Below are 53,529 nucleotides of genomic sequence, written 5' to 3'. Positions count from 1 at the left end.
CCGGCAGAAGGCTGCCCGCCCCCGCGCCCCTCCCCACTCCCGAGCAGGCACTGACCTCCACTAAAGACGGATGAGAATCCAGTTAATCGCAAACACAAACACAGGCTTTCTAGATATCTCTTCCCCCCCCCCCCCCCCCCCAGATGACTCAGAACAAGCCGATTGACGAGCCGAAAAATCAGCAGCTTCCCCGCGGGCGCCCATGAGGTTATTCAGCACCTGATGCGAGCATCAGCCGGGGCACAGCCACACCGAGAGCCGCCTCCTGCTCCGACGGCGGCTGAACGCCCCTAAGACCTCCTCAGCCTGCGGCGGGATAAACAGGCTAAAAGGGGTTTTCCTTGACCACATTCCAGGTCGCTTCTCTTCAGGCTGCGGCTGGCCAGCGCCTTCGGGACCAGCTGGTTTCCAGCTGCAGATGCTGGAAATCACAGTAAGTCACACCAGTCGCTCCTCTTGACTTTTTTTCCCCCCCTGGAAAAAAATGTGCTTTAAAAATAAATAAATAAATAAATAAATAGATAGATAGATAGATAGATAAATAAATAAATAAATAAGGTGTTGCTACCCTAACAGCTCCGTGGAAAACCTGAATTCCCATAGCTCCAATAAAACCACCCTTCCGGCTGCTGAGGGTCGGGAACAGCAGCGGTAGCTCCGGGGTGCAGGATTCACCCTTTCCAGCCCAACTCCCAAAAGCCAGGGCCGCCTGCCCTCCCCGGCAGACCCCCACCCTCGAACACTGCCCAGAGACTCCCTGAACTCATCGAATGGTTTTGGTTGGAAGAGACCTTTAAGATCATCGAGTCCAACCGTTAACCCAACACTGCCACGTTACCGCTAAGCCGTATCCCTCAGCACCGCGTCTACACCTCTTTTAAATACCTCCCGGGATGGCGACTCACTATCTCACAAAACCAGCAAACAACAGATAGTTACAGCAAACCGTAACGGGAAAAAACAGAGGAAACTAAATCTATTTTCGTTTAAAATCTCTTTATTGTAAATAAATGCTCATGGGATATTTATTCTCAAGTGCACAGAGTGCACAACATACAGCACAAGTTTACGTACACTGCGGGGTTTCTTTCAACCTAAAAAAAACCCCCCACATTAGAAAGCACAGCAGAATTACAAGCAGACGTGTAACATCCATCTCAGTAACCACTAACGAGAGCGCTGCAGTGGGCAGACAGTGTTCAGGGACGGCGGAGCAGCGGGAGAGGCGGAGGTGGCCCCGGCAGCGCTGGGAGGAGCGGGGGTGAGGGTTTGGGGCGTACCGGGGCAGGCGGTTCCCGGGGGCGCTGGCAGCGATGCCGCTGCCCCCCGGGCTGCTCCTCGGCCCCCCGGCCAGGCTGGGCCCCCCCGGCACCCGCTGCCGGGAAGGGGACGCCCTGCAGAGAGGTGGCAGCTCGAACGTCACAGCCGGTGTGCGCAAACTCCAGCTACCCGGCCTGGTTTTAAGCCTTTTGCCCCTTCGCTTTCCAGTTTTCCCCACCGCTGGCAGCAGAGATGGAACAGGTTTTGCCCGAGCGATCACTTTTCTCTAAACCGACCCATAACGCTGATGGGGCAGGCAGCCCCTGGGCCGGCGACGCAGGTCCCACGGGTGGCCCTGCCAGCGCTCGCTGAAGGGGACAGCCGCCACCACCACCTCTGCTGATGGAAACGGATGGAGAGAAAGGGAATACAGAGAAAAAAAAAAAAAAAAAAAAAAAAAGCCCGCTCAGGGGGGCAGCAAGCCCACTCCCACGCCTCCAAATGCACCCCCTCCGCCTGCCCAGCCCCAGACGCCGGCTGGGGGGCGACTGACAGCACCAGCCCCTGCTAAGCCTCAGTGCAGGTACGTTGTGCAACCCGTGTTTATTCTGGGGTATTTGCACGCCACCGTGCCAAGGAAATCAGGTGATTTCAAGGAAATACCTGGCACAGGAACCCGCCGGCCCGGCCAGGGCAACGCGTGGGCTCGCTGGCATCGCCCCAGCCCCGCCACCCCCGTGACCCCTCACCGCAGGTATCATTCACCCCTGGGGTGATCACCACAAATCTGCTGCTGCTCTGCTCCAGACACGTGCATTTACACCTTCTGCGAGCCGAAGCGCAGGAGGAGCAGGCTATAGCGAGGCTTTAATTAAAGCATCGAGGCACAATGCTGCCGGCTGCAGAGACGGCCGAGAGGCTCCACGCCACCACCCAGCAGACCACGGCCAAAACAAGGACCCGCTCGACAGGAGGAGGGGACCCACAGTCAGCGATCCAAAACCGCAGACCTGATTTTTTAGCAGTGATTAAAAAAAAAGTTACGACCGCCAACACGTTAGCAGCTACATTCATGAATCCTGGCAGGTAAAAATACATATTTTTATCTCCTTACAGCCATTTACTACTCAACGATACAAACATCATTAACTCCTTAGCAAGTTATTACAGCATATTGTGTGTAAACATCCTACAGTACTTTTCTACTCCTTTTTGTTCCCGCAGGGCAGGAGGATTCTCGGTCGGAGCAGCCACCCCGCCGCGCTGCGGGTTTGTGCGTTTACAGCGTTACTGGAGAGCGACAGCGAGTCTCACCCCGCAACAGCCTAGAAATCTCTTCCTTCAACGTATTTCTTTTTTTTTCTGGCTTATTTCTAAGCACTGCGACATTTAAAACCGAAGAACAGGGGATGCTGCTCCTGCAGAAGGCTGCAGCCAAGCTGCTCCCCGGCGGGAACAGCCCGCGGAACAAAACTCATAAAACTCAGTTTCTCACCCACCGAATTTCCTCCCTCCGTGGTGCGATGGCTTTAGATCAACACAGGCTTCTGCTCCTCAGAAATCCTAAGGGGTCAGTGATTAGCGCCCGGGCCTTCGCTGTGGCCCCCTCTATCTCCGCTTTATCAAATTAAAGCTCTGGGAGTGTTTAAAACGACGGGGTTTGAGCCCAAAATCCCCAGGGAAACCTCAGGCTTCCATGCTGCTGAGCTCCCGCGCAGCCAGGGCCGGAGCGCGGGCGTTTCTCGAGCACAGACCCCTACCGTGGCTCTGGCCAAGGTGCACTCACACATTTAAGACACGCAACCCGGGCCCCAGAAGTTGCTTGTCTGAATCCCGGCGTCACCGGAAACATCGGCTCCGGGACAGCCTCCTGCTTCGCACCCAAACGCTCCTTTCTCCCCCCAACCTGAGGATTCTGCCCTTAGTGCGAGAAGGGGAGGAGTGCGGTAAAATGGAGTTTGGCAAAACATAAATCAAGACTTGGGGGAGAAAACTGTAAATTGGGCGTTTCGGTGGGGATTTCGGTAAGACGCGGCCATGGCGCGAGCTGCGCGGCGGGGGAGCTTCACCACCTACGCGCCAAAGGCTACAGCGGCTTCAACTCTCTCACGGGCAGCACTGTACCTCAGTAACATTCACAGCTTACGTACAGGCGAGTTTAAAAACTTCTTGTGGGCCTAAAATTTGGTACGTTAAAAAGACAACCGGTAACAATCACCCGCTTCTCGCGAACCCGCACACGCGGCCCCGCTGGTCCCTGACACCCGGCAAAGCGATGCTCCGATTTTCTGTTGCAATAGAGAAAAGCGTCCACAAAACCCAGGAGAAACGAGAGGTGGCGGCTCAGGTCCGGGTGGGAAGCCGAAGCAGGACTTGAGTTTGGATTCAACAGCCCCGGCAGCTACGCTCTTCCCAGCCCGGGAGCTTTAATCGCCTTCGGACCTGCGGACCTGCCCAGTGCTTTGTGTCACTCCTTGTGCTGACCCCCCCCCTCTCCCTCCCCCCCACGCCACGGGACGGGCTCAGGTCGGGGGATTCAAATCAGCCGTCACCTGAGCAAAGTCAAACGAGACCCGGAGCGCTTCCGACGGTTAAACACCGCAATGACTGTGTTTGAATTCGGAAAGGGTAACAGTGAACTAAAAACCGGGGGATTTGGTCTCGCAACAAGTCTTCCCAAGAGAAGCTGCTTCAGCGAGTATCGATATGACTGTTTTGTCCTCACAGACTCTGCGGTTAATTCTGCCATCTAACTGGGAGGGAAGACGTGGGACGCTACTGTAACAGCCCAGAAAGCCCCGGGGGGAAATTAGCTGACACGTAGTAAAAGCAGGTTGAAAAATGTCCGCAATAAGTTTTCTCCAGTCTCATCGACAGAGAGTTCAGCATTCAGAAAGCAAAGGCACAGACAGACTCTAAGAACACATTTTGGAGGCGAGTACTGGCCGAGGCGGCGTGCGGCTCACTGTGCTGTGGGGATGCTCCACTCCCGTCCGCAGGGCTCTTCCCGGCCACGGAAATCCCAGCCGAATCCCAGACGAGAGCGCAAACCTCTACACCGTTAAACCGGCCATCCTCTACGAACAAGAGAGAAACGGTACAGGTTACGCCAAGGGTAAGCGAGGAGGTGGCAGAGCAGGGGACAGCAGAGCTCAGCCCAGCGTGGGGGACAGACGGACAGACAGACGCTCTGCGGCAGCAGCATCCAAGCAGCTCCGCAGAGCTGGTCTTTGTGACAGTAACCATCCGAGGATTTGCTGATTTACTCCTCCCCGGGCAAATAAGCTGCTTCACGTTTTGCGTCGTCCTTTAACCCCCCGCACAGCTCCGCACAAAGCGTTTCCCAGTCCCGCCCGAGCCCAGGCAAGCTCAGCGTTACTGGAGCGTCTCGCGGGACGGCAGGCAATAACGAAGCAGGCTGGTTACTTAGGGTGACTCGCTTTTATTTACCTTCTCCATAGGAAAGTACACTTCCAGGACAAACAAAAAAAAGCATTACAGTAAGCATCTTGCGCATGAACCACAATAAATACTTATACTTTGGATCAAACTCCTTGCATTGCCTCACCGGGGGTCCGACGGGCGACAGGAACGCGCTCAGGTCAGTACAAGCGAACTCCGTATTTACAGACGCGCAGCGACCCAAGGTATAACCCGAGAGCCCGGGTTTCCTACAGAGACACGGGCTCAGACCCCAGAGCCGGGCGCCCTCCAGCCGCGGCTCGGGCAGCGGCTCGGGGCACAGCCCGGGCTGTGGGAAGAGCTCCCGTCGCGCGGCGGTCGGTGCGCTTTGAGGCCGCCAACCCACACGTAAACCGAGACGGGCAATTTGCCCTGTTACCCAACCGGCACTGTTTTGCAATTAAAAAGAAATAAATGGCACGGATATCGAGCCAATTTGCTGACAATTAACAGTAGGCATCAACACTTAAAAGTCCGACAGTCAGGAAATCCAGACCCTACATATTTTCTATTTGCAATTAAAATAATAAAAAAAAAAAAATCTATAGAGCTTTCCCGACAATGACACTTAAATATAACCATCACCAGACAGAAGTGATCCGTTAACAGCTGCTCACACGCTGCTTTCTCAAGCAAAGCACCAATACTAAGAAGGTTTGTACTGGAATCGAGGGAGTTGGGGCGAGTTCCCTTCATTTACCTGCAAACCCTCCTCGGAAGTCTGTTTTTGTTTAAACATAGGGGAAAAAGAAACACTTGAAGTGCAGCGTTTGGAAAGTACTTTTGCAAAGCTGGCACGTACATTCATTTTCTGAACACACAGCTCCTTTCGGCTCAGAGTAAAGGCAAATGCAAAGGGGTGAGGCTTTGAGTTTTAGCCCATGGATAATTTTCCTCTGATTTGATTCTAAATTGGTATCACTCGGTATCAGAACAACGATTTATCAGATTGATCGCAAGCTCCCCCAGCTCAGGTTCTTTCTCCTTTTCCCCCCTCATCTTCGACATTAAGGCCTCTGAAGCCCAGGGAGAGGGGCAACTTCAGGAGAAAGGCGCCCTTTTGGCATTCCCAAGTCGGCCACCCCGGCACGGGAGATGCTCTACAGCGGTATCTGAGCCCGACGCTTTGTGCGCTTCCGCGGCTTTGGCAGGACCGTCGGCGAGAACACTCGGCAGCGTTATGAAAAACGCCGTCACAAACCAGAGAACGGGAGACAGAGGCACGCGACCGCAGGGTCGGCCCCACACCTTTGCGTCCCACGGCACGTGCGTAAATACGGGTGATGCAGACAGAGCGGTCGCCTTGAGAAAATGGTCGGAAAAGCCTCACTTCAAGGTCAAAGTGCAATTAAAAGTCAAAAAAAACCTGCCCATCCGAATGGCCGAGTGCACTCCAGCAGGGGTTTCTCAGGCCTGGAGGAGCGCTGCCGGGGCAGAGGGAGGAGCTGCGCCGCATCCCGCGTCGCGGTGGGACCGCCCTGCCGCAGCCGAAGGGGGCAGCTCCCCCCCCCCAACCTGAACCCTCTCTTAACACCCGACATCTGGAAACCGAACCAGCTACTGCTTCACAGCACCCCAGAGTGGTGGGGGCTGGAAGGGCCCTCTGGAGCCCCCCCAGTGCCACCCCCCGCCAGAGCAGGGGCACCTCCAGCAGTGGCACAGGACACCTCCAGGCGGGTTTGGGATGGCTCCAGAGGGGGAGACTCCCCCCTCTCTGGGCAGCTGTGCCAGTGCTCTGCCGCCCGCACAGGAGAGAAGTCCCTCCTCAGGGTGAGATGGAACTGCCCATGGTCACGTTTGTGCCCGTCACCCCTTGTCCTGTCACTGGGCACCACTGGAAAAGGACTGTTCCCACCCCCCGGCACCCGCCCTTGGAGGATTTATCAGCGTTGATAAGATCCCCCCTCAGTCTTCTCCTCTCCAGACTGAACAGCCCCACGGCCCTCAGCCTCTCCTGGTAAGAGAGACGCTCCGGTCCCCTCCTCATCTCCGCAGCCCTTTGCCGGACCCTCTCCAGCAGTTCCCTGTCCTTCCTGACCCAGGGAGCCCCGAACTGGCCACAGCGCTCCAGATGTGGCCTCCCCGGGGCACCACTGACAAAAGCCTGTTCCCATCCCCCCGGCACCCTCCCTTCACCTTCTGAGGGCCGAACCCGGCCCTCCCTTGGACGCCAGAGCGCCCGGAGCGCGGGGGTCTGCCCCAAGCCCCGGGGCGGAGGCGAGGAGGGAGCAGAGCTTTGCCGAGAGCAAGAGCAGGTCAGCAACGCCGCCGGCGGCGACCCGAAGCCTCCGAGGACACGGCTCTGAGCCCCCCCTTCGGCACCGCCGCCCCCGGCTGCTCCCCGCACCGCCCGCGCTGCCGCAGGGGGACACCACCCGGCGGTGGGTGGCAGCAGCCGGGGGCTGGGGGTCACCGCGGCGCACGGGGACGAGCACGGCACCGCACCGAGGATGCGGCACGGGACCGTCCCCCAGCCCCACGCGGGGACCCGCCGCGCAATACGGCTGGGCCCCCAGAATGGCAAAAAAAAAACTTTTACGAGACAAAAAAAAAAAAAAAGAACAAACAACCCATCAGCGTTGCGTGTACTGCATGAGGCGAAACACCCGATAAGCCAAGCGAGGGGTTGCAGCGGGGTCCGACGCGGCCGCCGGCAGAGCAGGGGTGCGGGGCCGGGCTGTGGGGCCGGCGGGAGCGGGGCGAAGCGAGGGCACCTCTGGCCTTTCTGCGCGGGGGGGCGGCAGCACGGTCCCATCCCAGCCCCTCACTCGGCGGCCGAGAGGGAAGCCGCCGTCTCGCGGGTGACGCTGGCTGACGGCTCCCTGGAGAGGGGGGACAGACAAGGACACGTTCTCCCCTCAGGGAGGGAGAAAGACAGTCCTGCTCCCTTCGCCCCCATTCAAAGATGCTGCCAAGGGGACGTGACGGTGAGGACTTGGTGACAACCGCCACCAACGCAGGTTTGTCCACCCCGCTGCTTCCCAAGCACGCGCTAAAGCCACCCAGTCCCTCGAGTCGCGGGGAACTGGGGCTGAGCGGCTCCGCTCCCATCCGGGCTGCGATCCACTGCCTCCTGCAAAGCCCCTGCGATACGGGTCGTCACCGTGCCCCGTCCCAGGCGGGGAGCAGACACAAGCGGGACCCGCTCAGTACAAGCGACGTGGCTCAGCCCGGCAGCGCCAGCACGGAGCACTCCTACGTCCTCATCCAGGGACGGAGTAAGCTCGGGGCGTCACACGCTTTTACGGGCAGCCAGCACAAGCACGATGCACCGGTAAGTCCAGCTGGAGCTGCGGCACCAGTGGGCTCAGCCCCGGTAACATATTCCTCCCCCACTGAGGTCCCCCTTAACGACAGGTTATTGTGCAGCAAGAGACTTCCTTCTGCACCGTGCGCTTGTCTTGCCCCAAAGTAGTTTCCATGCAACGATTAATCAAGAGAAGTCCTACTTACTAAGCCACAAGGGAGTACATGCAAGCGGCTTTCAGTGGTACTCACAGGCAAGCATTTCCCCCTTGAGGCTGCAAAGGAAAAAGAAACAGCACAGGAGAGCTCGTAGCGCATCTTAAAGGAGATGGAAAAGTAATAGTCAAAGCAGCAAAGCAACCGAGGAAAGAAGTGAAGCACCCCCCAGGATTTCGTGTCGGGGAGCTCAGGGCGGGCTTCCATCACAGCGGGAGCTGCTACACGGCACGGACACGGCGTGCTGCGGCGCACGGCCGCCTCCTCCGCTGCCGCTCGTCTCAAGGGCTCCGGTCAGGTGAGGGGACTCGGGGACAGCAGGACTCCCCCGCCCATGGAGCCCCAGCACCCAGGGCTTCCAAATGCGCCTCCGCCCCACAGCCGTCAGCACTTCGGCATTACCATTACGGAGGGTCCAACCGCAAACAGGCAGCGGTCGGGGTGGGGATCCCCGTCCCGGGGCTGCCCCGCTGGGGACACCCCCAAACCGAGACCTCGGGCAGTCTCAGGGTCCTCTCCAGCTCCAGAACCACTGTGGGCCAAACCCACCCCGACGCAAAGCCCCCACTGGTTCAGTTCCCACCAGAGCCGCGGGATTTGGGGATGTCTCAGCCTCACACCCTTCACCCAGCAACGTCCACCTGCGCCGCGTCGCCCCTTCTCTTTCTCTCTGGCCGCTTACTCTGCTAACAGGGAGGGGGGGAACAAGCACTTGGGCGCACTGAAGAGCCCGGGGAACATTCACCTCTAAAGTACCCAAGATTATTTTAATTTCAAACAGCTTTGGCTGTCTCTGCACCAGGAGCCCAGCCAAGACCTCCTCGAAGCCCCCCCGGCACCTCCTCGCCTGACGGGCAGCAGCGCGCAGCCCGCTCCGCCCAGAAGAACCCCTAATTTAGCAGAGAACCAATTTTAAATGAGCAAAGAAACAAACGGGGCTTTGCATCCAACACTGATGAGGACCTGCGTGTTTCTAAGCTAAAAGAAAAGCCAGGCACCAGAACCCACGGCACTCTGATTTGGGCACCCAAAGAGCCCAAACTTTGCTCAATGAGCCGCTGACGTCGGGATCTGCAGGGAAACGGGCACCCAAAAAAGTCACGGACGCAAAGACTTCCTACCCAGTCTCTCGGGGGGTAGAGCAACACTTGGCTGCAGTACGGAATTAGGACACAGAGGGTGTTTGTAACTCTTCCCCATCGGGTTTTTTTGCTGCAAACCAAGATGTTGCCCAGAATTATCCACCCTCCCAAAACCCTTCTGCACTGATGGAAACTCGCCCGCACGCAGCCTGATGCTTAAAGTCTCCGGCACCACAGTTCTAGTTAAACGGGGTGACTTTTGGGGGTGGGCGGTATTATTTTTTTTTTTTTTTTTTATGGGAGTCTAATCCAGAAAAATTTTCATGCGGGAACAGAGACGGTGACCAAGACCCAGGGAAGGCTCTGTGTCTCAGAGAGGACCACCGACGGCCGCGGGCGATGGCGGGGAGGGGGAGCGCAGGGAAGGTACCACCCGGACACCCACTTGCAGCTGCGGCCGGTCGGCCCCATCTCGGGCTTCCAGGGAGGGGAGAGGCCCCAGCGGGTCGAGAGGTTTGCTCCCAACGCTGTAATGTCGTGGGCGCTTTACCGTGTCCGCGCTGGCCCGCGGCGTAAAGCTGTTTCTTCTCATCCTGACAGGGGTTTGGCTGGCGGGAAGGTTGTTCTGATCCCAGACGGAGGGTATCGCAAGGAATGAAAAGGGGGAACCACAGTTTAAAACCACGTCGCACACCAGCGCGCACCTGCGGCATCCCCACCCGCGGGCACCCCAAGCTCCCGGGGTGAACTCCGTGGCAAAAAAACATTTGGCCCCGATAGTAAAAAAAATTAAATACAATTTTTTGGAAACTTCTGGCAGATACCCAGAGGGTACCCAACCCCGTCTGGGTCCTGCCTCCCCCCAAATCAGGGTCCCGGCACAGCCCCCCAAGACACGGTGGCATCAAAATGCCTTGAAAAGAGCAGCAGAGGGACGTGGCCCCATCCCAGAGCATCACCTGGGGGGTCACCCCGAGCTGGGGGTCACCCCCTCGTTCTCAGCCCTGGCTCGGGGCTGGGACCCTCCCTCCGGGCGGGGGGCGGAGGGGGTCTCACCACCGGCAGGCCGATTTCCAGCTCTTCTCTCTGAATTTGAAGCGCGGGGGTTTCCCCACCGCACCCGCCAAAATTCACAATACAAAACAGTTTTTAACGACCTGAAAATGGAGCCATTTGCTGATATTTCAATTTATAGACAATGACTGGATTGGGCTACACGGCCGGGGGGGAATTTCTCAGCAGGGGAATTTCCAACCGTCCCACATTTTGTTCCTGCTCCTGTTTAACTCCACCTGGCCACACTTCCAAACTAAATTACCATTTTCCAAGATGTCTTTGGGGTGTGCAGTGGAGCTGCTGGAGCCCCTCTGCTGGGAGGACAGGAGGGGAGAGGTGGGGGGGTCAGCCTGGAGAAGAGAAGGCTCCGGGGAGACCTCCGAGCCCCTTCCAGTGCCTAAAGGGGCTCCAGGAGAGCTGGGGAGGGACTCTGTACAAGGGCATGGAGTGATAGGAGGAGGGGAATGGCTTCAGACTGGAAGAGGAGAGATTTAGATCAGAGATTAGGAAGAAATTTTTCACTTTGAGGGTAGTAAGTCACTGGCGCAGGGTGCCCCGAGGAGCTGTGGCTGCCCCATCCCTGGAGGTGCTCAAGGCCGGGTTGGACGGGGCTGGGGGCAACCTGGGCTGGGGGGAGGTGGCCCTGTCCGGAGCAGGGGGGGTGGATCCAGTGGCCTTTAACGGTCCCCCTTCAACCCAAACCCTTCTGTGATTCAACAAACCCCACATCAGTCTGTGCAGCACGAGCACCAGTGGTGGGAAATGACCCACTCTGTCGGTTAATCTGGCTCAGAGTCCGCTGAAAAAGTCTGCTTTTTTAGCAGTTTTACTTCCCTTTTGGATTTTTTTTTTGCTTAGGTGGCTTTGTTTGTTTGTATTTGTTTTTTTTCTTTTTTTTTTTTCCTCCCTGCAATCATTTTAGAGGGAATAATAACAGTAACCAAATAGAAAACTTTCCCTTCTTTGTGTTTCTTCTCCCCCAAAGCAGCTGTCACCCAAATAAAGCAAAGAACAGCAGAAACAGCCTTCGACTTCTGAGTGGGCAGCGACGATTTCAACACGGGCAGCGCACAGAAGTCGCAAAGCGATAAATGCTCGACTGGAAACCACCAGAATGGGACCAGCCCCAAAAAGCTTCCCGAACATCCTCAGTTTAGCATTTTGCAGTCAGCTGGATTTAGCTCGGCAAACCCTCCGGCCACAGACGCAGGTTCCCAGTTTCTCCCTGACTTGTGTCTGGTCCCTCAGCACAGGGACTCCCAAATAACCGCATCCCAGCCAATCAGCCCAGAGCCTTTTATAAAATACGAGAACAGGCAGCTAAAAGCCAAAACGTACCAAAAGAACTTAAAATGCCACGTGCTTAGATTTGCCAGCAGCTAGGAAAGCTGAGAGTTGGTTCCTGCTCTTTAATTGGGGGAGTTAATTGCAGGCAATTGCTACGAAGGCATTCCCTGACTGATTAGTCCCTCTGCAAAAGAGCACCTGCGAAAGTTAACACCTGAAATAGCAGCAGCTCCCACAGATTTAGCACATAGTTACGTGCTGTGCTCAGCAAGGTGGATGGCCGCGGATGGAGGGATTTATTTGTTTCACAAACGAAGCCTGCGGCGTCTCCACTGCTGCTGCCAGCAGATGCCCAGCGCAAGGCAGCCAAATTGGACCCATCTCCTTCAGCTCTGATATCTACGAAGTTTTGGAACACCCCACTCTTGCCCTGCACTGAATACTTGCAAAAGGCACCTGAAATCTGCAGAGACAAGGGAAAAACCTCCCCCCACCCCCCTCCCAGCCACCAGCACCCAGAGCCCAGCCTGACCCCGTCTGCAGCTTCGGAAAGAGAAAGCTCATCCAGACAATGAGAAAAATTCCCTTTAAACATTTTGGCAAGTCTTTTCGAAATTATTGCAATTAATGCAAACGAGCATCAACAACAAATACTCCACTGAAAACTGAGAACGAGACCCGGGATTTAAAACGTACATCCTAAATTTGCCCGTTCTGCTTCCTGGAATAGCTCTGAAAGGTATCTCCCCCTGGCCTGGGAAGCACATGAATTCAGCCCACAGTTAATTCTGCTTTTGGGGATTACTTCTGAAGCAAGTCTTTCTCGTCACTGAAAGCAATTGGCCGTTTCGAGCAGGTATTTAAGAGTGTTTCAGTTTAGGTACTTCTTTCTGCAAAGGGAAGAAGCCGGAGCCGCGCAGCGAGACTTACTGAGTTCAGAGAGGGTTTGTCGCGGTGGGTGTTCACTGCCTCCACGTTCAGGGTAATCGTCTCCACTTTACAACCTTTGCCAAAATGAAAGAGAAGTTTATAGGAGGAAGGGTAGTTTATTAAATAACCAATTATTTCTTTTTAAAATATTGAAAACAGCATGAAAAGTGTGCAGGAATAAAGTTGTTATTTTTTTTATAAGAAACCAGCTCAAATAAATAGTTCACCCCGTTAACAGAATTTGACACTTTAACTACTTTTTGGCTTTGCCCTTCACTGCAGAAGTGCCGCCCTGTGTTATGGGGGCTACGGGGCTGTACAGAAAAGCCATTTTTAACTCCAAATCCAAGCTTGGAGGCACAAATGGGCTTCTTCATCAACCGGTGAAACCCACAATCGTCCTTCGGTTAAGAGAGGCCACGGGAGAGCAGCCCTGCACCCACACATCTCTCCCGCTGCCCCCCAACCCCTTCCCACTCTCCAGCACTGTATTTTAATGAACATTAAAAATATTTACAGCGAGTCCGGCGGCTGCCGCCCATGGACACGAACTTGCGCCAGCCTCGCGCACACTCACACAAACCAGGGGGAGAAGAAAAGACAACATTTACCGTAGGCAACGGGGGTGAGCTTGAGGATGGTGTGGAGGGGGCAGCGCAGGTAGGGCAGCTCGTCTAGGACAGAGACAGGCGTCACGGGGGCTTACGGCTGCGCCTCCCCTCTCTCCCCAGGCGTCGGGTGGGACACAGCAAATATTGGGACACCAACCCCACAAGCGCCCGGTGCCCAGGCTGGCGGTGCCGTAGCCCCCGCGGTGGGACAGGACCATCCCCACCATCCCCAGCGCACGGGGGCAGCCAGAGGGAACCCCGCCAGCAGCACGCGGCCGGGAAAGCACCGCAGTAACAGCCGCCGCGGACCCAAGCGAGCTGCATTTCTAACTTTCCCAAGAGTCCCACTAACTTTCCCAAGAGTCCCACTAACTTTCCCAAGAGTCCCACTAACTTTCCCAAGAGTCCCACTAACTTTCCCAAGAGTCCCACTAACTTTCCCAAGAGTCCCACTAACTTTCCCAAGAGTCCCACTAACTTTCCCAAGAGTCCCACTAAACTCCAGTACCGCTCACTGGAGTTTAATCAAGGAGCTTGCAGCAGACTGGAACGAGCTTCCAGGCCAGCACACCATGCAAGGGATCAGCATCTCAGCACTACTGCCAGCCCTCCACAGGCTACTGATGCACCAGAAAGCTTATTCTTTACATTAAAATATAGTCCCCTAGAGATGATGTAAATGCTACTGGTGGAAACAGCTCCACAAACAAGGGCTGAGCAGCAAACCAGCAGCGCACACAGCTACATTTCTCTTGCAAAGAGAGCTTCTTGCTAAGCTCCGTGCAGCGCTGAAATGCAACGGTTACAGTGCTTCAGGAACGTTTGCTTTTTTTTTTTTTTTTTTTCCTTTTTTAAGCAGCTCTTCCGTTGTGAAAAATCAAAACAGTAATTACAAGCCACCCTCCCACAAGGTCTGCAAAGGCAGCAGCGAGAGAAGCCAGCCCCTAACATCGTGCATTTATTTTTGTACCTGCACTCTTGTCAAGAAAATAAGCCAACAGGCACCTCATAACTGCCTGGTGGGAGATAACGAGGACGTTGCCTTGCCGTTCTAGCTCCATAATTACCGGCTCCAGGCGCTGGACCAAGTCCTGGTAGGACTGAAAAAACAAAACAGGAATTTTTCAAGGGGTTTTGTAAACAGAGGCTTAAAGCAGAAGTAGTAATTAACACAGCTTCATGTTCAGGAAAGCATCCGTTAAAATATCGAAATGCAGAAGTTAGGGATGATAGGGTAAATAAAGGAAAAAAAAGCAAACAGCAGAAGGTGAAATTTAATGTCAGCAACCCTCAGATTACAGGAGGAATCAGATTACTGGTAACTCTTAACGAGTGCAGTAAGAAAAACAAATAAAATAGTAAATTATACGTTTTTATCAAGGTTGGGAAGTAAAACCAGAAATGACTTCATACTACCCCCACGGTCGTTTTCTTTCCAAGATGGTTTTTCACAGTGACGAGTCAGGCCTCGGCCACACGAGCGGGATGCAGAAGCCCCTCTGTGTCAGAGGGGAGCACCGCCGCACCCGGCGAGTGACCCAGTTAACATGGTTGAAAGGCATCATTCGCGCACCCCCCGCAACGAAGGAAATCAGTAGACCTTTCCTCTAAGAGGAGGAATTGGGGATCCACGCGTTCTCCGTTTCTCATACAAACATCGGCAGAAAAAGTTAAAGTTCTTCAATGGTACACATGCACTAGTTTTACATATACTGTATCTTATTGTTATTTCTTAAGGGTCTTCACCTCTCCTCCAGGATAGCGATAAAGATATTTCTCCTGATCCCTCAAGGCAAACTCATCCGGGTACTTGGCTTCAATTTCTGCATAGGTCATTTCTTCGCACACCCCCTGAGGGAAGAAGAACGCGTTACACCACACTCCGTTTCAGCAGAGGTACAACGCTGCAAAACCAGCACGGGGCTGGGACCAGAAACCCCTTTATGTGACGAAAATTTTAGGTATCATAACTGAGACAGCATTCAGGCCCCGCACGCCCAGGGAGGTTTGCAAAGGATGGGTTTTATTTCAAACCCCGTGTTTGCCAGGGATGAAAAGGGGCGTTTATTTCCACAGCAACGGCCCTGCAATTCCTTTTGCCCGGAAGAATTAGAGTGGGAGCAGTAACCTTTGTCCACCCAGGGCGGTGTGACAAATGCCCGAGACGTTCAATGTCATTTTCTTTCTCCGCACCAGCGGGGTACGTCCGCAGCAAGGTCTACCGCCTCCAGGACTGTCAGCCCGTACCAAACCATCCTAAACCCCACGAGGATGGCTGGAGCACGCTACATACGGACGTGGCTCTCAACAAACGGGGAACAGCCAAGTTTATCGTGACGAGTTTGTTTTTAAACGTTATTTTCCACCGGGAAAAGCTAAAGGCTTCCATCAGCGTTTCACTCACAGCATCGATCTCGTTGAGAATCTTCCACTGCTCGTACGTGACCCCCAGGGACTCGGCCGTCTGGATCGTCCTTTTCAGCTGGCTCGTCCACACCTTCAGGTCAACGATTTCCTGCTCTTCGATGAACTTCTTCAGCGCCTGAGCAAACTGGAAGGAAAGCCGGGGGAGGTCAGGAGGGAGCAGGAGCCGCTGCCGCCGTTAAAAGCGCCGTTTCAAGGGCTGTGGCTGTCGCGGCAAGATCCAGCTGCGGGGCTGCCCCTCGCCGAGCCCGGCTCTGGCCCTGGTCACACAACACTCCACAAACACAGCAACCCGGCTGCTGCCAAACACGTACCTGCTTCCCGCGCGGTGACAGACCAGAATCCCCACCAATCTTGCCAACAAGATTATATTCACTCTCACCATGTCGGCAAAGGTAGATGGTACGCGGCTGGACATGAATGTTCATTAGGTAATAGACGATTTTACTCTGGATGTAATCTTGGACTCTGTTTACTAGGAACCGCTGTCCCACATTGATCACTTTAATGAAGGAAAGATCTCTGGAGTCAACATAAAATAAGAACACCCACACGACCGGTTTTAAAAATGAGGCATGAGCACCTGCGGGTGCAACCTAGCTATCTACCCTCTAGGAAAGGCATCAGCACTACCACTGGGTCGCTCCAGCAGAAGAAGAGCCCCTGAACCGCCGTGCTTAAACACTGAGCCGCATTACGCTGCCGTGCACTAGAGAAAAATCCTTGCAAAATCACTTGGGACCCGAGAACATCACCTTCACACGAGCAATTGCGCTTTTGGGGGAGCAGAGGCTGCCGCAGAGGCGTTGCAGCATCCCGAGCCAGAGAACGGCAGCGACAAAGCAACGCGGCTCGTGCGGGCAAGGACAAAACGCACCCCAGGGCTTTGCTTACTTGTCGTAGGCGTCGGGATCAAGAGGCTGGTAAGTGACCTTGTAGCACTCGATCCTCTTCAGGAAATCATCCATCACGTTCTCCCTGTTTCTCTCCGGGTAGTCGGGGCTGGAAACTTTCACCTCCTGATCAACAGACAGCGACGCTTTGTGAGCGTTAAGCAAACTCGACAGGGAGCAAAAGCAACACTGAATAACATTATTCTTCCCCTTTTTGAAACAAACAAGCATTGTTTAACACTGCCCTGTGGAAAAACCTGCTCCTGGAGAGGAAACAAAGGGCGGCTCTGAAGGCGCAGTAGTGCTTGGCCCCGCAACAGCCACAGCTGGCTCGCTGCTCGCTCTCCCCGCGAGCCGCCCGCCCTCCCTCCCTCCACAAGGAAACACGCTTCAAGGTCAAACATTTCTCAGCTTCATTTCATTTCCACCTTCTCACATAACTAACTGCATCTTCAGCTTTTATAAACCGGCAAACACCGGCTGCTTATATCCGAGATGAAATATAATAGCAGAGGCACCCGCAGTCATTGCCGTAAGCTACCGTAGCCGGTGACCTTGCACCGAGCACCCCCGCTCCCACGGTAAGCACTGCCAGCTGAGCCTGGAAAACGCGGCACGCACCAGGATATTGGCAGCGATGACTTCTGGATCGTCGCAGACAGACTCCACAAAAAACACCTACGAAGAAGGCAAGGAAGCACCTTTCAGAGTCAAGAACTCTACCCTGACCGACAAGTCAGAGCGCCTGCCCCAGGGAGCCGTAACGCCCGTGGTGCAGCAATCCCTACTGCACGTTAAATGCAGAAGCACTACCTTGAAAGCATTTTCTTTAGCAAAATTTAAAATCAGGTCCCGTCTTTCTCGAGTTGTGTTGGTCGCATCAAACACCTACCAGAAAATGAATAAGTAGCGATGAGCAAGTTTATCTCAGGCTTTTAAAACAGCCCCAAATCATTTGGGATTACAATCAGGTCCCCAAACGCCCTGGGCAGCACTGAACTACCCAGATGTAAAACCATGCTTAGTCCAGAAAAGTCTTACAGCTATTTGCCCGCACTCCTCCAAGAGATAAGCCTTCACGTCTTCTAGAGCCACTAAGGCACATCGTCTGCAGGAGAGAAATGGGTGTTATCAGAGGCAATGGGAAGCGTTCAGACGGCAAAGCTTCCGAGCCGCTGGGGAGAGATTTAAGTATCTGCCCATGGGGCACCCACCCCTGCACCTTTCCAGGAACCCCGGAGGCTTTGCAGAGATCAGAAGACATCTGTATCTACAACCTACTTCGTGTTTCCTTCATCGCCGGCGTTCTCACCACTGCTCTCTGTGCCAGCCCGAAGTCAATGACTAAACTCCCGCACACAGCCCCCCCGGCAGGGTCCCCACAGGGGCTGCGCGACCTCCTCCCCTGCTTTCACGGGCGTTAAATGCTATTTTGTGCTCCTCTGACGCGGAGCCTGCCAAGCCCTGAGACTAACCAGAGCCCCACGGGTGGGTTCAGCCCCCTGATGCCGACTTACTTGCGGATTTCCATGGCTTCCTTGTTATCGTGCCTGAAGAAGTCATAGGACTTGTAAGACTTCACCGCTTCCCGGCGATACACTCCTAAATTAAACACTTCACACACACAAAAGACGGGCGCGTGAGACCGACGGGCATCTCGCCGGCAGATCTCAGAGCGCTTTCGGCCAAGGGCAGAGCCCTCCCCGCGGTGGTTGCCCCCCCTCTCCCCCCACCTCACACCCACCTTTGGTGGGCACCCCAATCCAGTTGAGGTAGCGGGTGAGCTTTTTGGAGACGTAGGTCTTGCCGCGGGCGGGCAGGCCGATCATCACGATCAGCGTCGGGGAGTTGGTCATGTAGGACGCCCATGCTGCAAAGAAACCCCCGGCGGGAGCATCAGCGGCACCGGAGAGCGGCGGGGACAGGCGCCAGCCCCAGCCCAACGCCAAGGGCATCCATCACGGGCTCGTTGGCGTGTCCTCCCGGCTAATTACCCGCTGCCAGCGGCGGCTGGACCGCTCTGCCGTCTCCCGGGTGTTAGCTAATGAGGCGGATTAGCAGCAGCACGCCTGCTGCACCTAATGGGACTAATATATGTCTTTTAGCCTTAAAAATATTTACCGATCGGGCAGGAGCTGCCAAGGACATCAGGAAGATGTTTTTAACAAAACGGTCACGTCCTCTCGGCAACCAGCGGAGGCAAAGTCAGCCAGTGCCCGGGGAAAGGCCGGTTTTGGGGGAAAAGCAGCCCCGGGAGGGGGGTGATGACGGCATTCAGGAGGTACAAACACGAGGGGCTGGGGGTGCGCAGCACCGGGACGGGTACGGAGAGCGCGTCCCCGCGCGGGATGGAGACACGTTTTAAGGAAGACGCGCGCTTTTTTAAGCGGCACGAGCAGCGCTATCCGCCTAATTACTTTTTTTTTTTTTTTTTCTCTCTTAAATACATTAACCGCGCATCCCCCCACCTCCCCCTTCCCCCCGGGCCGGGGTTACTCACAGCACTTCTTCTCGCCGCCGCGCAGGGCCCCGCTCCTGCCCCGCCGGGGGCCGCCGTGCCGGGGCGCCGCCGACATGGCTGCGCGCCGCCGCGCCGCATATGCAAATCGCATGCAAATCGCGCCGCCGGTGAACGGCGCGACGTCACAGGCGCGGGCGCGCTCTGCTATGCAAATGAATCGGCCTCCGCCGCCGGTCCGGACGGCTCTCCGATTGGCCGCCGCCCGGCCAATGATGGGGCGCGGCGGGAGGTCTCGCGAGAGTGGGCGGGGACCGCGGACCGGAAGCGGAAGCGGCGGCCGGTCGATCGGTGGGGCGGCGGCGGCGCGGGGCGGCCCCGCCGAGGATGCTGCGGCTGCGCTGCAAGGCCCGGAGCGGTACCCACCCGCTGCCCGGCCTCACGGCCCACTCCCGCCTCCGCGACATGCAGGCCGCCCTGGCCGCCCTCACCGGCGTCCCCGCCCCGGCCCAGCGCCTCCTTCTCGGTTTCCCGCCGCGGAGCCTGGACCTCAGCGACGGCGAGCGGCGGCTCGGCGACCTCGGCATCCACTCGGGTGAGGGCCGGGCGGGGGTCTGGGCGGGCGCCGTAGGGGGCGGGCACCGGCGCCGGCGCTTTATGGCCTCTGCTGCCCGGCCGGCTGCAATTACCGTAATTAAAAGAGGCTGCGGCCCAGCCCGCCCCTCAGCAGCCGGCTGTCGGGCCGGTTCCTCCTCCCGGGGGTAGCTGTCAACAGCCGCTCGGGAGTGACTCCTCGGTGGTGGTTTCGCCCGCGTCCCGGGGGTGCGGAGGCAAAAGCGCGGGGCTGTGGGGACGGGGAGCCGGGACAGCCCAGGTGAGTCCGCCGGAGCCCGCCGCTGACGCTCGGCCGGTGAGTTGCGGTGCTACCGGCTGTTTTGGCTGAGGCCGTTTTCCATCAGGATACCGTGCTGCCGGGGAAAACGGGGTGATCCTTACTGATAACAACAGTGCAGCCATGTTGTTCTGTTTTAGGAGCATCATCTTTAACTCCCCCCTGCCTATTTCTCTCAATTCTTCCTCTTTCTGTGTTTGACAGGCGATACTCTGATAGTTGAAGAAGATACGTCCAAACCCAAGGCTGACTCACCTGTAGTCGCAAAAAGAATGATGTCTAACTCGGTGAGGGAAGCTGTGCCTGTGCTGGCGAGGAGGGTTGTCCCGGCAGATAACTCCTGTCTCTTCACCAGCGTGTACTATGTGGTGGAGGGAGGCGTTTACGACCCGGGTTGTGCCCCAGAGATGCGCAGCCTTATAGCCCAGATAGTAGCAAGCGATCCCGAATCTTACTGTGAGGCAGTTCTAGGGAAAACTAACAGGGAGTATTGCGACTGGATCAGAAGAGAAGAGACTTGGGGAGGCGCCATCGAAGTGTCCATTTTATCCAAATTTTACCAGTGTGAAATCTGTGTGGTGGACACACAGACAGTCAGAATCGACCGTTTTGGGGAAGATGCCAGTTACACTAAGCGGGTCCTTTTAATTTATGATGGGATTCATTACGATCCACTTGAGCGTAAAATCCCCGACTCGGACATTCCTCCCCAGACCATTTTCTCCACAACTGATGATATTGTTCTTGCGCAAGCGTTGGAGTTGGCGGATGAAGCCAGACGGAAGAGGCAGTTTACCGATGTGAATCGCTTTACGCTGAGGTGCATGGTGTGCCAGAAGGGACTAACTGGACAAGTGGAAGCCAGAGAACACGCCAAGGAGACTGGACACACCAACTTTGGAGAAGTGTGACATCTACATGAGGAGGGTTACAGCAACTACCTCACCGATCCAGAATAAAATTCTGGATTTCCAGATAAGCTGTATGTAATCATAAAATTCCGTTCACAAAGCTTGAAAAGCATATTAACTTAACGATGGCCAAGACGCACAGGTTTGTTATGGTTAGTGACTTTTCCAATGGGTTTGGAGTAGGTATCTTCTCGCATGCTAATTTATAGTACTTTGGCAGGTGGTATACACTGGCAGCTGAAACTTGATTTCTGATATAATCTTCTCTTTGTGTACGTGATCTGAGCAGACATACAAAATCAGGCTTGTTCAACACTAGCGTAAAATCTAGCCTCTAAGTTGCTGAAATTATCTCTCTGTATTATGTTTTCAGGGTAATTAAATTCACAGAATCGCAGAATAGTCAGGGTTGGAAGGGACCTCTGGAGATCATCTAGTCCAACCCCCGGTTGTTTTAAATTAATCTAAGGATTTGGAAAACACACGTATCAGCATTACTTATACCAAGAATTAGGCTGCGCGCAGGAGCAGTTCTTGCAGCGGAAACTGCTCATTTAGTGCACAGTTTTTAATGGAAAGAGCATCTCCAAAGCTGCCCTATACTATGTTACCATCAGAAGTAGATTGTATTGTTTGTGTGAAGTCATGGCTTTAGAGAAAGGAATGGCCTCTGAGCTTTAAGATAGCCTTCTTTAAATTAATGAGTAGATGGTTAAGTGTTGAATAAACTTATTAATCCTCCGTAGGTAGTTTTTAGTTGCTTGAAAAATAACTATCAACCCCCCGGTGTTTACACTGCATCAGACATAGGCATGTTTCTTGAAATACTTTGGATTCTTCTTCATAATAGTATCTGAAATTCTGGCAAGAGGGAATTACAGTAATTAGGGAAGTGACTTAATTTGCATCTGCTAAATACATTTAAGCAGACTTTACTTGGGTATGGCCGATGTCATGGCCACAGTGTTACTAAGCTGTACCAGATTCCAAATACTGTAAATTAGCACTTTAAGGTATAGTTCTCACTCTGCCGGTAAAAAGTTTTGCCCTTTTTAGAAGGACAGAGTGCTAACCCAGAAGGGAGGCTTGAAATTGCTTCATCTGCATTCTGCCTTAATGTGTTTGATTTGTCACCGATGACTGTTCAGTAGCAAGACTTTAATTCTGATAATGAAGGGTGCAGTTTAATTTTCAGAACAAAATAAGCTGCGTAAACTGCCCTATTTCTCGTACTGTTCAGAATCAGGGAAGTTGAAATTGGTTTAATATATCTTAACCTCACAGCAGGGTTGTGAGGCTTAACAGTAAGTGCTTTTGAGGTCTTTTAAAAGGTGCTGTAAAGGTGCATATGACTGAAAGGGATTTTTTGTTTTCTTTGAAATGCCTGCAACACATACTTGTATTATTGAATTTTAAAATATTCTCAGCCTGCTATTCTTCTGTTACTCTGTTTTGAGTTACCTTCCTTGCACTTTTACAAATGGGGAGCAAGAACGTGCGTCTTGAGACTGAGGCAGAAATAAACCCGCTTTCCAAGTGGAACCTAAGATCTAGTTTTAAAGGCCTCCGTTCATTATGGCACCTGGCTAAACTCCTGGCGCAGCAAAAACTTATTTTCTAGAAAAAGCAAAAAGCATGTTTCCCTGAAGTTCTCACCAGAGGCTCCCAGTTGGAGCTCGACATATAGGAGGGTCTTACTGAAAATGGAACGTAATTACATAAGTAAGTGCTTTGCTGAATTGAGGCATGAATAATTAAGTATAAAGAATAGAATCACCAAGAGCACTATGGACCTTTTAAATTCAGTATTAAAATACACATTAGCACTGTTGGGAGTTTCCTATAGAAAGCCACTTAGCTTCCAGTGTTAAACCCCACTTTGCTTTTAGCCTATCATTAGAAATAAAAAAAAACAACACACCACATCAAAACCCAACATGAAAACCAGCCCTCTAGAAGCTGATGCTTATAAACCTAAAGAAATACCTGACAGTTCAAAGGAACTTGAAGATTACACTGTGTTATAACTACTTGAGATGAAATACTGTCTAGGAACGAGACCAAGAGACTGTCAACCTGAAGTCGTATTCTCAGCTTTCACACTGAAGCAGTGAGACTCCGTGGACAAGGAGCTGAGCCTCACCATTTGCCATCTGTAAAATGGACATAATACCTACCTCAGAGAGGTGTACGAACGAGGTGACTGTCTTTGGGTGTCTTTGAAACAGAAGTGGAAGATGCATATTTATTGTCTGCCATGTTTGCAAATGCATTGATTTTGGGGAGCAACACTTAGATTTTAGCTTTGTATCCTGAATGGATTTCTCAAAGTGTGTAAAAATATTTTTTCGGTATTTCTCAGTTACAGTATTTTTAAAATTAGCTTATTTAATCCAGAGTGTTTAGCTTTGCTACATCACGTTTGCATTGGAAATCTGCTAACAGAGAACCAGTTCCATTTGAGGGAGATGTGTCATTATCACTGCTTGGATGTTTTCTTTCATTGCCTAGAAAATAAAATCTCTTTAGTTATAAAATGTCAACTGAACTGCTGTAATTCGTCTTTGTAAAAGTCGATACTGTTACGCGCTGACAAACTCTTTCAAAGAGCGAGTGACCTGTGGGACTGAGCGTGAGTCGGAAAGCCTTATGTGATTCCCCTAAACTCTCCCAAGCAGGAAGTACCCGCGCTATTTAAAATATAAGATACAGATACATTTAAAGTAGAACCCCCTTTCTTTTGTAAATGTTCGGGGTTTTTTTCCACTATCTTTTTATCAGCATTTGCCCGCCCCTAATGATACAATTATGGGAGTATCACGAAAATGGCATCCCGGTACTAGCAGGAGGAGCTGCTGAACATCACTGATACATTTGCACTGAACTGTTGGTAATTACACAGCAAGATGTTAGTTACAGATGTTTTAAGAGAGGTGGTGTGGGACATAGGCTCAGGGACTGGCGGGGAATAGTGTCACCTGCCCAGACCAGTCCAGAAAGCCTGTAAGATACCAAGATACGGGCTTGTGTCCCTACCGTCACTCGTTCCCATTCACATTTAAAACAAGCACTCATTTCCGTGCTGAGTACCGCAGCACAGAGGGCAGTAACTAAATGGGCCCTGGAAACTGAAATCGTTGCCTCGAAGGTGTGCTTCCTAAAAGCTGGGTTATTGGTATTGTTTTACCGATCTATGCAGTTCTGGATCTTTAATTAAAGAATTCTGGTTTCCTGGTGCCAGTCTGGCCATTTCACCAGCACGAAATTCCTTCTTTAATTAAAGAAGAGCCTCACACACTCTAATCATGTGGCCTTTCACAAACATGTTATATTGTACGAAGCGATACGCGTCCTGTGGTTGTAACAGTGCTTTAAAAGCTTGTCCAAGTCTACAGGTCGAGCAGATGTTGAGCAAGGACTTTCACCGCTGTGGGCAGTGCGTGTTCCCATCGCAGTAAAATGAGCGGCGTTAGCAAAAGTCTTTGTTACCAATGTAATTTGGTGGTACAGCACTCGGGTTTGTGTATCATCACTACAGATCAGTTGCTATAACATATTCCCTTGAACACATGCCCTGAATTGCGAAAGTTGTTGATGCACCAATAAACGTGATTGACGCATGCGTGCTTGGTCGGTGTAGTCTGTGCCTCAGTTCTTGAATTTCAGGTTTGGGCCCTATTCGCTGTCTTCTAGGTCTTCGCATCGATGCAATGAAGCCTTTGAGCAGTTTCCCTCTGCTCTCCCTCCGTCTTGTTCCCTTTTTCCCCTTGACACTAAGAGACAGTCACAGCGAGAGGGCCGCGGCTTCGCAACCCCTTCAGGAGGAAGTTTCTTCACTTACAACTTGTTCAACAATAACTATTTTTTTTTTTTTAATATTAAAATATTTTCTCGGTGTAATTTGAGTCAGGTATCAAGAGGAAAAACTGTAAAGAGAGTTTTACATACCTCCAGAATCTTTTATGCATTTAAATATATAAAACGTTAAGCAGACAGACTTAGGCAGGAGGATTTGGGTTTGGAGCATACGGATCTACTTCATGGATGGAAAGACCGGTCTTGGGATTAAAGCAGTCCTATTCTGAAGTTTCTGAAGGACAAACTTAATTCCTTAGTTTGGGATAAACTTATGTAAAAAGAGCAATTGCTGGGGAGAGGACCGCGAAAAGGCAGATCTTGTTACACGGTACAGAGTCGGCATCTTAAATCTGCACCTTTTCGTGTGCGCAGTCACAGCAGAGGCCACTTGTGACAGTTTGGGAACAGCGTCTCCTGTACCCATCCCGCTGTTTCCAGAGCCCTATTCCAAACATCACAGTGCCACAATCGTCACCCGCCCTGGGGCAAAAAAGCCACCGTGAAGCTGTGTTGGCAACACAGGAACGCCCTTCGTTTTTATCACCATTTTTTGACCTAAGCAGCGTTCATCTATTTGCCCTTCTCAGCTCTTGAGGAAGCAGGAGGAGGGGACAGGCATGAATGAAGAAAACACAGAACGTCTCTGCTGCCTGCCTTAAACACAGAAATCCACCTGTCCATGGAGTTTTTGAGACATCGGACTGATGCACGGCGGCGGAAGGACCGGCGGTGGGCAGCTCTCGCCGCCCCAGCGCCGGCAGCACCGGGGGGGGCTGCGGCTCCTGCCCCGCGCCACCCCCCGGCTGAGCCCTGCAAACCTCTCCCTGCCAGGGAAGCTCTTTAATAAAAGAAGCAAAAAAAAAATGTTTAGCTTGTTATTTTGAAAATTACAACTCTTTATCATACAAATTAAATGTCTGCCTGCATTTTAAATCCAGCTATGCGCCCAGCCGAAGAGCTGCCATCGGGTTTCGCTCTGCTCGGGACTGGGCAGAATAAAGTCACTTCATACTGACTAAAATCAGTACTGCTTTCTCACTCCTCTGAGCGTGAGCACCAGAATGCTCTCTGTAACGAAAGAATGCAATAGGGGAGTCAACAAAATTAGGTTGTCCGAGACTGCAGTGTCCTTGTCTATTATTCATAATTAAAGCCTTGGGGAACTGTCTTATGCCTTGAGAGCTGACTCCTCATTTCTGATGTAGAGTTAATGCTAAATGGAAACAGATCACCTCAGTTCTCTACCTCTTTTCTGTAAAATAGGGATCATAAATAGGGTTCCTTGCTCGGTTCCCAGCCATATTAAGATTTAATTATTTCTCTAAACTGCTGTGTAACACTACGTATTAACTCCCTAGTATTTTTCATAATTGATTTGTCAGCATACATACTGTACATACAATTTGGTCTAAGGAAAGTGTCCAACAGTCCTACAGAGTCAAATAAATGTCATTACGTTAACAGGTATCTTATCGGTGACGCCGTACGGATGCGTTTCCTCCAGGGCCGGGACTGAATCATTTGTGCTCTTTTGTTTATGGAGAGGGTGAGGCACAACGGGTCTGTTAACATGCCAAAGTCCTTTCACAGCATTGTGTAGTTTTCTCTGCATCATTTGACTACTTGCATATACTTCATGCCGTATATATGAAATCACGCTTTATTTTGGGTTGTAGCTATTTATATTCATTGGAGGAAGAGGAACGTGGAAAAAAAAACGGGTTCTTTCCGGGCATCTGATTCAGAGAAGCTCAAGACTTCTCTTAATGGATCATGACATTTTCCTGACCCGCACACAGCCCTGCAGGCAGCAAGCTCTGCCTATTTGACTGCACAGATTTCAGCCCCTCTGCTGCCAGCCCGGTGCTCGCGGGACGCAGCCGCCCTGTCCCGCACTGGTGGCTCATTCACCCCACGTTTGCACGAACAATAAAAAAAACCCACCCCTGGGCTTGATTCACTCCCCCTCTTACAGCAGTCTCGGAACAAAGTGCGACGCGACAAACCCAGCATGACTCACACAGCATTCAAATCACTGCCCCATCCAGCACGACACCAGTTAACGCGTCCAGAAGCGCCCACCCCAAGTCCTGCGCGCGGCGCTGCAGACACCGGTGGCCGCGATGCCCGGGCAGCGCCTGGGGCTGCTGCTCCGCATCCCTTACCTCTGCCACTGGGCTCCTGGGGCTCCTGGGGCTCCCAGCAGCCTCTGCCTTCTTGATTTGCTCTGCAGCACACATGTTCCCTTTCCCAACAGGGCACAGCTGGGGCTCCGCAGGGCTGGTGGGAACCTCCGCTCCTCCTGCCTCATCCACTTCCTCTCCATCCTGCCACGGCTTTAAATAACTGACGGTTCCACTTCCCAGTTCTGTGTAGCAGGGAACGCACGTTGCAACGCAGCCTTTTTCTAAAAAACAATAAAAATAGAATCGTTGAAGCATGAAAACTTGACTGAATCTGGCAGCTGTATCAGTTCTGGAAGTTCGCTGCAGGGTTTCTGCTCAGATGTTTATTCAGTGAGGAGCACCCGGCCCAGCAGACCCAAGTCTGTGCCGCGTGGGGGGGGGAGCAGCGGCCTAAGCATTGTTTATCAGAGGGAACAACTGTAATTTTACCACGAGAGCCCAAAGTCGGGGTAATAACGAGTCACTGCAGTTCTTTCAGCTGTTTCTGCGGCCCCACCTGGGCAGAGCGGGTGCCGGCGGTGGGTGTCCCCCGGCGCTGCAGACGGACTAACCGGGCTCTCCGTCACCTTCCCCCCGGGGGGCCGCAGCAGAGCGGTACCCCGTCCTCGGAGGAGGGGATGCTGCCGAAGGAGATGCCCCGGCAGCAGTTTCCGAGAAGGTGTCGGTGTGAGTGAGGAGGGCGCTGAGGGGAAGAGGACGGGTGTCTCGGGGGCTTTAGCTTTCCCCAGGCTCGTGGACTCGACCTCAAGCTGCCTCGCGAAGAGAAGGCATTCCAGAATTAGAGAGAGAGGGAATGAACCCGCAGAGGGGCTCAGCGCCCACAGGGAGGGATGCCCGGGGGGGTGACGGGGAGCTGCAGCTGAGCAGGACGTGCAGAACAAGCCACAGAGCACGCGTGACCTCGGCACCCCCTCCTCTAACATGCAAATAAAGCTCAGTGGTGAAACTTCCCTCCTAAAACGGCTTTTTACCCGTCTTTACAAGAATCGCAGAGTGTACAGCAGCAGGCGGCGAACTTTTGGTCTCTGGCAAAGTTCTGGTGATATGCAAGTACATACCTGTTCTGGTAACGACCTGCGTTTTTAGAGCTGAGCAGGAACCGGGTCCTGCCCTGAGCGGAGGGACCTCGTGCACAAAACCACCCAAGAGAATAAACCTGTTGTGGGGTAATGCCTTCAGCAGCGCAGGGTGCAAACAGCTAGCGAAGGACTTAATTATTATGTACAAAAGCGCTTTGGTCAGGGCTGTGCGTTGGGCTCCTCCGCGTGTCAGCGAGCAGCTATGCGGCAGAACAGGCTGCCGGATTAAGGAGTCTCCGGCGAAACCCGTGCTGAGGACATCAGAGGACACCAGCCAAGCCGGGAAGTGAGCGAACTGGGTGGTACCGAGCAGAGCTGCCCGCAGCCTCCCGGGCACGGGGTGCCTGCGCTGCCTGCGCTGCCTGCGCCTCTGCCTGCGCTGCCTGCACCGCGCCGGCTCGCGGCAAAGCTGCTCCGGCAGGGCTGCGAGAAAGCAGGGCGCGCAGGGACCCGGCTGCTTCAGGTTAGAGTGGGAAGGTGTTTTCGGGGCTTGGCTGTGCTGGGACCCCGGCCCGGAGCCGCGGCCGACCTGCCTCGCATGGGCACCACATGAGTTTCTCTCGCGCCGGCGCAGCGCGCTGCGGGTGAGGGACCAAGGGGTCGCCTGCGAGCAGCCACCCGCCGGGCGCCCGCACAGCCTTATCTCTGCCGGGGAGGTGAGTTAATGTGTAACCCAGCTCTGTTTGGTTAGCCCGGGAAAGCAAAGAAGTCCTGGGGTAGGCACGGCCGGGACGAGGATCTGGGCAGCGTGGAGCGACGGAGGTCCTGGTAAAAAAAAAAAAAGAAAATAATATAATAACCTCTTTTCCTTCTCGCCCTTTGCTTTTTGTGCTTTTCCTGCTGAATGGGCTGCGGGCGAGGGGCCGAGCGCCTCTGCCCGGGTGGGACGCGGGGCTCGGGCACCCGCGGGGTTATGGACGTGCTTTGCTTTGGAAGGGGAAAGTGGTGGAGGTGTCACGGGAGGTGGCACTAGTGAAGGTGGTCGAGGTGGTTTGAAGGTGGTGTTGGGAGGAAAGCTGGGGGGACCGGGACCGGCAGCTGCCGGCGGAGAGGCTCAGGACAGCAAACAGCTCAGGCAGCTGCTACGGGCACTTGATTTACTTGTTTAAATTAGATTTGCGCCATCGTCTCCTTTCACCCTGAGGTGGGACCCGTCCCGCTGTGCCGCTGCAGAGCAGGAGCAGCTGGGACAGGACCTGCGGACCGTGTTTTGTCTTCCGAGCTGGCCGGGTCGAAGCCCTTTGCCAGCAGCTGCAAGGCAGAGGGGGTCCGGCTGCTCCGCCTCCCCCAGCAAAAGCACCGATGGTCTTTAACAGGGCTGGAGAGATGGGGTAGGACACTTGTAGCAGTACGGGGCTTAAAAGAAAGTAGCCTCTTCATATAAAGCAATTAGCATTAATTGCTACCCAGCGCCTCTTTGATGTTTGCGGGCTCGGCGAGCTCTGTACAGGACAGTTATGGCAGCTGCCACGGGAGCCGCGTGAACTGGCCTTTTATTTTAGATTAAAAAAAGGCTTCTTCTAAAAGCATTTTGAGCGGGGGAGGACGTATACACCACTGAAAAACAGCTTTTCAAATACAATGTTTTTCAATTTAAATGCTCGGTCGTATTTTTAGTCTGCGGCTGAACTGCTGTGTTACTCAGCAAAAGGAAGGAGGAGTAAAATCCTTCTGAATCATAAAAACTGGGATTTTTTGACACTGATTTTTTTTCCCCTTTCCTGAGCCGGATGAACGCGTTAGAGCCGTAATTGCATCAGAGGACTAGTGGGCAGGAAAATGAACTTCTTGTATCTGCGTAGATCCTCTCTGCAGCCTCCGGCGAGCTCCGGGTGAACTTTGCCTCCCTGCGAGCCGGGTCTCGGCGGGTGCCAACCCCTGGGCAGCCGCTTATGTTTCTGCAAACGCTGTTTGAACCGCAGCAAATTATTTCTTCCAAGGGGCTGGCGACGGCGGGCATCCTCGCGGAGGGACGAGCTCTGTCGAACCCCCTGGGTAGAGCTGGGCCAGGCTGCTCCCGCCGGCGGCTCCGGCTGTGGGGGTCGAGTTCGAGCGAGACTTTCGCTTCCCCAGGAGCGTTTTGCTCTGTCGAACTCGTGCGGGAGGCAGCGAGGAGCATTGCAGCAATCCTGACCAAGCAGGCGGTAGCCTCTTCCAGCCTGGAAATAGGTTTATATTTCACGTTGCGAATATTCAGGTGCACAGTAAAACTGTGCGGCTTGCAGAAGCCTAAAAAACCCCCAACCTCAGCTGGTGTCTCTGCTTCCCAAAAGGGAAAAGCTCCGGCTATAAAGTTATCCAAATTCAAAGAATCGAGGGTATTGCTGTTCCAAACCCACCACTTACTGAAATGTATTTTAAGCAGCAAATAATGCAAAGCTGAGACCAAAATATTAAACTCCTCCTGCGCGGAAGGATTGGATCTGTCAGGGTGTGGGTGTTGAAATCTAATTTTTGCGGCATATTCCAATTACAAAGGAATTCTTTCAGGGTCTAACACTCAGAACAAGCAGCCAGTTCTGCTCGCTTATCGCCCGATCTAATTCCCTGATCCTGCTACAGAAGAAAAAAGAAAAAAAAAAAGCAGCAGTGTGTTCCGGCCAGGTTACAGCACAAAGAGCTCCTCTGTCTTCTGACGAGCAAACCCTCTTGCGTGGGTCGGTGTGTGTTGGGGGGGTGTTTGTTTTGCCGCTCTCACGAGCCTCCCCAGCCCGGTTCTCCTCTCCCGAAGAACGGGCGGTGCGCGCGAAGAAAACACGTAATTGGTGGTGGGAGTGAATTTTGGGAGGTTAATGCTTTACATCCAGAAGTAATTGCGCCTTTTGTAGGCTGCTCAGCCTCTCCCCGCAGGCAGCAGAGCTCTCTTGGCCACACACCCCGTGAGCATAACTGTCCCCTCCGCCGCCCGGGACGGTGCCGCCGTCGGGAACCCCGACAGCAGGTTGTTTGTCAGGCGGCCGTGACCGCGTTCGGGTCCCACCGGTGTCGGCAGTACAGGCTGCATCCAGGAGAGCGGCAGAGATGCATTGCCACGAGCAGACAGGGGGGACCTTGGGGTGCTGCTTGCAACACCCCCGGGGCGGCCAGAGACACGTCCCATCGCTGCAGAGCTCCCAGCGCCGCCCCGCTCCGCGCGGGCTGTGCCGGGTGTGTGCCCCAGCGCACCCAGGGGTGCCCCAAGGTCCAGGACACCCCCTGTGGCCACGACACCCCCCGTGGCAGAGGAAGAAGGTCCCAGTAGAGCGAGGCTGTGACTAAAGAGCAGCGTTTATGGGTCAGCGTATTTGGAAGTTTGTGAGCGCTTTGGCTGCGTGGTTGGGAACAGTGGAGGGAAGAGGTCCGGCTGGTCGGAGCAGGGCTGGGGCTTGTACTGGGATGGGATGGGATGGGATGGGATGAGATGGGATGGGATGGGATGGGATGGGATGGGATGGGATGGGATGGGATGGGATGGGATGGCTGCTGCTGCCAAACTCCGAGGCTGAGCTGGACTTACAGCTCCTTCCTTCGCTCGGGAACCACCTCATCCACACCTCCGAGGTGATTAAATAACCACCGAGGTGACACAGCTGTGGGTAGGCGGTCCGGAGCTTGCTCTATTTCTTATTCTTTTGGGGAAAACTTTAGTTCCAAGGATGCTTTTAAAAAAGCCCAGCTGCCCCTTCCCCTGGAGAGAGCAGCCCAAGATGGAGCACGGTCGCATCCCTCCAGCAGCTTCACAGCCCGTCTGCCCTCCCTCCGGCCGAGCCAGCGGGCTCGCATCGCCCCGGGGAGGGGGGGTCTCGCAGCTTAACGCCTCTCCTTTCTTCTGCTCCAGCTGGGATATTGCCCCCCGCGCCGGACGCCGCGGCAGGCTGCGATATGCCGAAGAAGGAGCTGGGGATGGCTGGCTGCAACTCCGGCAGCTGCGACAGCATGGTCAGCACGGTCTCCAACCGCTCGCAGCGTGTAAGTAACCCCTCTGCGCCCAGCCCGGGCACGGCAGGGGCTCAACTCCCCCCTCTCGGCGGCTGAGGAAGGGTTTCGATCGGACGTCTGCTCGAAACTGCTCTCCATCGGTGCTTTGGAAGCACCTCGGGGCCCTGATCCAGCATCTCGCTCAGGGCGGCGCAAGGACCAAATTAATTCCTGCCCCAAAGCACTCCCAGACTTCCTGTGCCGCCACCGGTGTGGCAGCGATCAGGAGCCTGAGCTCCTGCGAGGTCTCCTTGGGGAGATGATACCGAGAGCCCAGCGGCTCCCGCGTTGCCCGCGGATGCAGAGGCAGATAGCGCAGGCGCTGGGCAGGAGGAGCCAGGCGAGTTCCCCAGTGAGGGATCAGACCAGTCGGATAACTGGGTCAGACCGGCTCCAACAAGGGTGACTTCACCTGGAAAAGACAGCAAGTCGTACTCCTCCCGGCTGACAAGAGATTAATTTCCTAGTTAAGGCAGCGGTGGGTTTGGACCATGGGTGTAGATGTGTAATTTTTCACTATCTGTCCATTAAAGCCTGTTTGTCTCCAAACACCGATTCCAAGATTGATGGGCTAATTACATCCTGTCTGACTTGGAGTATAATTGATATGTGCAAGTGCAACGCGCAGTCCTGAACAGGTTTTCCACTTGATGTATTGCAAACCAGAACCAAACCCTCTGAAATTTATTAGGGATGGAAAAACTGGTTGCAATATTGCGTGGTAAAAGATTTGGATAGGTGTCTCTCTGCAAAACAACTCCGCCTGGGACAATTTCTCCTCCGTGCTTGTTGATCTGATGCACACTCCGTCCTTTCCCGCACTTCAGATTTTTCATGACATATTGCATGTATCGCCTTGTACCTTGGTGCTCCCACAGCAATCGTATCTCATGATACTTGAAATACAACAAAAATTAAACAGGATCTTGCTGGAGTATGAATGGGAGAACAAGGAGAGGGACCACCACTCCCAGATCAGCCTTCAGTATTTATGGTATTTAGACAAGCTTCTAAGATTCAGCATTGCCAATCAGTACAGATGTCTATACCTATAGATGACCCATTTTACCCACCTGCTCATATTTCAAAGTCAACTAAAGCTCTCAAAGCTAGAGGCCAAGTTTCCAAGTTACAAATTACCCATCTTCTGATGCTTAAAGTAGGGTAATATAAAACTGGCCTTAAGTATATATAAATATTTATAGGAAGTTGTTTAGTTTTCTGTGGCTGTAAATACCAATTTTTGACTAGTCACTGGCCAAGTCTCCCGGCTGGGAGCTGTCACAGGTCTCTCCTTAACTGTCAGGGCTGTGGATGATAATACACCCGTGTCTCCTACCTGTACTGCTTTTTCCTTTTTCAGAGCGATAACAGTTATGACTACTTATCTGTGGAAGAGAAGGAGTGTTTGATGTTCTTAGAAGAGACTATTGGCTCACTGGATGCAGAAGCAGACAGCGGGGTCTCTACCGATGAGACCGGCCACGTGGAGCCCTCCAAGCTGCCCAGGACGTGGCCTAAGAGAGATGCCGTTCCCCGGGGTAAGCCGGACACCCGCGCTCCAGCCTTGTTCGCGAAGGGTCTTTGCTCCACGCTCTGACCAGGCTGGCACAGGGTAACGCGGCTCCTCGCTCACCGTGTGCGTTGTCAGATCCAAAGTATCTGCCTCGCTTAGCGGCGGCAGCGTATTAGCCAGGGTCAGGGTAAACCCCCTGGGTGCAAGTACTCTGCCAGGGCAGCACTGGTTTGTCAGGCATGGAGAAGTGGGGTTTGCACACAGGAAGGTGTCCTGCGTCCGTCTGCAGAACAGTGCATGACTTCACCTCTCTCTCTTTGCCCAGATTTGGAAAATGGGGCTCCCCCTCCGAGCGTAGGTCAGCCGCGTGCAGCTGAACAGAAGAGTGGTAAGAGCACCTCCACCTTCTCAAGCTCGGCTCCAGCAGTCGTCCCAAGCCCAGGCTATTACAGCCTTCCAAGGAACATCACTGTAGCAAACGCACAAAGAGCGAATGGAGCTTCTGACAGCAAAGTGACTGTCCACGTGGTGGAGGACCCAGTGCCAGTAGGTAAATCTTCACATGAGATAGCCGAGGGGTACGGGCTTGACCAAGCCAACACAAGAAGCCAGATGAAGTCCCTGGAGTCTTTGATTATCCAACCTCCAGATCCTTTCCAGGATGACCTGGTGAGCCATGAGTGGTCACGGAGCAATTGCTCAGATGCCAAGAGGGAAACAGCCAAGGAGACCAAGACTCAGACTTCATGGGGCCAGCCAGAGAAATCCATGTTGGAAGAGGCCCCTCAGGACTCAGATGCCAAGCGTGGGCCTCCAACTGCCCCCAAGCCACGGAAATTGCCACCAAATATTATCCTGAAAACCAGCAAAAACAGCCCAGTGCCGCTTGCCATGGAGCCCGGCCAGAAGGTAAAAGCACCACTGCCACCCTCAGCTGGCTCTCAGCCCAGCTCTGCCAGCAACGCTGCTGCTGAAAAGGCAAATTTGGGGCATCTCGACCCCAAGGAGAGGGAGAAAGCCCGGCGAGAGGCATTGGAGAAGCTCGGACTGTCGCTGGACAGGAGGGAGCCCAGCACCCACCTTCAACCTACCATGCAACCCCAACCAAGGGAGACGCCATTCCACATCACTGGAGAGCCCGAGGCACGCCATGGGGTGGTGGAGAGGTCGGTGCCGGGTATCCGGCAGATGAACTTCAAATCCAACACCCTGGAGCGCTCTGGCGTGGGGCTGAGCAGCTACATGGCCAGCGCCAAGGAGCAGAGTGTCAAGACCAGCAGCTCCCTGGGCAAGATGTCCTTCATCGAGCGGCTCGCCCCGAGCTTCCTCAGGAGCAACCGCCCCCGGCCGACGTCCCTCGTGGCAGGGAAGGACTTTGCTGCTCTGAAGGAACCCGGGCAGGTGGAGCCGGAGAAGAGCAGCAAGCGGCGATCCCACCCGCTGCAGAGCTTCCCCAAACCGCCCCGCTCCAGCGTCAGCGTGAAGATTTCCCCCAAGGGTGCGACCGATGAGAACCGGCGGGAGGCACTGAAGAAGCTGGGTCTGCTGAAGGAATAGCCCCACCAGCCACGGGGCTGCTGGAAAAGGGGCTTTTCATCCCGGACCCAGGTGCCTTCGCTGCCTGTCCGCAGGCAGCACAATCATAAGCATCTTCTGCTGTGACCTCCTGCCCCGGCATCTCGGGAGCGGCACCACCAGAGGTATTTGGAGCTTAACATCAAATAAAGTCATGCCCCATGTATATAATATTTTGTATATAGCAAGTGTGTATGAGCTATTTATATGAAGCATCACTCAGCATGTGGACGGGGCATATTCTCCTATGAGGTCTTTAATGCGTTTGGGGATTCATCGCAACAGGGAAGCCATGGAATTGGGATTTGGCTTATTTTAAAAGGGGTTGCCTGTGGATAAAGCCTCGCTGGGAAGAACCGCAGGACTCTGCTGCTCCTTTAGGATTTTGTGGTTTGTTTTGGTCTTTTTTTTTTTTTTTTTTCAACTTTATCAAAGCCTCTGAGGCCTCAACGCTCACCTGCCCCATGCAAGCGCCTCCCAAAAGCCACCACTGCCACATACAGAACTGTCGGACCAAAGGGACCGGCGGGGGCTCAGCAATGCTGCCCCCATGCAGGAGTGCTCCTCACACAGCGCCGGCAGGCGAGAGGCTGCGCCGGCGTCCCGCTGCCTCCTCTCACGTCCAGCCCTGACCACCACCAGGGTATAGCGCTCAGAAGACGCACAAGCATCAATGTTCAACGTGAAGTGACAGTTAAGAAGCAACAGACTATTTTGGTGGCAAAACCAGAAATGCTGCCCAAAATGAGAGAGATGCAACACCATTTCATTCCCTTCCAAACTCTCCTCGCATCTTTCAGACCCGGCTGATGCTGTCAACGTTCATGCTGCGCACCTTTTATAACAAAGGTGGTTTGTTTCTGTAATAAACTTGTATGTGATCAGAAAATGACTGTGTATTGCAGATTTATGTTGGAGTTAAAGCTATGGTAAAGCTAAATAATAAGTTTGAACCTTCAGTACGTCTTGACTTGAGGAGTGAGAGTGAGGCAGAGAGCAGCCGGGCGTTGCTAATGATGAGGTCTGAAGCAGAGACTCGGGCATCCCGCAGCCCAGGACCACTGGAGATGGGATTTTGTGTGAGCGCTTCCAGTACAGTAAGCAGATGCAAAGTCTTCCATGGCACTGCCAGGCTGGGACGGGTGACACAGGACCTACCGCGGCTCCAGTTTGTCCCTTCCAACCTGCACCATCTCCTGGATCTGGGGGGACATCCCCCCCAGCAGCTGAGTTGAAAAGCCGCGCTAACAGCTTAGCTTGAAAGGATCACTTTATTTCCTTCACCAAAAAAATCTTTCAGGCAATCCTGGCTTTCAGTGTTGGACATCTAGAGAGAGACTCTGCTAATAAACCAAGCGCTTTTGTCCTTAAGAGGCAATTTAATTCCAAACCGAGGTAGGCTTTCTTTAGAGAGAGGGGCTGACCCGTGGAGGCAATTGCACTAAACAATTTACTGACGTTAATTAACTGCTTGCAGCATTAAGATAAAGTTGCCCTCAATCGTTTCCATCGCCGACTTTGCACTACAATCAGCTTTTCAAGACAGCGTTGTGAATACTAAACAGGCTCATACTGACAAAAGCCAGAGCCAGACTCCTCCTTCCTCCCCAAACAGGCACCGGCAGAGCTTCGGGTTTGCGTAGGGAGGAGGGGAGGGCATCCTTCTGCAAAAGCTGCTCCATTTCGCAAACCCCCACATAATAAAGGTGTGTGCGAGTGGCGGGCATAGTACTGACCCACATAAAGAATCCAAGGAATGTGGGGAAAATGATGCCTGATTAGCTACACTTCATGAAAGCAGGGAAATGCTTGTTTGTAGCTAGGCGATTAACTAAATTAGTTTGGGGCTGGCCCGCAGTGATGCAAACCTGTACACACCAGGGAGGAAGCTAGGAGAAGCTGCACGGGATAAGGTCTGACCGAAATCTCTGCAGGTCGCTCTGCACACGCCGTGTCCCACGTACATTGGTTCCAAAAGGGAGACGGAGCCAGGAAGGTCATCCCCCCCCTCCCAGGTGGAGCCCAGCACCCCATTTCCAGCCCAGAGCCGGGTGGGCAGTGGCCAGGCAGGACTGGCGAGCCACGGGGACAACCGCAGCCCCAGAGCCCTTTGGCCACCACACTGGGATGGCTGTAAGCCCGTCGTGGCTGGGGGGGCAGCCCTGCCATGTGCCTGGGGCATCGCCAGCAGTTTAAGGGGCTTGGGGGGGGGGAGGGGAGGGTTAGGCAGGATTAAGGTTGTTTGCACCGAGAGCTGAGCAGGGTGCAGACACTGCCCTGCGCACAGCGCTCCGGGTGCGAGCCCGTCCCCGTACGAGCGGGTCACGTTAAACACGGCCAGAGCTGAGGTCTCCCCCTGTGCCACCTGGTCCACGTGGCCTCGGGAAGGTGCCTCTGGGCTAACGCGCGGCCAAGGAGCACGGGGGCTGCTCTGCGCTTACAACCCGGGTCCACGCCGCCCTCCTCCCCATCCGCCCGCTTGTGCCCGGGGCCACCCGGCAGAAGCCAGAGGCAGAAGGAGCAGCTTGGTTTTAGGAAGCCTCCCCCAGATGCTGCAAAAAGCTCCGGGGAGCTGAGAGGTGGCCGTGCCCCCCTGCGAGCGCAGGATCCGTCCACCGGCAGCAGGGCTTGACGCCGGGTGGCACCGAGCAGAGCCGTGAGTCTGCTCTCGTGGAAGGTCCCAGCCCGGGAGTCACACAGCCCGTGGGGGGAAAACGCCTTCATTTCTAATGGCTGCAAACGTATCTAGCCTGTAAAATGTCATATTTTGCTGGCAGGATTACACAGCGACGCCTGCCTTTGGAGCGGGGCTTGCCCACGGTGAGTGAGTCAGCCCAGAGGACCCAACAACAGCACTTCGCCCCGTGGAAAGGCAGAGAGATCTGGAGTTCATTCCCAGAGGAATGTCCCTGATCTCCTGAGGCTGTTGTTTTAATTTTTTCTCTTTTGTTTCCGTTTCGTACCAACCAGGCCGTGTGCACATCTCCTGTTAATGAGCATCACTCCACCCCGTCGCAGCTCAATAAGCAATCTTTGAAAGCGAGATTTCTGCTAGGAAGTCTCATCAAAACTTAGCTTTCATGCTTGGCACGTATGTCACACTGTAGTACTCCCTGGTTTTGACTAAATAAGCCAAGGATTGGAAAAGACTCCTTTGTTTCCAAAACAATCTGGTTTTGAGTTAAGGCTCTATTTCAGGCCAAAAATGGTTTGAGAGAGACCTTAATGCTCTTGTCCTTTCTCATTAGATAAACAAGGTGAGATTACCTTTGAGACTGCAACAGGCATGTACCTGCGTTATGCAAGTGATGCGCAGTGAGACAGAGCATTAAGTGGCACAGTGATGGAATCCGCAGTAGATAAGAAGGAGTGGTCAGAGGAGAGGAGCATGTGGACGAAAACGCACCATTAAACCACCCTCATTTTCATTATACAAGGAAGGATGAGGAATGAAAGGCAAAAAACCTGCCTACATATTGCTATTCCGGCTAACACTGCAAAGTCCACACAGGTTTGGAAGAGCATGGAAAATTCGGTCCTGGCAAACTTATGCACAGGTGCCAGCTCAGTTTTCTGTCTCTATGGTATTTCTACATGGTGGTAATGCACAGGAGAGGGAAGACAGAGCTCTGCTCTCCCAGAGGAGCCGGCAGCCCTGAAGGAAACAGCTTCTGCCTCAGAACAGAGAAATTTGTTCCAGAAAGGCAACGGGCCGCAAAAGATGGAGCTCCCAGAGATCTTACAAGAGCTGGCATGGGAGCGCTCGCCCCTTCACTCGGAGCTTAATCTTGCATCTCCCCCTCCTCTTCCACTCCTGCCGTGCTCTCACTGCCTTTAAAGTCAATCATTTGCACTTGAAAGTCTACAGCCGGAGGAGCGCAGCGCTGCACCTCTCCTGCTGCCTGTCTGCGCTCCGGCCCGCTCGCAGCCCGCCCGTTCCCACGGGCAGCGCCCGGTATTCCCGCTCCGCGTTTGCAGGAGGAGCCGGGAAGCAGCATCGCTCCCGGCAGCCCTGTGCCTAGTCACCCGCATAATCGCTCCCCAGCACCGGCCCGCTCCCTCCGTGCCGAGGCAGCAAGGACCGCAGGGAGCACAGCTCTCTTGCTCGGATGTGACCCATAACCCGCAGACTCAAAGGAGGAGATTTACCTTTGCTGGAGCCCGGCAGAGTCGCCAGCAACGCGCCGCTCCTCAGCCAAGTGCCCGTGGGATGCCCACCACCCCTGGTGTGGGAGCAGCCAAACCAGCCCCAGTTTGCAGACTGGGCAGGGGCTGAGCCTCCCCTTTATGAGGGGGAAAGCTGGTGGGCAGTCAGACGAGCTATGGGCTGCGGCAGATGTGCCCCTACAGCCCATCGGCACCCGCACAGCTGCAGCGATGCTGCCCGTCACCCAGAGAGGCAAGGGAAAGGCTGCTCCTGCCTATTAACGCCTATTAACAGCATTTGGGGGTGCCTGGGAGGTGGACAGGAGAAAAGCAAGAACAGAACCAAAATCTACCTCCAGGTTCGGCCAAACGCCAGCCGAGTTCCCGGGGTCTTGTCTGGGTACCTCAGAAAACAGACTTCGTACTGCTTAATTCTGGGCATCGTTTGCTTGATCTGTGCCCGGAAGGCGAAATGTCAGCAGACCCCAGCCAAGAAAACAGCCGTGAAGAGGGATCACAGTATTTCAGAAGTAACCTGAAGAGTTGGTAAATGCACCCTCAGTGCCTTAATGCAGATTATACAGACTGTGTTTATGCAGTGCAACAGTGTTAGAAAAGACGCAAAGAAAACACTCAGCTTTGCATTTTGCATGGAGTATTCGTCTCCTTCTTAACTATCAGTCCCGTACTGGCTCAGACATATCATTTCCATGTCTACATGAGCCTGTCAAGACCTACTATCCCAATTAAAAGCATCCTTGCGCACATCTTTCATTACAAAGATCAAATTCAGCAGAAGTGGTTTGTTAAATTCTGGCAGTATCAAAGAACGCCAGCTGTACTGGGCCACAGTCTCCAGGGGAAACTGTCGTCTTAATAATCACCGTTGTCAGTGTGCAGCAGCTTCAGTGTGGGCGCCAGCAGGGAGCCCTGGGGCCGGTGTCCCGCAGGAGGTCGGGGAGGTGGGTTGGCTACTGCTGGCCCCACGCGTCTCCGGCTGGAGAACATCACACCTGGGCTGGGAGCCCCAGGGCCGCGCCGGAGTCGCTCCAGCTCTGTGGGAGAAGCCTGGAGACGTCCGATGTGGTTTTCAGCCACATCCCAGCGGGGTTTGGGCAGTAACTGGTAGCTGAGACTCTGCCCTGTCCTGCCTCACCCGCAGATGGAGAGAAGGACCCTCTCCGACTCCAACTACTCCCATATGAAGGAGGGATAAATTACCCCTTTTTCAAGGAGTGTTGCATCTCTGCTTCATCAGAAAGGCACTAGGATAATCCCTGTGCTGTGCCTGATCTACACAGCGCCCGTTTCTCTTCCCTTCGGTGCTTTGTGTTGGTGTTCACAGTAACGCGTGGCAAACGGCGGCGGTGTGGGCAGTGTCCCCGTGCCGGTGCAACGGCACTTCCTATTCCTATTGCCCCAACCAGCAGAAACAGCCCCACAAGGAAGAAGGCGGTGGGACTCAGACCCCGGGTCTGTGCGGGACCTCGGGGTGGGGACTCATCCAACTGCGCTGCGTTCAACGCAACACGCTGCTGCTTCGGCTGAGCTCTGGGCCGTGCCGCAATCCCTGTAGGCGTGCTGGAAGCCTGCGAGCCTCTTGGTGGTCGGGATAAACTAAAGCTTTGTGGAGTCGGGCACGGTCGACGTGCTGCTGGGGTTCAGCGCCCGTCCCCCTGTCCCAGGTCCCCACGGCCCAAGGCCAGGCGCAGAGCTGAGCCCAGCCTGCTCATCCCCCCCGCGCATCACCGGGGCATCTCTCCCATTGCGCCAACCAACCAAGGAAAGCTCTGGCCTTTTACAGTTATTAATAATGAAAAAGCCGCGTGGCAGACGTTTAAGCATAGGAGCAACATTCCCCGAGAATTGGCGTCCTCCTAACTCTCCTCAGCCGAGGTTGGCTGATGTACGGAGCTGTCCCACCCCATTAAAATGTGACTGTGCGGTAGGTGTGAATCTGAGTTCTACCGAGGTCAACACCAGGAGCAGCCCGGGTGATGCCTGTCCGTGCTCAGGACAATCTACTGCAGGATTTGACACAACGTACTCGGCGTTTCCCTCCATTACCTTTTCTTTACCTGTTCTTTGTTTCCAATGGAATTTTGAAAGAAAAAAGGCAGCCGTACCCCCAAACCTTGCCACTGCCGCTCCCGTGTGCGCGGTGCTTGGCACTGGGGAACTAACAACCTGCGGGTACAGAAAAGCCGGATGGCAAAGCCGACCTCCACCAAACTCATCCGAGCCTTTTACTGCAAACTCCTGCTGCGTCCTACCCACCAGGGTTTTCCCTGGGTTGGGTTTGTTTTCTTTACTTCCCAGTGATGCAAATTTACCTGCTATCTTAAAACCAAAGTAGATCCAACGTTCCTCCTTCCTGCTCTTAAAACCCACACTCCGGCTCTGCCACGGCAACCACAGGTTCGGGCTGGGTGAGGGGGCAGGGGGTGAGCACGCTCCTGCTTCCCCGAAACCTCAGCTGTTGTTTCCAACTGTTTTTAAATTTGGAGTCCAGCAAGAGACAGAAAGGGTCACTGTTGTTCCTCGCACGGGGGTTTATGCGCAGTGATAACACAGCCGGCTCGTGCCAAGAGCACCGCGCTAGCTCGGGTTTAATCATTAACTCCTACGGGCGCTGCGGAGCAAGCAGGGCTCATTACAATTTATTAATAACCACTCTGACTGCAGACGAGCTGTGCCGGGTTGCTGACAACTACCTCCACAACCGTGCATTGGTAAAACCCATGGGCCGAGAGCGCCGGCGCGATGCCCGGTGCTGCGTGGTGCCGCCGCGCCGCTCGCCTGGGGACGCGATTGACCGGCCAGCACGTGCTCGCTGCAGGAGGGAAGAGAAATGTCTTTAACAAGCGCAGCCCAGAAGAACAAATGCTGTAACATGTCTGAAAGTTAACTCTGCTTTAGCAGTCGGAGAAGGTGCAAGGCAGTGGGAGTCCCCCAGGAGGGGTCCTTTCCACGTGCTGTTTCCCTGCCGGAGCCTTCCTCCTCGCTGCTACCTGCCCACTCTTCCCAGCTCTTTGTCAACGATGCTGAGAAGATGGTCCTTGTTGCTTCCAGCACTGCTGCCCCTGCTGAATTTATTTGCTTTTTTGTTGTTGTTGTTTAAAGGAGGTGGGGTCCCCCGATGTCCCCGCTCCAAAAGCCGGGGTCAGCTTGGGACAACAGGGGACTTTCTGCAGAGACCAAGATGAGCGTTCCCACCCCGCACGGGCGAGGACGCAGCGCGCAGTGCTGCTGCGGGAAAGGTGGCTTGTTACTATCCCTTCAAATTAGCTCTGTCAAAAGCGATCTGCCTCCACCCAAAATCTCCTGCCACCTCATTGCTCTTCAGAGCAACTCAGGACGAGCCCGACTGGCTCCTCTCGGGAAAGCTCGTTTGACAGCAATCCCGCTGCGCCTGTCGCTGCCTTTGATCTCTCCCTGCTGCAGCAGGAGGTCCCCTCCTAAAAACATGTCTTTTCGTGGCACGAGTTGCCTTTTTCTCCTAATTCTTCAGCAATTCTGCTCCTTTCTATCTGCACGTGGGCTATAGCATTTGCTGGGGGTAGTAGCGAGGAGCCCAGCGGCTCGCTGCCTGGGGGCAGCAGGTTTTGTGCACCCCTGCGATGTCCAAAGGACATCGCAGGGGTGCACAAAACCTGCTGCCCCCAGGCAGCGAGCATTACACGCATGCACAAAACCTGCTGCCCCTTATCAATGAGCCGCCGGGGTCTGGCATTTCCCCTCCCCTCCCCAGCAAGCGACACACTAGCACGAGTGGAACGGTGATGGGGAAGGGGACAGTCAGCCCCAGCGGTGACACGCCACCCTCATGCCCACGCGTAACCAGCCAGCGGCGGGATGCTGCCCTTCTGCCCGGCGGGGTTCCCTGGTGTCCTTCCCTCCCATCCAGATGTGCTCATTTATTTTTCCCTTTTTTTCTTCCAGCTGCCGGCTGAGCCGGCGGCTCGTGCCTTTTTCAATACCGTGAAGGAAATGCAAAGCTGGAGCCAGGTCCCACCTTGTATCCAGAGAGTTCTGGAATCTGCAATCCAAATGAAAACCAGCAAAAATAACTTGCGAGCAGAGCCACTTTCCAGCTGTGGCCTGGCGACTGCGGGGTGCCCCCCCGCTAACAGACCCGCCAAAACAACAAACCCTGGCAGAAGGCAGCTCAAGCCTCCTCCTTCATGGGGACAGCAGGTCCGTGTCACCACCTCGGGTGACGCGCTGCAACACCGACATGGACACGGGGTGGCAGTGCGCGCCCGGAGCTGCGCGCCCGGGGCTCGGGTGCCTTTGCTGGGACGGGGACACACACTGGGGACACTGGGGATGGGGTGGGGAGAAACACTCGAGGGGCGCTGCTGAGGGGGGATTGCCACCCCGGGAGCCTGTAGGTGCGGGGTGGGTGGGGTGGGGGGTGCTGCTGGTGTGCCTCGGGGCGCAGTAGGGTCAAACATCCCCTTACCCTCAATTTAAGCCCAGGGATGGTCCTTGTCCTGCCTGCCCGTACCCAGCTCAGACCCGCACCCAGGGGCCGAGGCTGGCAGGGATGGGGACAAGGCACAGCTGCCCACGCTCACCCAGTGGGGCAGACTTCACCTTTCCCACTGCTAAAGTCATAAAAATAGTTTAGGAAAAGAGAAGGGAAGCAGGATATGTGTTAATTAACCTAGTACCACAGTTAAAATGAATTATCAACATTGCTGCGGAGGTAGAGAAGCTTTGGCTTATCGGAAGCAATAAAACAATTAGGAGAACAACCTTTGAGCACACAGAATACTTCTGAAAGCCAGTTCATAAATTTGCCCCCGGACCCTTTGGTGCAACTCCACAGCCGAGGTCTCCCCGTGGTGGCTGCAGGTCCCCGAGCATTTGGTCTGCCTGTCCTCACCCCCCCACCGCGGGTGTCAGCTTCACCCCCATGGCAGCACGTGGGGTCCTGCGGTGACACTGCTGCTGGGCTTCACCAGTTGTCACCCAGGCGAGGAGGGCTGAGGTGACCAGGCTGCTGGAGAACCCTCTTGCCCCAGGATGAGGTTTTCCCGCAGGGCAACAAAAAGGACCACCAGCTGAGCTCTGGTCCTCAGCTCACCCTTGCAAACCCCTCTCTGCCGTGCAGAAGTGGCATCAGCTCTGCTTCTCCTTCGGACCCTTCAGTGCAAATCTGCGGAGGCATCTCCGAGCGGCGCCGGAAGGAGCTGCACCCCAAACCATCAGCTTACCCTTCAGCACCGCTCGGCAGGGTCTCACCGGAGAGGGGGTTTGTCAGGGGTTTCAGACTGAACATTTTGGCCCCATTTGCCGCACGGAGAAATGACACTGAGCAGTCTTAGGGGTTTCCCACCATCAGTTTTGCATATCACATTTTACAGCTAATACAAGGGCAATCCTATTGCTTTGCTACTGATGTGGTAATAAATGTCTGTCAACAGATTAATTCTGCTGAAGCCTAATCAATATTGAGAAGTTTATTGCACAGGCTTAGTACAAAACAACAGCAATTACTGCAATATAAGTAATCATATCATGATAAAAGAAAGAACACTGCTTAACTGATTTATCTTCATCTGGGGAGATTCCAAAGTGCTCCAATGACTGACTTAAACAAAACACAATCTCTCTTCAAAGCACGCCTGCACAGCCAGAGGGGAAGAGCGGGACCTTTGGACCCCACCAGCACACCACTGGGTCACAACAAAGTCATGTCTATCACCTCTCCCATGAGCACTCTGAACCACACGCCACTTCTCACCGGCGAGCGTCACCCTGCAGACCCGGGGGACAGGCAGAGCGCTGGGACCAGCCCAGGGCGTTCTCAGAAGTGCCACAGGTAGATTTTCTTCAATCAATCATTTTTTATTTGAAGGAAAACCAGACCAAAGTCCCTCGCAATAACCCAACTGTTACTATGCCTACATAGTTTTGAAATCACTATCACCAGATCTACACGTCTCTCAATTAAGATTACTTGGTGAGAGCAAAGGGGAATGGTGCGTGCGGGAACAAACTGCCCTTGGTTACATCTTCACATCCTGCAAGGCAACGCGCGGGGTGCCCACAGAACAAACTGCGATGGCTCCTGAGGAACACGCCTCAAACGTGCCCGGCTTTTGGTTGTACCCGTGCAGAGCTCTGGGTTTGGTGGCGGATGATGTATTATTCCTCTGGCAACACAACCCACCAGCGGGCAAATTTTAAGGATGCAATGGTTAGAATGCAGCAAGATTAAATTTAGAGAGAAATTAGTCACCAAACAAAAGCGACAACTTGGTGAGCTTAAAGGTATTGTCAAGCAAAGACCATGTGCCTTCGCGATACACCGATTTGATTTCTCAACTTCGATCTATTCAGCTGATCGGCAATTTGGTTCAGTCAGGCCGTGCTGCAGCGCTCTGGCGCGGCCACGGTGACGGTGACGGGAGAAATTAATAACTGAGGCTGTCTTCCTGGGAAGCACGGCGGGAGGGTGCGCAAGCGTTTGTCGCTGTGGAGCCGGGCTGGTTTGTGCTTCTTGGCTAACACATAGGCTGCGGGGGCCACCAGTGCCCCGAGCCTCCTGCTGCCAGTTCCTCCCTCTTCCAGACCTCGCAGGGGGACTGTCACACGGGGGGGGAGACAATTGCAGCCACAAGATGACTCTGGGGGCTGAAGCCCTACGAGCAGGGACTGGCGGTGCAAGAAAACAGACAAATGGGGCAGCTCAGATGATTGAGGGACTGGAGCGTGTCCCTTACGGGGAAAGGCTGAGCGCTGCGACGCTTTAGCCTGGAGAAGAGAAGGCTGAGGGGAGACCTTGTCATTGCGGACAAGTGTCTAAAGGGTGGGTTGGGGGAGGATGGAGCCAGGCTCTTTTCAGCGGTTCCCAGTGACAGGACGAGGGGCAATGGGCACAAGTTAGAACATAGGAAGTTCCGTTCAAATACACGGAAAAACTTCTTTACGGTTCGGGTGGCGGAGCACCGGCACAGGCTGCCCAGGGAGGGGGTGGCATCCCCTTCTCTGGAGGTTCTCAAGACCCGCCTGGATGCAGTCCTGAGCGATGTGCTCAGGCAATCCTGCTTTGGCAGGGGAGTGGGACGAGATGATCTCCAGAGGTCCCTTCCAACTCTGAAAATTCCGCGATTCCATGAAATAAGCCAACCCTGAAGCAGGAGCTTAAACATTCATTTTGTAGAACCGTGAAGGGTTCCCAGAGCTTTGCCGGTTATGAAGGTGGAAGAGGCACCTGAGCTGCCCCGCAAGGCAAAGCGGGTATTACCGGGAAGAGAAAGACCAGACTAAAAGCGCCATATTTGTTGGTACCAGCACGGCGTCATCACGTGCTTCATTCTCGTCGCAGGGACGGTTTTATAACAGACTTTGAAGCAGAAACCATCTTTCTGTCCTGTATTCATAAAAAGTACGGGACCAAAAGCCAGGCACGAGCTAGATGGAGCATTCGGGTTCGTTCAACCACAGAAGTTTGAGGAAACATGCACAAAGTTCCTACTCGATGTGAAGCTCTTCCTCCAAGCGGTTCACAGCAAAGAGCAGTTTACTACTATTTAGAGATCGTTACTTTGTGTTAAAACTTTGCAAGTTGTCTGTAAAGCAGGGGAATTCCTCTCAAAGTCTTGCAATTTCTGCTCCTGGCCTCTTCACTTCCCCCCCCCCCCCTTTGATGTCACCCACATCATTAAGTGGCTAAAAATGACCATTTTGGGGTTCTGTACTCATTATGTTGGTGGCACCTCTGCTATTCATTTAAGTATTTTGAGCATCTCCAATTTGCTCAGCAATGCATATCTAGACTTCAGAAAATTTTTAGTGCATCCATTCTTAAATTCTGGACATCAATATATTAAAAAAAGAATTAAACAAAGCAAAGCAAAGAGCAAAGACCAACTGAAGTGCAAACTGCAAAACCCACTTTAATAAAGTAAATGCAAACAGGAGGCGGAGTGTGAGAAGATTTCCAGCACCAAAAGCATCCCAATCTAAGGTAGGTGATCCTCAATTTGACCTTAAAGTGTTATTGTTTGGAGTACAATGCTATTGTACAGCAATTATATGAGCTACTTTGATGGATTTCACCTATGATATGTAAGGGATCTGAAGTTTAAAATAATTATTTCTATAGCAATAAAGGTAGTATAACTCAAGGTGAATTTCATTTTTTTTGAAAAAGGTAGTCTGTATTTTCTTTTTCTTTTTAAAGCTATAAATGAATTAGATTGCTGGCTTTTCTGCCAAGAACACTCACAAAAATGATGTGGACAAGGTAAGCTCTTACGTGAGCCCACACAGAGAGACTCTGCCCAGTTACGGAGGGTGGCAGGATACTGGTTTAATCAGACAGGTGCAGAAAACAGATCATATAAATATTTTCACAATACAAATTGAAACAAAGACAGGGAAAAAACCCAACCATACCTGGTTTACTTCTCAGTAAAGGCCATGTTTCTGGGATTTATAATCGAAGCGCTTTCTTTTCACTTTCTGCCTTTTTATTTTAAATATTTATTTATTTTATGCCTATTTGCTAGTCAAAACAGGCAATACGGAGCACCTCCTTGCCTAAAGCCTAAGGCTAAGTGAGATACAGATTTAGCTGACGGCTCTGCCCTGCGGATCGGACACCAAGTCCGCTCTCCTGCATCAGCGCTGGCTCTGCGGGGGCGCTTTCACGCAGACCCCGCGGAGAGCTCCGTGACCCAACCCCGCTGCAAGAGCGACACGGAGCAAGAAAGACCCACCTGAATGGGCTTTATTTTAGCTCCCGTCTAAACCGCAAATCGTTTGCAACATGGGTCACCTGCCCGCTCCCAGAGCGTCCTGCGCCTCACCGGTTCTTACCTGCAAATCCCGCGTCGTTCAACACCAGCGGACGCAGCGGGTGACCCAGGAGAGGCGGTTTTAGCGCTGGAGGAGCAGGGATAGGGCTCAGCTGGAGCGACCCAAGATAACTGGGCTAGTTTTCCTCCTGGAAAAAGCGAGATCTCCTTGTTGGCGGCTGGAAAGCCCCTCGCGGTGGTCGCAGCAGGAGCAGCTCTGAGGCTCTTTGCTAACACGCTGCTTGTTACTGCGGGGGGGGGAAGGAGGGAACAAGGGGGGTGTGAAACAGTCATGAGTGATCTTAAAAGACAGCAGCTGGGTAAGCGTGGCACCCACCTCCTAACGAGGCACCCACCTCCTAACGAGGCAAGGAGCTTGTAGACGCCACATCTCTGTTGTTCGGGGACTGATGCTGGGGAGAATTTAGCACGCTAACGCCAGCCCAGAATCCATCAGCTTAGGGAAAGAGCCTCGTCCAGATGCTAACCTGAACATCAGGATCACATCGCTTGGGCCAGCTGGGACTTCTCCCCATGTCCCTAGCCCAAAAATGAGGAAAAGAGGGAGCGCACTGGCTCAGCTGTAGTGGTGTACACCAGAAAAGATGAAATGAGTATAGAGATAATATTTTTCCTGATTTCTGGATGTAAATAAGGAATTCCAGCTCATAAGGACTTCTAGCTCTTCCAGGGCATTTTGTTAACTCCTCTCTAACTTCAAGCCCTCCAGACTGGTGGGCATTATGGCACTGCATAAAACTCACTGTTTTTGAACTGGCCACCCGCCCAACAAAGAGAATTTTGCACAGTTTCGAGTCATCTGTCCAGTCTCTGTTCTGCTGCAATGAGGAAACAACTGAGGCTCTGTTGAAGCCACCGCACAGTGTCAATCTACACAGAGCTGGGGTGACCCGAACGTCTGTCTCGCTGTTTGCTGAGGCCACTGAAAGCTCTTTTGCGCAGGCAGATGTGGTCGGCCAGCTGTGTGCAGAAACACACACATCTCCACGGAAGAGCTGCATCCACTGCCTCATACGGGGGGGGGAAGGGGGGGCGGGAAATCGAGGGGAACCTGCCCAAAGGGGATGCTGTGCCAGCTGCACCACCGCCGCGCTGCAGCCTGCGCGGGAAGGGGAAGAGCGTATTTCTGCAGCGCCGACCCACGGTTCCTATCGGCGGAGTGACGGCGAAGGGCAGAGCTGGGCGGGAGCGGAGTTAGTTTGCAGCTGGGGGAGACGCACATCGCCCCCAGCACCGGGCGTGCAAGCCACTGGTGCAAGGGCTGAGCCCATCTCTTGATGCTTCCTGGGGGGCATCAAGAGGAGTGTGGGCGGCAGGTGGAGGGAGGTCATCCCCCCCTCTGCTCTGCCCCGGGGAGGCCACATCTGGAGCACTGTGTCCGGTTCGGGGCTCCCCGGGACAGGAAGGACAGGGAACTGCTGGAGAGGGTCCGGCAAAGGGCTGCGGAGATGAGGAGGGGACCGGAGCGTCTCTCTTACGAGGAGAGGCTGAGGGCCGTGGGGCTGTTCAGTCTGGAGAAGAGAAGACTGAGGGGGGATCTTATCAACGCTGATAAATCCTCCAAGGGAGGGTGCCGGGGGATGGGAACAGTCTTTTTCCAGTGGTGCCCAGTGACAGGACAAGAGGGAACGGGCACAAACGTGACCATGGGCAGTTCCATCTCAACCCGAGGAGGGACTTCTCTCCCGTGCGGGCGGCAGAGCACTGGCACAGCTGCCCAGAGAGGGGGGGAGTCTCCCCCTCTGGAGCCATTCCAAACTCCCCTGGACTTGTCCTGTGCCACTGCTGGAGGTGCCCCTGCTCTGTCAGGGGGTGCCACTGGGGGGGCTCCAGAGGGCCCTTCCAGCCCTGACTGGTCTGGGATTCTGGGATGTCCCCACCGCTGCAGCACGAAGGGGTGCAGAGCGGGCAAGCAGTGGGCTCCTGTGGGCAACCAGCCCGGGACGCAGCCGCCAGCAGTAGCTGGGAGCTCGGCACTGCAGAGGGCGAGAATAGGGCTGACTATGGCATTGAGCTTCTGCCATTTCCTTCTTCATATTTCCTGCATGCTTTGAAGTGATTCCAATGCACTAACAAGTCTGAAATAAAGCACGTGATTTGCACGTACTGAGGTTTTAACTGCAGTGGGGGTTAGGCAAATCTCAAACGAATTTTAGTAGAGGCTCTTTAGGATATAACGCTGCAGTAATCAACAGTCAATTTTTAACTCAAACAAGGAAGTAATTCCCATCTGCAATAGAGACACCCAAACACTGTTTCTGTTCAGATCTGAGAATGGATAACAATAATCTGTGCAAAGATAAATTGCAGGGAAGAAAAATAAAAAAGGAAGTCAGACAATTGGGGCGTGACAGGAGATGTTTGAGGATGTTGGCATTCCTGAGACCTGCAGCATTTCCTAGTGTTTCTTGAGCCAAAAAAAAAAAAAAAAAGAAGAAAACAAAAGAAAAGAAATGTCTCGATGCCGGAGGAGGTCTGCCTGCAGGCGGCTGGCCGGGTTGGCGGGGCAGGACAAAGTGCCACATGGCTGCTGCTGCCTGCCGGGTGCCGGGTTTGGCAACCACCGAAGCGGTCCCCAACTGGCTCTGTGGGCGCACGCACCGCGGCGGGTCGCGGCGTGGCCCGGCAGCCCACGGCAGCGCCGGCGGGGACTGTGCCTTGCTCGCTGCGGTGCCCCGGCTCAGCTGCAGCCCCGCGGCAGGTCCCTCGCCAGCCCCACCACCCCGACTTTCGGCCACCCGGGACTGTCATTGCCAGCAGCGCCTTTCGTACCCACACAACAGGGGATGTAGTGCAGGAGTGCGAGAGCTGCGCAGAGCTATTAGCACCTTTTTTTTTTTTTTTTTTTCCTTTTTAAAATTCCCTTGCGTTTGGGCTAGGGCCGCCAGGGCTGCCGGCGCTCTGCTCCGAACGGCCCTCAGAGCGATGCGGGCGGTTTGCCTTGGCAGACCCCAGCCACAACCTCTCCCTTCTGTTTGATAACACAGACATCAGCAACATCCCGTACCCAACGCGAGATTTTTTTGAAGTTTGCCGAGCGAACACTCGTGAAGGCCGGCCATGGCGGTTCTCCTTCTCATAGCAGCTTTGCTGCAAGGTGAGTCGCCGAGACACCGACCCTCCCGCCCGCTCACCGACGAGAAGAGGCTGAGCGAGAACCGGGGATGCAGGTACATCCCTGGCTGAATCCTCACTTGGACACTGGACACCTCCACCCGCAGAATGGAAACCGGTCAGAGCTCTCTGCCCAGTGCAGAGCGCCAGCAGAGGCACGGCGAGAGCTGGGAAGAAGAATCCCGGCTGGGAAGGAGAATCCCGGCTGGGAAGGAGAATCCCGGCTCTCCGCGGCTCGGCACTGCGGGCAGCCCCTCGGGCCTGAGCAGGGAGAAGAAAGTTGCCAGATCAGGCAGAGTTTGCACATGCCAAAGGTTATTCTCAGATGTTTGCTGCTAACTGCTGCCCTTGGCATTCAGCTCCCGGCGGGACTGTCAGGGCTGATGGGGGTTTGGGGCATCCCATAAGGGGCATCGAGGGTTTCCCCAGCCATACTGTGGCACGGGGCAGGGGCTCTGCCCCATCAGTTGTCCTCAAGTGGATCAGTGGCACTCAAGGAATGCAACACACCACATCCAAAATAAACTCTGAACTTTCTGAGCCACATGTCCCGCTGGTGCCGCTCGAAATCACAGCCCTGACTCGAAGGAGCTGTGCTGGTTTTAGCCAGGCGAGGAGGTGGCTGTCCCTGAGTAACCAACTACCTCCGTTTCTTTCTTTCCTTCCTCAAAAGAGCCGGTCTCAAGTGCCTTGTACGGATCCAGGTTTCTGACAGGTGAGGTTGGAGGCTCAGTCACCCATCAGTGCTTCTACACCATCATGCCAGCCAACAAACACGACCGAAAATATTGGTGCAAAATAGCAGCAAGCGGCATTTGCTACACCGTCATTTCTACAACCGGCTACACCTCGAAGGACCACACGGGGCGAGTGTCCCTCGAGGACATCCCTGAGAACGGCACCTTCGCAGTGACCATGACAGGGCTGAAGAAGAGTGACACGGGGACCTACCGATGTGGCATCGGCATCACCAACAGAGACCTGTACGTCAGCCTGAACCTGACGGTTTTGGCAGGTAGGATGCTGGCGGGGGGAGGGGGGGGGCTCTGCTCTGCCGGCAGCCCAGTTCGCATGGAGCGGTCTGGGGACGGGCGCTGGAGCATCAGCGCACAGCAGGCACATCGGCGTTTTCTACTCTGTGCTATACAATGATGAGGTATAAAAGTACCCACTTTCAGCCAAATCGATTGTTCATAAGTGTGAAAGGAAAGTCTCTCCCGCCCGGGCAGGGGCTCCGTGCCAGACGGTGCCTGCCATGCTCTCTCCCTACAGATGCCGGTGCGTCGGGGCCAACTGAACTCGTCTGGGGAGAGCTCCGCGGCTCTGTCACGGTCCTGTGCCCACCCGGGGACACCCAAGGTGGCAAGAAGAGGTTCTGGTGCAAACTGGGAAGAACCGGCTGCGCTCTCATCGCCGACACCGATGGCTACGTGGGAAAGAGCTACGAAGGACGAATCTTTATCACCCCTCAGGAGAGCTCTGGAGCATTCAAGATCTTGATAAATGACCTAAAAAAGGAAGACTCGGGGCTGTACAGGTGTGGGACGGGAAGGCTTGGCGGTCGGGACGGCCAGCAGGTGGTGGCTCTGCAGGTGACAGCAGGTAGGACGGGGCACTGGGGGCTGCGCGGGATCCTCACGGCGCCGATGAGGAGCGTGGGATGCTAACGCAGTCCTCTCCAACCTGCAGCCTCCACCCTCCCCAGGAGACCAAAATTTCTGAGCGGCACCGTCGGAGGCTCGCTGTCCATGAAGTGCCACTATGATCCGCAGGGGAACTACGAGAAGAAGTATTTGTGCAGGTGGAAGGCAGGCAGCTGCTCGCTGCTCGTGGATGCGGATGGGTTTGTGCACGAGTCGTACAAAGGGCGAATACAAATAGCCAACAGCGACCCGGAGAAGGGGACTTACACGGTGGTGATGAGGCACCTGAGAGAGGAGGATGAGGGATGGTACTGGTGCGGGGCTAAAAACGGGCACACAGAGCACACGTCCTCTGTGAAGCTGCGCATCCAGAAGGGTAGGTGGTGGGATGGCTTGGAACACAATAAAAGCCTTTTCTTAAAGCATTCTTTCCCCTGCTCCTTCGTGGGCATGAGGGGAATAGACTCGCCTTTGTACTATGCACAAGTGTAAGAGCATTACAAGAAAAACCAGCTACAGCTTTTGCCTTGCAGTGATTGGCAAGTAGCTGAGGTGATGGTAAAGGTTTTCAGAGGCAGGGATGTAAGCTGAGCTTTCAGAGGAAATTTAGTTTGTTTGAATTATGTTATCGATTATACATGATGCAAACCCCTAGCGTATGACACCCCGATCCTAGCAAGTGCAGCAGAGACATGTGCTTTGCTCTGAAGATAAGCTGAAGGTTGTCTTGCATTTTTAGAAACTGCAGCCTGTAAATACACTGATCCATGTGACCGTTCAGCTGGCAAAGGCAGAAATAGTGGGGTTAAAGTATGAACATTTGCAAAGCCTTAATGGGTTTTCATTAGTACTCCCAAGCTGCTTTCTATAAGACTCAAATAGAAATGTTTGGG

At 54.0% G+C, this 53,529-nt stretch overlaps 3 protein-coding genes across 3 annotated transcripts; 2 read left to right on the top strand and 1 right to left on the bottom strand.

The window, feature by feature from the left end:
* Positions 1-3,820: 3,820 nt before the first annotated feature.
* PFKFB2 (6-phosphofructo-2-kinase/fructose-2,6-biphosphatase 2) lies at positions 3,821-19,054 on the bottom strand. The gene is made up of 14 exons (XM_082494521.1): positions 18,968-19,054; positions 18,212-18,337; positions 17,985-18,081; positions 17,509-17,575; positions 17,281-17,355; positions 17,089-17,145; positions 16,469-16,593; positions 15,889-16,096; positions 15,555-15,701; positions 14,897-15,001; positions 14,121-14,250; positions 13,151-13,213; positions 12,540-12,613; positions 3,821-4,337 (listed from the first exon to the last, which is right to left on the bottom strand). The coding sequence occupies exons 1-14, from the start codon at positions 19,041-19,043 to the stop codon at positions 4,314-4,316; spliced, it is 1,374 nt and encodes a 457-aa protein (XP_082350647.1). The 5' UTR covers positions 19,044-19,054; the 3' UTR covers positions 3,821-4,313.
* A 258-nt stretch (positions 19,055-19,312) lies between these two features.
* Positions 19,313-22,644, top strand: YOD1 (YOD1 deubiquitinase; the record flags this gene model as incomplete). The annotated part of the gene is made up of 2 exons (XM_082494651.1): positions 19,313-19,520; positions 20,022-22,644. The coding sequence occupies 2 exons, from the start codon at positions 19,313-19,315 to the stop codon at positions 20,726-20,728; spliced, it is 915 nt and encodes a 304-aa protein (XP_082350777.1). The 3' UTR covers positions 20,729-22,644.
* Positions 22,645-31,712: 9,068 nt separating this feature from the next.
* LOC309680807 (specifically androgen-regulated gene protein) lies at positions 31,713-34,881 on the top strand (the record flags this gene model as incomplete). The annotated part of the gene is made up of 3 exons (XM_082494545.1): positions 31,713-31,799; positions 33,172-33,349; positions 33,650-34,881. 3 exons carry the CDS (start codon positions 31,713-31,715, stop codon positions 34,879-34,881), a joined length of 1,497 nt encoding a protein of 498 aa, XP_082350671.1.
* Positions 34,882-53,529: the final 18,648 nt, after the last annotated feature.

The sequence above is a fragment of the Vanellus vanellus genome (genome assembly GCF_965231255.1).
Source record: "Vanellus vanellus genome assembly, chromosome: 23".
NCBI lineage: Eukaryota > Metazoa > Chordata > Aves > Charadriiformes > Charadriidae > Vanellus > Vanellus vanellus.
Note: the sequence above shows the minus strand (reverse complement) of the source record. Positions and strands in the feature narration are given on the sequence as shown.

Coding starts and splice junctions, on each gene's coding strand:
- PFKFB2 (XM_082494521.1), bottom strand. CDS start 19,043: ATGTCGGCGGCGCCCCGGCACGGCGGCCCCCGGCGGGGCAGGAGCGGG. Junction 17,576..17,984: donor GAAGCCATGGAAATCCGCAA/GTAAGTCGGCAT, acceptor TCTCTCCTGCAG/ACGATGTGCCTTAGTGGCTC. Junction 15,002..15,554: donor TTCTCAACGAGATCGATGCT/GTGAGTGAAACG, acceptor TTCTTCCCTCAG/GGGGTGTGCGAAGAAATGAC.